Raw genomic sequence first — 72,089 nt, forward strand, 5'->3', positions numbered from 1 at the left:
AGACCCCAGGGTCAGGGCCTCACAGAACACTTATAGAAAAGAGTAGCAGAGATGACAAGCCACATCTCACTCCTGTATCCATGATCCCTATTAGTGTCATTGTGGAGAAGAGACCACAAATACCACCAAGTTTGGGCTTTGCTATCTATGGGGGTCCACACATTTGGGACGACCCCTTGTTTGAGTATACAACAGCTGCAGACTTATGCTGAGGAGGGACTGTACTGAGCAGCCAGCAGATGGCGCTGTGTTAACCGTTATTGCTTATGTGCATGTGGTTCCTCTCTAGTCTGTGTTGTATGACCCCTGTTTTTTCTTTTTCCTGTATCTGCCATGTTTTTGATGATGAATATCCCAAATTAAAGTTTATTCTCCCACAATATCTGTGTGCTGATGAGTCTGCTGAAAATCTGTAACGTCCTGCACCTCCCCTGTACCGTAATACTTTGAAGAAAAAATAAATAATAATTCATATTTTTTTCTGAAGTCCTTATAAGAAACACTCAAATTACCTAGGCCAATGAAAGAGTTATAAAAGTCCAAAAGGCTGCTTGGCTACCGGCTCCGCACAACGCTGAGTCTTGCATCCCCTGTCCCTTTAAGAGGCTGAGAATACATGTGGCTACAGTGTCAGCTTCACTATGGAGATCAGACACTGCAGCAGGAGGAGGAGGAGGAGGAGGAGAGGCTGAGCCTGACACCCCACACTGCAGGGGGAATCCCTGCCAGCCTCACAGTCCCAGCAGCACTGCACACATGGGCAGGGGGGTCTTCTAGCCAGCCCCAACCTATTCTGCAGGACTCAGCTCTAGAACAAAGTCCTCTTTATACTGTCACCATGGGAGCAGCACAGAGGAGCTGACTCTCCAGCTGTCTACTCAGTGCTGTACTCCTGGCTGTCCTCTGCCTCCCGCCACCATGTTGTCCAGACCCAAGAACACCTTCACCCTGAAGCAGGACCCCAGAGAGACCATGGTAAGTGAAGCCTTCCCCCATGCCCAGCAGAGTCCCAGTGTTTGTTTACAGTAAGAGGAAACATTGTATCTCTGCAGTCCTCCTCCATGGAGAGCAGGGAGGGGAAACAGGCTATACCCCTGACTCTTCACTTCTCCACCAATGTGCTGTAATGTCTTCTGTATGGTCCATCATGTGCCCGTCTGTTTCTGCTCCCATTCCCCTTGCTTGGTCACAGTCCATTTTGCCAAGTTGCAGGACGTGAAGTGTTAATCGATTATGACTGTATCGTGACGAGAGCACCGATAACCAATATCTGTCATTTTGGGGTTGGATACTGCCATGTATAAAGCATTGGTAACTGTATATATGGCCGTCTGTGCAGATGGAGCAGACTTGTGCCACCTGGGACTGGAAATTATAGGTCTGGCTTTAATCTCCTCATTAGGAAGCAGTTAGTTGCAAAAAAAAGTCTATCCGGAGCAGGGATCCCATGTGTGATCCCCTAGAGGGGGACGTCTGGGTTGAGACACTGGATAACCCCACTATGCTCCATTTTACCGTTTAACGCCAAATGGGCTCAGTCCGAGGGATTAGGATATGGCAAATTAGTTCGGGGAGATGAGGGCTATGTGTTAGGATCAGTGCCCCTTGTGTCTGACCACGAATAAAGGTCTGGGGTATCCCTAGGTAAAGGCGCAACGTCAAGCTTGTGGGTCCAAACATAAAATTTCCAAAAGGGCTTCAAAAGTATTTGAGTCATGGGCCAAAGGACCTTTTGGGCTCCAGTTTGCTCCACGACTGCGCCCCTGTCTGTATGTATCCAACAGCGACAACAGTGTCCTCCGTCCTGGTGGTGGACATTAAATTCCTTTTTTTTTTTTAGGATGACTGTATAACGCTCACGGTGTTATAAAATGGGACCCTATGACGTTTAGGTCGCTAAATCTTCCTGTTGACAAAGTGGTCTATGGGGCGGCTGCTCTTCCACGGCTTCAAAGGGTAATTTCCATTTTTATAAAAGGACATTGTCAGATAGTGCATGGAACTACAAGCAGATTTGCAATGTACTGCTTATTAAAATTTGCAGCCGTTCTTGAGATATTAACATTTTTCCTTTACAGGTGGTTGCGTTGGAGACCGACCACCGCTGCTAGACAGTAGAACATGTGCAGTGCTTATAAGCTCTTTTCTGTTGAGATTGTAAGCAGCATTTTGAAGGTGGCCAGGTTCTCAGGAGCCCGCTGTTATCTCCTAAACCTGATGCTTACAAGCTATACAGCAGCGGTGGTCGGTCTCTTAGACAACAAGCTGTAAACAAAAGAAAAGTGTAAATATCTGATGAACGGTGGACAATTTTAATATGCTGTAAATTGCAAAAGTGCTTGTATTTTCCAGCCCAATCCAATAATACCCTTTTATGAAGATGAGAATTAACTCTTTAAATAGAGCCAAATAAAAACTATAGCCAACCTAGACACTAGTGCCAAAAACTAGATTCCCAATTCTGTCAATGCCAATACAGCAAGGAGTTCTATTAAGACCCAGAGTGAATCCTCACGTGGAAGTTGTGGAGCGACCATTTGCCCCCTTGTCCAATGCCACTTTAAGGCTTACAAAGGCTGCACGAAATATGGCGCCTGCTGCAACGATTGTCAAAACTCATTATTCAGCTTCGGACTAATAATAGAAGTGGAATTATTGGAGGAAGTAACTTTGCTGACCCAGAAACTTCTAAAGAAAACTGTACCGGGTTTGTGAGCGGACAAGATGCTGCTTGTTTTACTGACAAAGCTCCTAATTGTCTGCGTCTATTCTGTAGCCAAGATGTCTGAGAACATAAAACAGCACCAAAACAATGGCCTATAAAATCCTCAGAGCCAGGAACATAAAGCAATATGGTAGATCTGATCAGAATTTCCCCAAGCCGAAGGCAGTTTATCAAGGTCGAAATCATTTTATATTGGTGTGTGAACAAATGCACGATCAGCTCATCTGAACGGGCATGCGTTCTCACTGGGGAGAGACAAAAAGCCTCTGCCAGACACCTCTGGCATCATCACTTCTCCTAACCAAGGTCAGACATGCTGAAACCCAGCATGTGCAAGCCTGCTTCCCCCCCTGATATCCATTGTCATTGAATATTCTGGACATTATGTTGTCAGCTGGTCCCATGGGACAAACAACCAAGATCCATACTGTACCCCCATGCCTGTTGGCACAAGGTTCACAAGGGGTTAGGAGACCCTTGTTCTAATGGTATACAAAGAGTGGACCCTTAGTAGCTCCCCGTATCTGCTCCCGGAAACTTCTCATCTCTCAGGAGATATAGACAAGCATGTATGACCAGATGGCAGGGGGCATCGCTGGCCACATGGACCCGGAGACAGCATGTTGTGCCCCCGGTGTGGGGGATCAAAGTGTGGTGCTGGATGTATGAAGCAGTCTGTAAATGTAAATATGGAAGAGCTGATTGTAAGTGATGCCGATGAAGGAGGGCCATGGATGGAACAGCGAGTGCTTCATATTCCCTGATATTTGCCACGAGGGCTGAAGCAGGTGGTGAGCAGGAGACCGCTAGCCCCCATTTCCGTCATTTTTATTTTTACATTTGGATTTCTGGGATCCCACAATGGGAGGTTTCACATTCCAGCCGGACCCGGGAACATCATTTACAGAACAGAAAACACTTTTCGTTTCCAGAATATGAAGGCGAGTGAGTCATACCCTGCAGATTTGGAGACAACTTGTACACATGCTGTCCAGCTACGTTCTGCAGCGGAGGCCGAGATTACAATACCAGGAGGACGACCGAAACATTAGTCAAGAGAAAGTAGCCTCCGCCACTATGTTTAAAGGGGACTTCTATTTTACAAGCTACACTGCTTAAAGAGTAGGATAAAAAAAAAACTAGAAAAAAGCGAGACCTAGCGCCAATACCCCCTCCCGAAACAGCGTGCCAAATTCAGGACCGTCCGGCTGGGCCGGAGAGGCAAGACACTATGATCCGGTGGACCTGCTAAGAGTTGACCGGTGGAGATGACAGATAATCACCGATCCAATGATGATTTGTCCATAGATAGGCCATCGATATCTAAGCCTAAACACTAGAGAACTATGTACAAGTATATTGTCACTTCGAACATACGCTGTATATATATATATATATATATATATATATATATACAGTATATATATATATATATATATATAGTGACATCCCTTGATGCATTTTATTTTCATCTCTCCAGGTCAGAAGCTCATCAAGTTCTCCGAAAATAATCCAGCGCGGTGTGGGTCTGAAATGCCTGCCAGGTGAGGAAGCGTGTATGTGCGCGAGGGTGCAGCGCGCCTGCCTGTTACCATGGCAACAGTAGCCGGCATACAAAGCCACAAACGTAAACTTCCCGTCCAGCCCGCCGCCTCCTTCTTGCTGTGTCTGCAGACTTCAGACATATGGATCCACTAAAGCTTATTTTCTAATTTTGTATTTTTATTGTCGCAGCCCCACTCCACCCCCACTTTATAATTAAGGCCATATCTCTCCGGGGAGTGGTTTCTCTGCTTGGCCTTTCTGCCCGATCTGCTTTTCTTCGGCATGGGAAACTCTAGTTCTTTGTAAAGAAGTTTTAAAGGGACCTGTCACTTGTCATAAAGATGTAATTTATTTACCTTGTGTAAAAGTCGCTGTTCTCCTTAAGTCGTGGATGTTTTCCATTTGTTCCTGCGCCTCTCCATTCCTGAGATATGCCCCCTCTTCCCTGGACAGAAAAGTAGTAGTCCTGTTAGCCAAATGTGTGTGTGATCCTCAGGAACACACCCACAGAAAAGAATTAAGGGCCACACCCACTTGGCTATTAAAACTAGATATCTCCGGTTTCAGGAGGACAGTCAGCGACATTTACACAGTGTAAGAAACAATTATGGCAAGTGACTGGTCCTCTATAAGTTCAGCTGTGTATTCAGTTGCTCACAATTTCCAAGGACTCTGCTTTCTTTCAGTAAACGGGAAAAGTCTTATTTCTAATACAGGATCTGAAGACTTGTCCTCATCACATTAGGGCTCATTTTAGTTGTTCAGAGCTGTTTTTTTGTGGGAGACAGACTACTGACAACCGCCCCATCGAGATCAAGTAAGATATCTTGAAATTAGTGACGAGTCGTACATTCGTAGCTGACGTTTCCATAGGTGGAGCCTGTGAGCTTGGATCACTACCGATGAGAGGGAGAAAAAGGGCCTCACAGACTCTCACCCGAATAATATTCCCACGGTGCTCCATTGTTGTAGGTGGACACACACATACATGACTTTCTCCATTCTACATCTACATCATTCACATCTACAGTGGGGGAAATAAGTATTTGATCCCTTGCTGATTTTGTAAGTTTGCCCACTGACAAAGTAGGTTACTTTTAACATTGAGAGATAGAATATCAAAAATAAAATCCAGAAAATCACATTGTATAAATTATATAAACTTATTTGCATTTTGCAGTGAGAAATAAGTATTTGATCCGCTACCAACCATTAAGGGTATGTGTCAACGTGCAGGAAACGCTGCGTGTCTGACGCTGCATAGAGCCGCAGCGTCAGACACGCAGCGTCCAGATGTTACAGCATAGTGGAGGGGATTTAATGAAATCCCGTCTCCACTATGCGTGGTAACACGCACGCGGCGGCCCTGCGACTCCGGACATGCTGCGCGTCTTTTCAGATCGCAGCATGTCCATATATCTTGCGGCGACGCTGGGTCGCCGCAAGATATAGCACAGGGCCCTATGGTGGGGAGCGATGATCCCAGATGTGTGCTATGAACACATCCGGCATCATCGCGTCCCAGAAAGGGGGCGGGGCTTACCACAGGGCGGCTAAGCCGCTCCGACGATACCGCCGGCCATCCTGAAAGTGGACACATACCCTAAGAGTTCTGGCTCCTACAGACCAGTTAGACTCTCCTAATCAACTCATTACCTGCATTATAGACAGCTGTCTTACATAGTCACATTTATAAATGACTCCTGTCCACAGACTCAACTAATCAGTCAGACTCTAACCTCTACAACATGGGCAAGACCAAGCCAAGAGCTTTATAAGGATGTCAGGGACAAGATCATAGACCTTCACAAAGCTGGAATGGTCTACAAAACCATAAATAAGGCGCTGGGTGAGAAGGGGACAACTGTTGGTGCAATAGTAAGAAAATGGAAGAAATGCAAAATGACTGTCAATCGATATCGATCTGGGGCACCATGCAAAATCTCACCTCGTGGGGTGTCCTTGATAATGAGGAAGGTAACACATTACGCCGTAAAGGTTTAAAATCCTGCAGTGCCCGCAAGGTCCCCTGCTCAAGAAGGCACATGTGCAGGCCTGTTGGAAGTTTGCCAATGAACACTTGGATGATTCTGTGAGTGATTGGGAGAAGGTGCTGTGGTCAGAGGAGACAAAAATTGAGCTCTTTGGCATTAACTCAACTTGCGGTGTTTGGAAGAAGAGAAATGCTGCCTATGACCCAAAAGAACACCGTCCCCACTGTGACGAATGTAGGTGGAAACATTGTCTTTTGGGGTGTTTCTCTGCTAAGGGCACAGGACTACTTCACCGCATCAATGGGAGAATCGTTGGAGCCATGTTTCCCTTAAAATCCTGATTGACAACCTCCTTCCCTCCACCAGGACATTAAAAATGGGTCATGGCTGGGTATTCCAGCAAGACAATGACCCAAAACATACAGCCAAGGCAACAAAGGAGTGGCTCAAGAAGAAGCACATTAAGGTGATGGAGTGGCCTAGCCAGTCTCCAGACCTTAATCCCATAGAAAATTTATGGAGGGAGTTGAAGCTCCAAGTTGCCAAACGACAGCCTCAAAATCTTAATGATCTGCAAAGAGGAGTGCACCAAAATTCCTCCTGACATTTGCGCATACCGCATCATCAACTACAAAAAACATCTGACTGCTGTGCTTGCCAACAAGGGTTTTGCCACCAAGTATTAAGTCTTGTTTGCCAGAGGGATCAAATACTTATTTCTCACTGCAAAATACAAATACATTTCTATAATTTATACAATGTGATTTTCTGGATTTTAATTTTGATATTCTATCTTTCAATGTTAAAATTAACCTACCCTTTAAAATTATAGACTGTTCATGTCTTTGTTAGTGAGCAAACTTACAAAACCAGCAAGGGATCAAATACTTATTTCCCCCACTGTATAGAGACAACTTTCATAGAAGTGAATGGAGACTGCCTTGCATGTATGTGGTCAGCTTTCCAGTCATCCCTTGCCTGGATGTGGATGTGGCCTCCCCTATCATTCTAGAAGTTGGTCCCCTGATCTCTAGGGCTGCCGATCATATTAGAGCTCATTAGCTAGTGATCTGATTGGTTATTATGATGACCTCCTTCTTTGTGACCACTGATTAGAAAAAAGTGGCAGCAGCACTGGGAGAACCACAGTAGCACTTGGTGAGGGTGTCTGTCACTTTAACGTCACAGTATGCAAATAAGCTCTCCTCCCACTTGTCGTATAGCATGTTTTTTATAATGTCTTCACAAGCATTACTGTATTAAGTCTTCACGCAAACCACAACAGGAAAGCACGCGACACCGCGAATTTTCTGCCTAAATACATTCAGCCTGTTCTAAGGTGACCATTATCGGCACGCTATGTAATATATACAGAGACTACGGTTTACGTTTTATAGGGGAAGGTGCGGCCTGGTATGTGAGCGTGTGCACTCTTGTGTCTCACAGGTGAACAGGTACATGAGAAATCCTTAAGGGTTAGAAAACGATTGCATTTCAAAGATGGCTACCATGATGTTTTTGGAACCCTGTATTGTACCAGCTACCGGATCGCTTTCCGACCAGATTGTTTCAGCTCCACTCAGGTAATGGCAGAAATAAATCCCTCACCTTGCAGTTTGGCGTATGCTCACACCTTCGCCTACTATCACACGCAATTTTTCAGAAGTTTTTGTTTTGTTTTTATAAGACTGAAAATGCATTCAAATATACCAGTGGCTACAACGGTCATATAACAGAGGAATTAAAATTCTTGGAGCGTTCTCTGGTCTCACTCTCCGATACAAGAAGCAGGAGTTTTTCACGCAGTAGATACATACAAGTGAAGAAGAAAGCACAGTACATACACACAGAAGAGAAGATGAGAGCACAGTAAATATACACACAGAAGAAGAGGACAAAGTACATAAACACACAGAAGAGAAGTGAAGAGGGCACAGCACACACACACAAAAGAGAGGAAAGCACAGTACATACATGCATAGAAGAGGGCACAGTACATACAAAAACAGAGAAGAAGGTGGCATCGGAAATTCATAAAGGAGAGAAGAAAAAGACATATATACACAAAAGAGAAGAGGGCATAGTACATACACATAGAAGTGAACACTTTACATACATGCATAGAAGAGGCTCCATTACATACTTACACAGAAGGGAGGAAGAGGGTACAGTACATACAAAAACAGAAGAGAAGAAGAAGGCACAGCACATTCATATAGGAGAAAAGAAAAAAACACATATACACAAAAGAGAAGAGGGCACAATTCACACGCACAGCAGAAGAAGAGGGTACAGTACATATGCAGAACAGAAGAAGGCACAGTAAATTCATAAAGGAGAGAACAATAGGGCACAGTATAGTTACACAAAACAGAAGAGGGCACATTACACATGCAGAACAGAAGAAGAGGGCACATTACACACACAGCACAAGAGAGCATCTTATACATGCAGAACAAAAGACGAGGGCAAAGTACATTCATATAGGAGAGAAGAAAAGGGCATAGTATTTGTACACAAAAGAGAATAGGGCACAGTATATATGCAGAACAGAAGAAGAGGGCGCAGTACATTTATAAAAGAGACAAAAGGGCACAGTATAAGCACACTAAAGAGAACAGAGCATAGTACACACACAAACCAGAAGAAGATGGCACAGTACATTCATAAAGAGGAGAAAAGAGCACAGTATATACACACAGAAGAGAAGAGGGCACTGTACACACACAGAAGAGAAGAAGAGGGTGCAATACACACACAGAAGAGAAGAGTACACAGTACATTCATAAAGAAGAGACAAAGGCATAGTATATACACACAGAAGAGAAGAGGGCACATTATATACACACAGAAGAGAAGGGGGCACAGCACATACACATATTAGAGAAGAAGAGGGCACACTACACACACAAAGTAGGGCACTGTACATACACATAGAAAAAAAAGAAAGAGGGCATAGAATATATACACAGAAGCAGGGAGGGTCACAGTATGTACACATAGGAGGATAGAGGTGCTCAGTATACATGCATATTGCTTTATACACAGTTGCTGTTATAGTTCCTACCTAAAGTTCTATTTGTTGTGATTTGTATCACTTTCACTTAAAACAATATGCAAGTTCCCAGAGGGGAAAACGAGTATACCAGGGTGCCTCAACAAATATGTAACGGTAGTAACTACACATTGGAGGAACCCTTTACAAAAAAACAATTTCAATGGAAATCTCGGCTTTCTAGGCCATTGTAGGGACAACTGAATGATTCAGGGGAAGCGAGCCCTGGGCGAAATTTCGCTTTAACATCCTTGTTTTTTTTAAACTCCAGATGCCTCACTTTGTTGTGTTCCTATGATGTGAAACAGTTACAAAACGTGTTTGTTCTGTGACAGGATTCCTCCCAGGAGGTGATATTTGACAGCGACAATGATATCTCTCTACCCTGTGCTGACAGGATTTTGGCAGGTGAGAGCTGACATGTTACTCTATGCAGTAAATCATTCCTCACTGCTGAATGCCTGTATTATCCAGATTTACACCGGAGAGATCAAAGGCGTCCTCCGAGATTCTGAATTAGCAGGTAATTCTGCTGGGACCAAAATATTAGATTAATGGACGCCGGCAGAAAAATAAAGGGAGATGAACATATGATATTGTGTTTACGGATTTTGCTGCAGATTTCAGCCACTTTCATAGAGAAAAAAATAAAAGAAGGCTTTAGTAGCAGCTCCTGGAGGTTGGGTAGTACAGGATAGAAAGACAATTAAAGGGCACCTGTCCAATCATGTATCAAATCTAGACTGGCTCACTCATTACGGAAAGCTACATATTACACAAGTAAGCCTGACACATGGAGAGCAGGTTTTCACACCTTCATCCCACCCAGTGGGGCCTGATTGACAGGGATATACCTGTTTGGGTATAGTTGTAACTGTCAATCAAAGCAGGATGGACGGTAAGAAAGGAAGCAGTCATCAACTAGACTCTTCTTCAAAGGAGTCATCAACTAGACTCTGTTTCCAGCCAAGCTTTTAAGCTACATTTTACAGGTGCTTCTCACTATATTACAATATCATCAAAAAAGTCATTATCTCAGTAAATTAGATTAACAAAAACACCTGCAAAGGCTTCCTAAAGGTACCTTCACACTGAGCAACTTTAGAACGATATCGCTAGCGATCTGTAACGTTGCAGCGTCCACGCTAGCGATATCGTTGTGTTTGACACGCAGCAGAGATCAGGATCCTGCTGTGACATCGCTGGTCGGAGCTAGAAGGCCAGAACTTTATTTTGTCGCTGGATCACCCGCTGTCATCGCTGGATCGGCGTGTGTGACGCCGATCCAGCGATGTGTTCACTTGTAACCAGGGTAAACATCGGGTTACTAAGCGCAGGGCCACGCTTAGTAACCCGATATTTACCCTGGTTACCATTGTAAATGAAAAAAAAACAAAACACTACATACTTACATTCCGGTGTCTGTCGCGTCCCCCGGCGTCAGCTTCCCTGCGTCCCCCAGTGTCAGCGCCGGCCGGCCGTAAAGCAGGGCACAACGGTGAAGTCACCGCTCTGCTTTACGGCCGGCGCTTACACAGTGCAGGGAAGCTGACGCCGGGGGACGCGACAGACACCAGAATGTAAGTATGTAGTGGTTTTTTTTTTTACATTTACAATGGTAACCAGGGTAAACATCGGGTTACTAAGCGCGGCCCTGCGCTTAGGAACCCGATGTTTACCCTGGTTACCCGGGAACTTCAGCATCGTTGGTCGCTGGAGAGCTGTCTGTGTGACAGCTCTCCAGAGACCACACAACGACTAAACAGCGACGCTGCAGCGATCGACATCGTTGTCTATATTGCTGCAGCGTCGCTAAATGTGACGGTACCTTAAGTGTTTAAAAAGGTCCGTTAGTCTCTTTCACTAGCTCCACAATCATGGGGAAGACTGCTGACTTGACAGATGTCCAGAAGGCAGTCACTGACACACTCCACAAGGAGGGTAAGCCACAATAGGTCATTGCTAAAGATGCTCGCTTGAAATTGATCACTCTGTTTGCAATGACTGGATATTATATGAGTTTCACTTTTTGTATTGAAGATCGGAAATAAATAAACTTTTTGATGATATTCTAATTTAATGAGAAGCCCCTGTATGTGAAAAACTACAGTACGCATATCAGATCGAAGACTTTGGGCCTGGCAAGTACCAGTATGGCCTCTTTCACACTTCCGTCTTTCTTTTCTCGTCACAATGAGTCGTTTTGTGAAAAAACGGATCCAGCAAATGTTTCTGCAGGATCCGTTTTTTTCCCATAGACTTGTATTAGCGATGGATTGTGACGGATGGCCTTCCGTTTCATCCGTCGTGCACTGGATCCGTCGTAAAATCGCTGTCCGTCGGGCAGAGACAACGCGCAGAGGAACGTTTTTTCAGTATGTCGGAAAATTGCTCAGCGACAGATCCTGCACTGTCGGTCATTGGCTCTAATGGAAGCCTATGGACACAGAATGTCAAAAGCAGGAATCCAGCGACAGATGCCGTCTTTTGAATCTGAGCATGCCTGGAAGAATTTCCAGTCAGGGAAATTCTCTCTCAGTCTCTCTCTATCTATTTTTACTATTGATGCTGCCTATGCAACATCAATAGTAAAATGATGTAATGTGAAAAATAATAAAAAAAATAAAAAATCTTGATATTCTCACCTTCCGGCATCCACAGCAGCCTTCCCGATGCTTGCGATGCTCCCGTTCCCAGTAATGCATCGCGAGAATGACCTGTGATGACGTAGTGATAAACAAGCCAGGTCGATAATGGGAGTAACAATGCAAACAAGTGCAGAACACTAGCAGACAAACACTAGCAGAAACAACATTCAGGGAAGGAGTGGTTAGAGGGGCTGCTTAAAGATACCCTGCTCACAGGAGATAGGCCAGGGAACCTAATCTTTGCAGGACAGAGCAGGGTTAAATTCCAGCAGACACTGGCTGTGCCCACTATAGCCAAGTGGAAACAGCAGGAAGATGCAGCAGTGCTGAGGAGTGCTTTAAGGCCGGGATCACACATACGCGAGATATGGCCGAGTCTCGCACGTGAAATCCCTCCTCTGGCGCTGCCACTTGGGAGCGGAGCGTGCAGCTCCATGTGCTGCTGTGCGGCTGCACGCTCCGCTCCGGAGTGCCGGCGCCAGAGGAGGGATTTCACCTGCGAGACTCGGACGTATCTCACGTGTGTGTGATCCCGGCCTAAGAGACAAACTCACCGAGATCGTCTGAAAAGGAAATCATTCCAGTAATGAAGCTGTGCTAGTACATGTAAAAGGGAAAATCATTCCAGTAGTGAAGCTATGCTAGTACATGAGAGCTAGTAAAGACAGAAGCATTTTGACCCACCAGGGCCCAAGTCAAGCTTGGGCATGGAACCCTGTGCATTGACTTATTTTTTTCGATCTATATTTTTCTAGTGACCAATCAGAGTAAAGTGAAAGTTGTCACCCCATCATTGAGCCTGAAGTTTGTCCCTGAAGAGTTACTGATCTACTGCAGAGGGTTTCAGCTGATGCACTTTCACTTCAGTGACAATGGCTTGAAAACTGAAGCTTTTAGTGTAAGTGGACAGCTCTTAATTGATGACTACCATTGTGGACATCTTTATTGAAGGGACAAGGCCGTTGGTGTCTCTCTTGATATAGGTAGGAAAAAGCAGAACCTTGTCTATTCTGTTTTTGGATTTTCGAGGGACGTTTTGTGGATGCTTTTGTGTTTTTCTTTCTTTGCAAACCTATGAGGCATACAAGCATAGCAGTAACATTGCCATGAGGACACAAGCATAGCAGTCACACTTCTATGAAGCATGCAAAGCATAGCGGTCACGCTGCCATGAGGTACACAAGCATAGCGGTCACACTTCTATGAGGCACACAAGCATAGCGGTAACGCTGCCATGAGGTGCACAAGCACAGTGGTCACGCTGCCATGAGGTACACAAGCATAGCGGTCACACTTCTATGAGGCACACAAGCATAGCGGTAACGCTGCCATGAGGTGCACAAGCATAGCGGTCATGCTGCCATGAGGTACACAAGCCTAGCGGTCACACTTCTATGAGGCACACACGCACAGCGGTCACACTGCCATGAGGTACACAAGCATAGCGGTCACGCTGCCATGAGGTGCACAAGCATAGCGGTCACACTGCCATGAGGTACACAAGCATAGCGGTCACACTTCTATGATGCACACAAGCATAGCGGTCACATTTTTATGAAGCACACAAGCATAGCGGTCACACTTCTATGAAGCACACAAGCATAGCGGTCACACTTCTATGATGCACACAAGCATAGCGGTCACATTTCTATGAAGCACACAAGCATAGCGGTCACATTTCTATGAAGCACACAAGCATAGCGGTCACATTTCTATGATGCACACAAGCATAGCGGTCACACTTCTATGATGCACACAAGCATAGCGGTCACATTTCTATGAAGCACACAAGCATAGCGGTCACATTTCTATGAAGCACACAAGCATAGCGGTCACATTTCTATGATGCACACAAGCATAGCGGTCACATTTCTATGAAGCACACAAGCATAGCGGTCACATTTCTATGAAGCACACAAGCATAGTGGTCACATTTCTATGAAGCACACAAGCATAGCAGTCACATTTCTATGAAGCACACAAGCATAGCGGTCACATTTCTATGAAGCACACAAGCATAGCAGTCACATTTCTATGAAGCACACAAGCATAGCGGTTATATTTCTATGAGGCAGATGAGTTGCCCCACAGGCTAGGGGTACTCGGTACCGGGTCCGGTGTTCACAGGGAGATGTCACGGTGGCTGTGACCCGGTCCGTGGCCCTGGGCGCCCATGTAAAAGGGAAAGGACTTTAAAGGGATAAAGTTTATGTTCGTGACGCCACCGGTGGTATTCGGTCAGGGTGACCGACGCTGCATTAAGGGGTCCGCTGGAGTGCTGTTATGGCAGCTAGATGGTATATCTTCCCACAGGTGAAGTATATTCCTAGGGCTTACCATTGTGTAGATGGTGGTATGGTGAGAGGTGCAGTAAGGATCGAAGACACAGGATTGCAGTCTCTTTACCTTGTTTACTGTTGGTTTCAGCAGCCAGAGTCCAGGGCACTGGATCACAGGGCAAGTAGAGTCCGGCCGGTTTGGAGGCGAGTCCAGAGTCCCCTTGTCCAGGTGGAAATCAATAGCCTTCCCTTGCACTGTAGAGGTGTAGTCCCTTACTGCTAAGCCTCTCGTAAGGTCCACACAGATGTGGTGTCTCTCTCTCTGTCCCTCGGATAGGATAGGACAAAACCCGTATGACTGGTGACTTGCGGCCTCGACCAATCAGCGACGGGCACAGCGACGATGATGTCATAAAGGACGTAGAAATCACACGTTTCTGATTCAACGACGGGCACATTATCGACGTAGATGTCATAATGGTTGCCATGGCGACGATGATGTCATAAAGGTTGCCTCGACCAAGCAGCGACGGGCACAATCGGCCGCGAATTCTGGAATCATCATTGTCCATATACTACGGGGACATGCATATTCCAATCAGAGACGGGCACATCATGGCGACGATGATGTCATAAAGGTTGCCTCGACCAATCAGCGACGCGGGATTTCCAGGACAGACAGACAGACAGAAAGACAGACAGACAGACAGACAGACGGAAAAACCCTTAGACAATTATATATATAGATATATATAATTATCTAAGGGTTTTTCCGTCTGTCTGTCCTGGAAATCCCGCGTCACATAGCGGTCACATTTCTATGAGGCACACACGCATAGCGGTCACATTTCTATGAGGCACACAAGCAAAGCGGTCACATTTCTATGAGGCACATAAGCAAAGCGGTCACATTTCTATGAGGCACACAAGCAAAGCGGTCACACTGCCATGAGGCACACAAGCATAGCGGTCACATTGCCATGAGGCACACAAAGCATAGCGGTCACACTGCCATGAGGCACACAAGCATAGCGGTCACACTGCCATGAGGCACACAAGCATAGCGGTCACACTGCCATGAGGCACACAAGCATAGCGGTCACACTGCCATGAGGCACACAAGCATAGCGGTCACACTGCCATGAGGCACACAAGCATAGCGGTCACACTGCCATGAGGCACACAAGCATAGCGGTCACATTGCCATGAGGCACACAAAGCATAGCGGTCACACTGCCATGAGGCACACAAGCACAGCGGTCACATTGCCATGAGGCACACAAAGCATAGCGGTCACACTGCCATGAGGCACACAAGCATAGCGGTCACACTGCCATGAGGCACACAAGCATAGCGGTCACACTGCCATGAGGCACACAAGCATAGCGGTCACACTGCCATGAGGCACACAAGCATAGCGGTCACATTGCCATGAGGCACACAAAGCATAGCGGTCACACTGCCATGAGGCACACAAGCATAGCGGTCACACTGCCATGAGGCACACAAGCATAGCGGTCACACTGCCATGAGGCACACAAGCATAGCGGTCACACTGCCATGAGGCACACAAGCATAGCGGCATGTTTTAATCGCAAATTAAGTTTTCTGTTGCTTCAGTAGTCGGACGTTCAGCGCTCAATTAGACACCAACCAACCCAATCTGCAGGACCCAAGTGCTTGCTCATAAATAACTATACATAAACATTTACCTGTCCTCCTATCTAACCTATTCTGATTTGTTTGAAAATTAGATGACATGTGATTATGGAGAACATGGCATATCAAGTACTGACCCATTTTCTTTTTAATTCTGTTAGATGACCCATACTATGGCTAAGAACCAGCAGGTTATCAGCTCACAGGTGCAGCAGGAGGCCATGTTAAGAAGCCTAGGTGAGGAGTGATGCTACCTTTAATTGTTGGCCTTTATAAACATCTTGTTGTCTTATGTACATGGACATGTTATAGAGGAGGATGTGCTGATATATAGGTTTGCAGGGAAAGATTCAGTATAACTTTTTTTTATTCATCTAAATTTCGGTTTGCTCTGGGCTTAGGAGTCCTGTAAATAATGGAAAGGACCACCCAGTGGACTCTTGAGCCCAGAGCAAGCAGGAATCCAGATAAATAAGCTCTGGAGTATATTGCAGGATGTAACCCAGGATCAGTACATGAAAAGTGATGTAAAGTATGTACACAGTGACTGCACCAGCAGAATAGTGAGTGCAGCTCCGGAGTATAATACAGGATCTAACTCAGGATCAGTACAGGATCAGTAATGTAATGTATGTACACAGTGACTGCACCAGCAGAATAGTGAGTGCAGCTCTGGGGTATAATACAGAATGTAACTCAGGATCAGTACAGGATCAGTAATGTAATGTGTGTACACAGTGACTGCACCAGCAGAATAGTGAGTGCAGCTCTGAGGTATAATACAGGATGTAACTCAGGATCAGTTCAGGATCAGTAATGTAATGTATGTACACAGTGATTGCACCAGCAGAATAGTGAGTGCAGCTCCGGAGTATAATACAGGATGTAACTCAGGATCAGTACAGGATCAGTAATGTAATGTATGTACACAGTGACTGCAGCAGCAGAATAGTGAGTGCAGCTCTGGGGTATAATACAGGATGTAACTCAGGATCAGTACAGGATCAGTAATGTAATGTATGTACACAGTGACTGCAACAGCAGAATAGTGAGTGCAGCTCTGGGGTATAATACAGGATGTAACTCAGGATCAGTACAGGATCAGTAATGTAATGTATGTACAGAGTGACTGCACCAGCAGAATAGTGAGTGCAGCTCTGAGGTATAGTACAGGATGTAACTCAGGATCAGTACAGGATCAGTAATGTAATGTATGTACACAGTGACTGCACCAGCAGAATGGTGAGTGCAGCTGTGGAGTATAATACAGGATGTAACGCAGGATGGGTACAGGATAAGTAATGTAATGTATGTACACAGTGACTGCACCAGCAGAATAGTGAGTGCAGCTCTGAGGTATAATACAAGATGTAACTCAGGATCAGAACAGGATCAGTAATATAATGTATGTACACAGTGACTGCACCAGCAGAATAGTGAGTGCAGCTCTGAGGTATAGTACAGGATGTAACTCAGGATCAGTACAGGATCAGTAATGTAATGTATGTACACAGTGACTGCACCAGCAGAATAGTGAGTGCAGCTCTGAGGTATAATACAGGATGTAACTCAGGATCAGAACAGGATCAGTAATATAATGTATGTACACAGTGACTGCACCAGCAGAATAGTGAGTGCAGCTCTGAGGTATAATACAGGATGTAACTCAGGATCATTACAGGATCAGTAATGTAATGTATTTATTTACACAGTGACTACACCAGCAGAATAGTGAATGCAGCTCTGAGGTGTAACACAGGATGTAACTCAGGATCAGTAATATAATGTTTGTACACAGTGACTGCACCAGCAGAATAGTGAATGCAGCTCTGAGGTATAATACAGGATATAACTCAGGATCAGTACGGGATCAGTAATGTAGTGTATTTACACAGTGACTCCACCAGCAGAATAGTGAGTGCAGCTCTGGAGTATAATACAGGATGTAACTCAGGATCAGTAATGTAATGTATGTACACAGTGACTGCAGCAGCAGAATAATGATTGCAGCTCTGGAGTATAATACAGGATGTAACTCAGGATCAGTACAGGATAAGTAATGTAACGTATGTACACAGTGACTCCACCAGCAGAATAGTGAGTACAGCTTTCGAGGATGTAATGTATAGTGTATACACTGTGACCCCACAAGCTGATTAGTGAGGGCAGTTCTGGAGTATGATGAAACTCTGAATTGCTACCCAATAGCATAATACTCTTAAAACATTACTGATTAGGTGTATTGGTTTTCTCAGATAAGAGGGAAACTACGACTCTCATGGACTATCCTACATGTCTGTTTGAGTCAGCTGCAGACTGGGAGAATGAACTTGAGCGGTTGGGAGCGACTGCCTGGAGAGTGACCCCTATAAATGAGCGCTGTGACACCTGCACCAGGTACGGTGACTAGGAAACAATAGAAGCTTTCAATACCTACTGTTTAGTAAGGAGAATAAAATATTTTTCCCTTTCTTTTGTGATGGGTTTACCGCGAAAGAAAGGGATCAGAAGACCGCGGTGTCCGATTTCACGTACTCCTGCACTGATTAAAAGCACTTCACCATCATATTAAAAAGTGCAGGTTTTTGCTAGCAGTACAGGGGTTAATCTGTTGAGAGCTCCTGGAGCTTTCCTGCTTTGATGTTCTCAGATGTTCAGTATTGGCCATTCCCTTCTGCTATATACACTGGCCTCTGGCAATCAGGGATTGCCAGTTTTAGTTTCATACTGCCTGGTTCTAGAGTTGGAGGTGTTGTTTATTTGAGAAGGCATTTGGAGTGTTGTTCAGAAGACTGTCGCTTGGTGATTTGTCTGTGTGCATATCCCCATCCTCTCCTATTTGTTTTTTCCTTCCTTTACTTCACAGTACAAAAATAGGGAAAAAGGAAAAAAATGGGAAGAAAATAAGTCAGCTCACCAATCCCTCAACAGTGCAATGATGTCCATGCACGGAGCCGCCTTGGTCAAGGGCGTAGTCCAGAGCCAGCAATGAAAAAGAAAAAATAATCTCCAGCATGGATCTTCTAAAAAGTCAATTTATTGAAAACACTTTAAAATGCAAACATTTGAAAAAAAAAGATGGGGGTCCCAGGTGGTCAACGCCGACGCGTTTCGACCATCAGGTCTTAGTCATGGCATGACTAAGACCTGATGGTCGAAACGCGTCGGCGTTGACCACCTGGGACCCCCATCTTTTTTTTTGCAAATGTTTGCATTTTAAAGTGTTTTCAATAAATTGACTTTTTAGAAGATCCATGCTGGAGATTATTTTTTCTTTTACTTCACAGTGTTCCACTCTGTTGTTTGTGAGGGCATATTTGTATGACTGACATTTTCATTTATCCCTGTACGTCTTACCTTGTTAGTTTGGTTTGTGTATTTCTAAACACTACAACTTACCAGTTCCCTGGGTGGGGGAGGGGACACATAAAGGGTGATTTAGGAGCTCAGCAAGCCACAAGACCCCGGCGTCTTCACCATCTCAAGTAATCAGGCATAGGAGCAGGCATAGCTAGGGAGCCCCTAGCCCCAGGATATGCTGCAACAGTGCTGTGACATATTTTTGTGCCTTCAAGGCCCAAGACATGTAAATATACCCTAATCCCAGTTCAGTAGTTCCTAATGCTATTCCATTAAGTTAATTTTTTTTTACCCACAATCCTTTCCTTTATCAGGATGCGTTACCTCATTGTCATCTGACTTTTTTGGGGATACTTTTGGTTATTGCTGATTCATTTTGGGACATATGGCAGAATTTTAGTATTTCCTAGCACAAGTTATTCTTTTGGTCTGATCCTAAATGTACTTAACAGAAGCAAAACCCATAATTACCAAACCACAACGAGGCCGAGCTTAAAGAACGTACTCTGGATAGTGATTCAAGTCTAATCAGTCAGTTCTGGTTGATATGCATACACTAGGCAGACCAGGCATTTAATTTTTAAGATTCTTAGGTCACTTCTTCCTTTTTTTGGATTTTCAAATGAAGAAGTAACTATGGAGAACGGTTGGCTCCACCCATGAGGATCTCTGCTTCTCCACACATCTCAGAGGAGCCATGGTATCTCAATCTATCACAATAGATTTAGACACCATGTTAGGCCGATTTCATACAGACATACAGTGATCAGCAAAAGGGTAACAATGTTTTCAACTTTTGACTTTCAGGCTCCATATCTCACCATCCACTACTGCTTCGAAAATTAACCTACAATCATTTTATAGAAAATCATGTTGGCTATCTCATACATGAATTTGACTTGCAACTATTTAGCATATGATTAGTTATGCAGATTCTTGTCATGTCGCTGCATTGTTACTGTTTTGCTCCTAAAAATCTAAATGTTATATTTTTCTATGTTGTTAGTATTTTGTAAATCCACCTTGGGCTTTCAACACTGCCTGAATCCTTCTCGGCATGCTCTTGATTAGATTCAAACATGTCTCGACCAAAATCTGATCCCAGGTCTCTTCTACATGTTCCTAAGTTGGTGCATACTCACTATGGTATGTATACAGTTTTTTATTCAACTCTACCCATAAGTGTTCCATAGGGTTGAGGTCTGGGGACTGTTGGGGAAAAATTCATGACCTCTACTCAATGTCACAGAACCATATTTTGCCATTCTCAATGAATCTCAACGAATGCATCAGATCATTGTCCTGCCGGAACACGGACGTCCTTTTCATACCCATAGTACTCGAGTGTATGAAGTATAACTCGTCTTGAAGGATACTCATATATAGCTCAGCATTGAGACCACCATTGATCCTGGTCAAGTATCCAATGCCTTTGGCTGTGAAACAACCCCATATCATCAGGCTTCCTCCATTGACGGTTCCTTCAATTTCTTCATCCGATAGCACTTTTTTCCCTTGTTGCTTCCAGACCCATTTGCACCCATCAGACCCTAGTCAATTGACTTTCCTCTCATTGCTCCAAATCACCCATTTCCAATCTTCTATTGTCCACTTTTTGAAATTTTTTGCAAACTCCAACTGACACTTCTTATGACAATATTGAAGTTGAGGCTTCTTCACCTTTTTTTGGGCCACTATTCCAGACTTGTTTAATGTGCTTTGCACGGTGCTTGCATGGACATCTGTAATTTGACTATCATGAAGCATACAAGCCACCTCCACTGCCGTGTTTGTCACACAAGAACAGATAGACCTTGAGATGAGCCCACTTGGTGACTCTGATATTTTGCCTGGATGTCCTTTTTTTTGTTTCTAAATGGATGGATGGACTTTATTTTGTATTCTTCCAACTGCAATGGCACTCACATGATGCAGTTTGGCAATTTTCGTGGTTGAGAGACGGCTATCAATGAGCTGGATGATGCTGTTTCTCTTTTCTTGGAAAATCTTCTTCATGGCTACTCGCCGTTGAACAATTGGGTTAATTCTTTTTTTATATTGATAGATCTGGCTATTCTGAATGTGGCGATACCAAATATGTGTATGTTTGATATATTTTTTTTTAATTGTTTTATTTTGAATGAGGCGAAAGGGCGGTGATTTGAACCTTTATATTTTTTAAATATTTTTAAAAACAATTTTTCAACTTTTTGCATGCTTTAATAGTCTCCATGGGAGACTTTAAGCTGGCATAATTCGATTGGCTCTGCTACAAACAGGTGATGATACATACCAACCCAACGGTAACCCGCGATCACGTGACAGGGTCACAGATGGGCGGGATTTCTGTTGTGCTTCCCGGAAAGGCGGGATTTCCATTGCGCTTCACGGAAGTGTGAGTTAAATGCCTCTGTCAGAGATTGACGGTGGCATTTAACTAATTGACTGTCTTGGGTGGATCGCGATTCCACCCGTGGCTGTTGCGGGCACATCTCAGTTGTGTACATCAGCTGACATGTGCCCAGAAAGGTGCAGCTTCAGCATCGGAGCCCACAACAAACAGGGGGACTCCAACATCAGCATACTTTTACGCCCGATGTCAGAAAGGGGTTAAGCAGAAAAATATTTTTCCACCACCGGGAGCAGAACAGTAACAATGCAGGGACATGATGAGAACCTGCAGAGCTAATCATACTCTAAATAGTTGCAAGTCAAATTTATGTATGAGATAGCCAAGATGATTGTCCAAAAATGGTGTTAGCCTGAGGTTAGAAGCAGAAGTGGCTGGTGAGATATGGAGCTGGAAAGTCAAAAGTTCAAAACATTGTTACTCTTTTGCTTGTCACTGTATTTCACGGTGCATACTGAGACTGAAATTCCCAAACTCACAGCGGGTCTCCCCAAGTTACAGCCTTATATGTGTGTGTGTGACGCTGTACGTTCGGGTCAGGAAACTAACGGTCAGTCAGAAAATTGCAGTCTATACATACGGACTCTGAAATATGCCCATCTGAACTGGGCCTAATAGATAAAAATTGCTATCTCAGGCTCACCTGACGTCTCGGTATGTGAACTAGTTCAGAGGCAAGAAGTTTCATGGTGTAAAAGCCATACGGTATATAGCCATAGGCCACCATTTACTGGACAGATACTGTACTTAAAGGGCGTCCAAAGGAAAACAATGAGAACTCACTACTTAGCACAACACGGAACGATATACCGGTAAGTCTTAAAGTGGGTTTCCAGAAACTTTTTAATAATGGGCAGAAAGTACAAGAAAGTCCACCTGATCAATTACCTGCCGCTCCAGTGCTCATTGGCGGGTCTTAGATTACCAGCTTTAGTCATCACATGCCATATAGCCAAGTGAACCAGTCACTATGCCTCACTGATCTCGTGCCATGCAAGCTAGCATCACCAGTGATCGGCTGCAGCATTCACATGAACGTACGCCCCTGGAACACCAGGAGGTGTTACTGGAGATTGGTGAATCGAGCAGGTGAGTACACAGTATTTTATTATTTTTATTGCATTGTTTGTTCTTAGATAACTGTTCTTTCAGATCCACAACGTCCACGTTTAAGGTGCCTAGACAGGATAAATGCAAGTCAACAATACTGGCAGGACAATCTATCCATCATCCTCGAGATAAGAGATAAAAGAAAAAAAAAAGATTGGACATGTCAAATTACGATACGCCCAGTCCTTTCTTCCCACAGAGAGAGAAAAAGAAGACATATATTTGATCGTACTTGCCATCCATTCTGATTTTACCGCAACATTCCGTAAAAGGGGCAAGGATGAAAACCACACCCAAAAGTGGCCATTTTGGGGGCGTTCCTGGGTGGAACTCACAAAATTTATGTTGTAAATGTTGGTATTTAGAGATGTATGGCCGCCTTTAGCTTGTACATTCCCAGATAAGGCCCACAGGACTTTGTCTGATGCAGGAATGTGCCATCGTTTTGGAATAGGGTCTTAATGTTCCCTCTTTTTTTTTGTACTTTTTCAGTCTTTCCAAATTTTTTGTGGTCCCTTCCAAGCTGCTAGACAATGACTTGAAGAAATCATTTGCACACTTCCAGCAGAGACGCATTCCTGTGAGTAGGGGCCGAGCCCTAATATACAGTAATAAGCGATTCTCCCACAGCAGGTCTAACACGATTGTGCGATCTTGTGTCGTAGAGGTGGTCATGGCACCACCCCGGAGGAAGTGACCTACTGAGATCAGCTGGGATTCAGACCAACACGGACCCTAATAAAGATGACTTGAGGTAAGTAGAACAGAGGCCTACCTGCTCATTTTCGGAGTCGAATGCGTTGCTGGTTTCATATTCAATATTTTCTAAACGAGAAAAAATGTGAATTTTATTGTGAATTATATAAAGGTAAAATATTATAAAGAGCAAATTATGAAATTATGGTAGTTCGAGGGAATGCTGTTGCGTTGGAGTTTTTGTAAATGATTTGCTGTGATAATTGGTACTGTGGGTGGGAAAAACGTCCAACTCCACCAGCAGAACAGCGAGTGCAGTGCTGTAATAAAGGAACTTCGGAAAATTGCAACGATATCACGTCTCTTACTTTTGTACCCTACGCCCTGAGCACAGATGAGTTAATACATAATGACGTCTCTTTAAATACTCACGCTTTTGGCCTTCCCTCTTTATAGGGCTAATTACTTTGTGGCTGATCACTAGAGAGCGCATCACACTTTACTCAATGACCCTCCTGTAAGGCGATCCTCCCTGTACGCTGTCATTCTCTGGTTACATGACCTCCTGTCCTGAGATTTCTTTGACTCTCCTCATCTCCTGGTCTTTGGTTACTTCTCATTGTCTCCGTTTTCCTCTGTGTCATTTTATATTATGTGAAGCCACAACGTGGCGGGTCGGCGGTCTGAATACACCGGAGCTTTTTTCTTCTTTGTAACAGAATTCGAGGCTTTGTACAAGAGTTAATCCGCTGACTGGTCACTAATTATTGATTTGGTTTTCCAGGACGATAAGATCCCTGTTATTCGGCAGCCATTCGCAGTGTGTGATTATTGACACCAGCGAGGAGCTGCCGTCTGTAGCCGACATCCAGTTTTCCTTCCTCAAGCTCCGTGCCTTGTGTTGTAGTGGTAAGATCCTCGCCCTACGTTAAGCTTTGTGTTTGCAGATCTGCCAGCGAAGCAATTTTTTACTTAAATGAGTGTAATTTGGTCTAAATGTTTAAAAATAAGCGTCTGTGAAGGCGTCCATATGCTTTATCTGTGGCCCAGTTTACATGAACGTCATAATGCAATCCTTGGCTGACGAGAAACCTCTCGGTAACAAAATAGTAAGAGGAGAGCATTGTCTAATAAAGTTTCAGCTTGTATTGATCAGTCAGGGGAAAGTTATTACATTTTAATTCCTCCAGAGGAAGCCGAAACAGAAGAGATCTTTGCTGAGGGATCAGCGTCTATTAAAAGGCCTATTAAAAAAAAGACTTGATCTGCATTTTGTCTGTGGGTTAAACAGATATTAATAATGGAGATTTTGGGAGATAGCTAAAGTACGTATATTGCTCCGCACCATGTGCCGGATACTTAGAGGCAGCAGCCTCTCATTACTAATGTTACCAGTGGTGCTACAAACATTCCCAGGTCACATGGTAAATGGAGATGTGCAAATCAATTTTCAGTAATCTGTGTCCACGGTTACCCTCTCCCTATTGGTATCCCTCTTATGATTAGTAGGTCCGCTATCAGTCCCATGGGTCACAAATGTCACCATCGTTATTTTGGGAGGGACTTTCACCTGTGCTCTTTGTCCATCCAGCCTAACAATTTAGTATAGCGGTGGAAGGAAGCGACAAGGACCTGTGTACATGACCTGCTTAGAAAATTGGTTGTCATGTCCAAGGGGATAGCCAGCATCTCTAACTTCCGCAGCTGGTGAAATCCCAGTGTGTCGGTCACCTCCTGATGTGGAAGGTAGAGCTGCAGGATACCAGGAGAATGGACAACCACATTTTTGACAAGGCAATGCACTCGGCAGTAGTTATCACTTTCCTTCCCCCATATTGATAGCGTGGCTTCCGCTCCTTCCTATTGGCTGCTTTCACACATCATTTTGTTGCCGTCAGGCAGAATCCGGCGAATTTTGGAAAAAAACGGATCCGTTGCAAATTGTGAAAAACTGATGCAACGGATTCGTTTTGTCGCCGGATCCGAGTATGTGGATCTGCCGGCTATTTTGGATTCAGGGGAGAGAGAGAGAGAAAGAGATTGAATAGAAAATGCAAAAATCGGAGCATGCTCAGTGTAAAAAAGCGGAATCCGTCGCCGGATTCCATCATATGACGGATCTGGCGCCATAGGCTTCCATTATAACAAAAGCCGGATGGCGCCGATCCATAGCTGTCCATTTTTTCAAAAACTTTTTTTCGTTACTATGCCCATTTTCTCTGGCCACCCGAAAACAAATTTTCGACGGATCCGGTGAAAAACTGATGAAACGTGAGGTCATCTGTCGCAATCCATCCCTAATACAAGTCTATGAGAAAAAAACGGATCCGGCGGTAACTTTTGCCTGATTGAAAAGCAGTGTGAAAGCAGCCTTAGGTAAAGCCAAAAAAACTAATTCAATCCATGGACAGACGTAGTAGTGCTGTTTTTGGAACAAAGCAACCATGTTTTCACAAATTAATAGCAAAGATTGGGGTCAAACCATGGATATGGTGCAAATGTTTCCATCATATTTTTTCCGCCTTTAGGTTCCATACTGCCCCCTACGGACCAAAATATATGAAAAAGCTTCATATGGGACTAGAACTTGCAGCCAAAATATGGGCCATTGCTTGCACTAATAACAAAGAGTATGATCATTTGGAGGGAGAGGCATTATCTGATCTCTGGTCCAGTCCTCTGTTGCCGCAAGACTTCACTTATGTGGGTGTCCTCAGCCCAACACCTCCTGGGCACCAGTGTTGCTTTCTCTGCGATGCAACATAAAAACAATGGGGAGCTGAGGCCAGAGGTGGCCAGGAGATGCCGACCAACCCGCTGCAAGAGAACAAGAAATGGCTTCCGCAAATCTTTTTTTCTCATTTCTAGCAGGCACCAAAGTCATTGTAAAATCCTTCTTCCAGATACCGCCACACCAGTGCCGAATGAGAAATGGCTGTCAAGTCTGGAGGGAACTCGCTGGCTGGACCACGTCAGGTAAGGAGGTGGCCATTAAATTTCCAGTTAGCATCTGAAAAGTGCTGTAGCATTACAAGTCTATCTGATCTATGTAACCTGTAACATTTCTGGAAAGTCCTGATAATGAGGGCTCCTCCCATGTGCCACTTGTAAGAAGTCACCAGGGATATATTACCTTGACCCAGGTGTGACTGTTACAGCTGCCCTTTTTGAACAGATTGGACTCTAACTGGCCATACACCTAGAGCCAGAGCTATCCTCACATCGACTAGTCACATGCCTCGGTTATTTGGCGGCTATCATGTAGGGTGTTCTGATGTGGTCACTACCAAGACTCTGTATGGGCAAATAGTCATACACGGTGGGCTATAAACCCGTGAGTGAGCAGAACGCTCATCTTGGCAGAACATCCTGTGCATTGGACAGCACACTGCTAAATACTGGCCGCGTAAGAATGGAAAGGTGCCTCCGAGTGCCAAGGGGGATGAGAAGGGAGGATGTACAGATGCTCCAATAGATAGAAATGCCACATGGCTCTGGTCTAATACAGACCTAATAATCTTGTCTGAGATTAACGCAACTCTAAAAGACTACCTGTCCTATCACACAAACCTGTAGAAGAGCGTGATCTGCCTGCCCTCATGCCCCACAGTAAGAGAATACTGCTTTGGGTGCACATACCAGTCTAACATGTACTGGAACTTTCCACATTTTCATGGTCTGTAACTTGCCATGCACACTTTTTCATTGGGCAATTCATCAGGATTCTGCCACCTGGATTAGTTGTGCATGATTAACATGATTAATCCTCCATATCTGTAGCTGTGGCCTCTGGACCACCACCATTAGGCCAAGATTGAAAGAATTAAGATGAAAATGTAAGTAAAAAATGGGCTTCCAAAGCTCTGACAAGGATGTAGGAAGAGTTTTCTTTTATTCAAATCATTAAGCTATGCATTACGGAGCCGGTCCAGATCCTTCATCAGGCTGATGTAGACTGAGCACTACATGCCATCATTTATACTAGCCTTCAAGCTCATTAGCTCACGTGTTAAAAATGTACATACAATGTTAATAACATTTAAAATTCACTCAAAAATGATTGGCAGATGAAAACAAAGTAAAATATTAGTCCCTATAACAATTAGAGTATAAAGGGCAAACAATTGTACACTGAACGGTGTTGTCTGTACATTCATTGAGACCATCGGGTGACAGGGTGAATATAAATATCCAATATGACTCCCTGTTCACCAGATTCTGGAACCTATTGGATGTGTTGTGTTGTGATCTGTTCTAAGAGGGTGAGTTTCAGATAATTGGGATCTTTCCTGTGATCAGTGAGGAAATGCTTGGACAAACTACATGTAATAATACCATTCCGTATATTGTATCTATGATTATTATGTCTATTATGAACTGCTTGTGTCGTGTGACCCACATACTGAAGATTACAGTCACACTGTTAGGTTTTATAATTATATTTCCTGAAAGGACAGAATTATCCAATACTTAGATAATGCCCCCGATATTACTATGAGACTGACTGCACGTTGTTATGAAACCATATTACATTTTATTATCCAACAACTTTTTACTAAAATTGCCTTTTCATCTTTTAGAAGGGACTCCCTTGCTGTATTCAGGCACTTTGCTTCAGTCTTATTGTATGCTCAAACGCATCTTTCAGTATTTTGGATGGATATTTCTGATCCCTGAATCTTCTTTTTTAATCTGAGCTTCCTTAAAGAATTCCCCGTCTGTAGAACAATCTGTATTGACCATTGATATTTTTAATCCATTTATGATAATGTCCGCTTGAGAACTCCAACTTTTTAAAAAATGTCAATGTGTGAACAGCACCCCGCTCGTCTTTATAGACTGCTAAATCCAGAAATGGAATAATTGTTGTAGAAAAAAAAGGAGAATACTAATCCCCAAGAATCATCATTAAGCTGATGAACAAAGGGCTCTGCCTCTTCCAGGCAGGGCTGAAACTAGGAATTTCGGGCCCACATACTGGCAAAGTTTTCGGGGCCCTCCTTGAGACTCTGCCCAGGCTCCACCCCAGCCCCGCCTCCACCCCTCGTACCATCCACAGTCCCACTGCCCTCTCTTGCAAAAACTCCACTTCTGCACCACATCCTCATCAATCACACATTTACAGTTCCCATCACCACATACATGGCCAGCAGCTTTTGTTTTGGCCAAAAGATTTTTTAATCCACCACCAAGACAAGGTAGACTCTTCTGGCTGGACTCTACTGTAACGTACTAAACATTTGTTAAAATATCCAATACAATTTAGGTATATTTTTATTTATTTTTCAATTTTAAAATGACCAATAATATTACAAACAAGGAAAAATACCACCACACCATGATCAGACACCATATTACTACCACATAGTGACCTATAATACCACATACAAGGAACAAATACCACCACACCATGTCCAGATCACATATTACCACCACATGGTGACCAATAATACCACATACAAGGGACAACTACCACCACCCTATGACCAGACCACATATTACCACCACCATGACCAAATAATAGCACATACAAGGGACAAATACCGCCACACCTTGGCCAGACAACATATTACCACCGCATAGTGACTGAATACTGCAATACTGATCACTAATAAAAAAAACCACAATACTATCACCATAAGTGCCATTATACACAGGAGATCTGTACTTAGTATGCAGTGTCTGTGTAGAGGTAACACACTAACTCACCAGTGACGTCTCTTGGTGAAGTCCTTCAGCCTCGCTTTCCATCTTCATCCAGCACAGACCGCCATCACTTCTTCCAGCCAGGGCTCGTCTCTACAGGAAATAACATAGTTATCTAGAGCTTCGCTTGCAGAACACATTGCTTAATTTTTCCCGACTTCTATACTACACCAGATGAAGAAAAAAAGGCGACCTAGTGTCACTCTGCACAGTAACAGGACCGCCCTCCCATTTAAAACAGTATCCTCAAAAAATAAAATAAATACATCACTGCAGTAATAATATCCCTTAATTATCCCCTATGGTAATAATATCCGCATCCTGGCCCCGTATATCTCATTCCTGGCTCCAACCATATGTTCTCCCATCCTGCCCTCATGAGTATCCATTCTGCCCCCATATGATCTCCCCACCCTGCCCCATCTGTCCAATGATCCTGACCCATCTGTCCCATTATCCTGCCGCCCCATCTGTCTCCATCGTATCCATCCTGCCCCGTGATCCTGCACCATGATCCTGCGCCATCTGTCTCCATCCTGCCCCATCTGTCTCCATCCTGTCTCACATCCTGCCCCCGTGTCTCACATTCTGCCCCATGTCTCACATTCTGCCCCCATGTCTCACATTCTGCACCCCTGTCTCACATTCTGCACCCCTGTCTCACATCCTGCCCCCTTGTCTCACATCCTGCCCCCCTGTCTCACATCCTGCCCCCTGTCTCACATCCTGCCCCCTGTGTCTCACATTCTGCCCTGTGTCTCACATTCTGCCCCCTGTCTCACATTCTGCCCCCTCTGTTACAAATTCTGCCCCTTGTGTCTCACATCCTGCCCCCTGTCACAAATTCTGCCCCCCTGTGTAGTTTCCATACCTGCCCCCTGTGTCTCACATTCTGCCCCGTGTCACACATTCTGTCCCCCTGTGTTGTTTTCAATCCTGCCCCCTGTTGTTTTCATTCCTGCCCCCCTGTGGTGTTTCCATTCCTGCCCCCAGTGTTTTCATTCCTGCTTCCAGTGTTTTCATTACTGCCCCCTGTGGTGTTTCCATTCCTGCCCCCAGTGTTTTCATTCCTGCCTCCAGTGTTTTCATTCCTGCCACCAGTGTTTCCATTCCTGCCCCCGTGGTGTTTCCATTCCTGCCCCCAGTGTTTCCATTCCTGCCCCCAGTGTTTACATTCCTGCCCCCAGTGTTTTCATTCCTGTCCCCTGTGTTCTTTTCTTTCCTGTCCCTGTGTCCCCCATCCTGCCCTCTTGTCTTTATCATGCCCCGGGCTTGCCGCATTCAGTAAAAAAAAAACACCTTACCTGGCCGCTGTCCAGCGCCGACATCCATCCAAGGCATTTCAGCGCGGACTTGCCGACGAATGACGATGACGTTATACGCCGGCGACGTGCGCGCTGATGTCAACTGCCAGCCTCCGGTTGGCTGGCGGCTTTAACTGCTGCCCCCAGTGTTTTCATTACTGCCCTCTGTGGTGTTTCCATTCCTGCCCCCTGTGGTGTTTCCATTCCTGCCCCAGTGGTGCTTCCATTCCTGCCTCCTGTGGTGTTTCCATTCCTGCCTCCTGTGGTGTTTCCATTCCTGCCCCCTGTGGTGTTTCCATTCCTGCCCCCTGTGGTGTTTCCATTCCTGCCTCCAGTGTTTTCATTCCTGCCCCCAGTGTTTCCATTCCTGCCCCCCTGATTTCATAAACCCCCTGTGTTCTTTTCTTTCCTGCCCCTGTGTCCCCCATCCTGCCCTCCTGTCTTTATCATGCCCCGGGATTGCCGCATTCAGTAAAAAAAAAAAAAACACCTTACCTGCCCGCTGTCCAGTGCCGACATCCATCCCAGGCATTTCATCGTGGACTCGCCGGCGAATGACGATGATGTCATACGCCGGCGACGTGCGCGCTGACGTCAGCTGCCAGCCTCCGATTGGCTGGCGGCTTTAACTGTTGCCTTGCGGGCCCGCAAGGCAACAGAGGACATTGAACCTGCGTCTCAGACACAGGTTCAGAGTACTTACCAAAGTTGCAGTGAAGGACAGCATCAGATCCGGATGAAGTATCCAAAAAGAAGTTCCTTTATTATGCCATAAAAAATGCGACGTTTCGACCAAATAGGTCTTTTTCAAGCTTGAAAAAGACCTATTTGGTCGAAACGTCGCATTTTTTATGGCATAATAAAGGAACTTCTTTTTGGATACTTCACCCGGATCTGATGCTGTCCTTCATTGCAACTTTGGTATGTACACTTTCCATATGGTCCAGTGGAGCTAGGACTTGCATCACCATATCTTATGTGCTGTCAGCATTTTTCTAAAGTTTTGGACAGGTTCAGTGTACTGTCAGAAGCCTGTCGCTGGGGCCCGGGCCCGATAGGCAGATGAGACAGGGCCCGATGCGGCCCCCTATGCCCACCGGGCCCCATATGCCAGTCAGGGCAGTAATGCCCTGATGGCGGCCGTGCTTCAAGGGTCCCTGTTCATATGAAAACTAATTCATCTTATTCCCTTCACCCAGAGCCTGTTTTCACTTTTGTGACCAGGACAAATCTTACAATTCTGACCACTGTCACTTTTTGAGGTAATAACTCTGGAACGCTTCAATGGATCCCACTGATTCACAGACTGGTTTTTTTTTTGTGACATATTGTACTTCATCATAGTGGTGAAATTTGTTTGATATGACTTGTGTTTATTTGTGAAAAAAATGGAAATTTGGTGAAAATTTTGAACATTTTGTAATTTTCAAATTTTAATTCTTATCCCTTTGTGTTATGTCCCACAAAATAGTTAATAAATAACATTTCCCACATGTCTACTTTACATCGGCACAATTTTTGAACCATAATTTCTTTATGTTAGGAATTTATAAGGGTTGAAAGTTGACCAGCGATTTCTAATTTTTCCAACAAAATTTACAAAACCATATATATTTTTTTAGGGACCACCTCACAATTGAAGTCCCTTTGAAGGGTATATATGAGAGAAAGTACTCAAAACTGACACCATTCTAAAAATTGCACCCCTCAAGGTGCTCAAAACCACTTTCAAGAAGTTTATTAATCCTTCAGGTGCTTTACAGGAACCGAAGCAATGTGCAAAGAAGAAATGAACAAATTTATCTTTTTTTCACAAAAATTTTACTTTAGACCCAAATTTCTTTATTTTGACAAGGGTAACAAGAGAAAATGGACACTGAAATTGGTTGTGAAATTTATCCTGAGTACAGTGATACCCCATATGAGGGAGAAACTACTGTTTGTGCGAACGGCAGAGCTCAGAAGGGAAGGAGCACCGTTTGACTTTTTGAATGCAAAATTAGCTGGAATAATTAGCGGACGCCATGTCACATTTGGAGAGCATCTCACGTGCCCAAACAGTGGAAACCCCCCACAAGTGACACCATTTTGGAAACTAGACCCCTCAAGGAATGTATCTAGATGTGTGGTGAGCACTTTGAACCCCCATGTTCTTTACAGAAGTTTACAACGTTGAGCTGTGAAAATAAAAAAGCAAATTTTTCCCATTAAAGTAGTACGATGCACCATATGTGGGGGGAAAACTACTGTTTGGGGCAACCACAGGGCTCAGAAGGGAAAGGATGATGTTTTGGAACACAGACTTTGAAGGAATGGTCTGCGGGTGTGATGCCATGTTTGGAGAGCCTCTGATGTGCCTAAACAGTGGAACCCCCCACCACAAGTAATCCCATTTTGAAACTAGGTCCTTCAAGGTGCTTCACAGAATTTTACAACGTTGATCTGTGAAAATGAAAAAATTTTTCCACAAAAATGTTTTAGCCCCCAAAGTTTTCAGTTTCACAAAGAGAAGGAGAAAATGGACCCCAAAATTTGTACACCGATATCCCATATGTGGTCAAAAATTATTTTTGAGTTACAGAGCAAAGCTCAGAAGGGAAGAAGTGCCATATTGGAGTTCAAATTTTGAGGGACTGGTTTGAGGGTGCCATGTCTCAACAATCGCAGCATTTAGGGGGTTAAACTGCTGGGAGCAGAGCGGGCACTGCTCCTGGCATTGAGTGCCATGTGTCAGCTGTGAGAATCGCTGAACACTTGGCAGTGATTATGCGCTCACTACTCCTCTGCACGCAAAATCACCTGGGCGTATGCACCCAACTACATCAGATGAGAAGTCCTCCTAACTCACTGCACACAAGGACCCCTAACACAGACCTACATCAGAGGTTTCCTGCAGTGTGGTGTGGCGGCTGTGGGGGAACAAAATGTCTCAGTTATAATATGATAAATTACGTATGTACAATATTCTCATCCACAGTCACAGGGGGAATTTTCCCTATTAATCAATCATTAAACTGTTACACCAATTATGTGACTTATTGTTACAGTGTGACTGTACTCTTTTGTATGTGGGTCGCATGACGCAAGCAGTTCACAACAGAATGAATAGTCATAGATACAATATACTGAATGGTATTATTACACGTAGTTTGTCCAAGCATTTCCTCACTGATCACAGGAAAGATCCCAATTATCTGAAACTCACCCTCCTAGAACAGATCACAACACAACACATCCAATAGGTTCCAGAATCTGATGAACAGGGAGTCATATTGGATAGTCAGACTATCCACCCTGTCACCTGATGGTCTCAATGAATGTAGATAACACCGATCAGTGAGGATTTGCGATGTCATTATGGATAGTATAAGTGACGGCATGTGGTACTCAGTCTGTATCAGCCTGATGAAGGAGCTGGACCGGCTCTGCAAAGCGTAGCCTAATAAAAATAATTTTAATAAGAAAAGAAAACGGTCACTACATCTTTGGCAGCGCTTTTGGAAGCCCATTTTTTTAACTTATATTGTAATCATGATACATCTAGGGTAACAAAGACCCGCCCGCCAATCATGTAGGGTAATAAAGACCATCCCTTGCATCATGTAGGTTAACAAAGACCCTCCCCCACTACATGTAGGGTAACAAAGAGCCACTCCCGCTATATGTAGGGTAACAAAGAGCCCCCCACGCTACATGTAGGCTAACAAGGCGCCACCACCGCTACATGTAGGGTAACAAGGAGTCACCACCGCTACATGTAGGGTAACAAGGAGCCACCACCGCTACATGTAGGGTAACAAGGAGCCACCACAGCTCCATGTAGGGTAACAAAGACCCGCCCCCACTATATGTAGGGTACCAAAGACCCACTTCACGTAGGGTAACAAAGAGCAACCCCTGCTTCATGTAGGATAACAGACCCGCCCCCACTACATGTAGGATAACAAAGACCCACCAATGCTACATGTCAAACTCTGGCCCGCAGGCCAAATCTAGCCCACAGGGTGAGTATATTTGGCCTGCAACGCCAAGTGGCTCACCGCCTAGCATCACACTTTCAACTTTATTGCATCTTTGATGCCCATACACTCGACAGCAATGATGGAAGAGGGAGCCGTCAGCTGACGCTTCTTCCGCCATCATTCTCCCTCTGCGTCTGATGTCTCAGCACAGTGGGAGCGATTAAGTCATTACAAGGTGCCCGCTTTGCACCATGGAGAGACTGGAGCAGCAGGGGAACAAGGAGAGGTTTTTTTTTATGTGGAGCCCATTATACTGTATGGAGCACTATGTGGGTCCATTATACTGTATGGAGCATTATATGGGTCCATTATATTATATGGGGCACTGTATGGAGCTATTATACTGCATGGAAGGCAATGCAGGGCCCATTATACTGTATGGAGGACTATGTGGGCCCATTATATTGAAAAGAGCACTATGTGGGTCCATTATACTGTATGGGACACTATATGGAGCTATTATATTGTATGGAAGGCAATGCATTGTCCATTATACTGTATGAAGGACCATCTGGACCCATTATATTGTATGGAGTACTATATGGGGTCATTATACTGTATGATCACTATTTGGGACCATTATACTGATTGGAAGGCAATGCAGGGTTCATACTGTATGGAGGACTATATGGGGCCATTATACTGTATGGAGCACTATCTGGGGCTCATTATTCTGAAAGGAAGCCAATGCAGTGCCCATTATACTTTCTGGAGGACTATGTTGGCACATTATTCTGTACAAAGCACTATGTGGGGCCATTATATTGTATGGAGCACTATGTGGGGCCAATTATACTTTATGGAAGGCAATGCAGGCCCAATACACTGTATGGAGGACTATGTGGGGCCATTATACTGTATGGAGGACTATGTAGGGCCATTATACTGTATGGAGGACTATGTAGAGTCCATTATACTGTGAGGGGATAACAGTTGGGGAATCATACTGTGATGGGGTTTGCTGGGGGTGGTAGAGTAAGGTCATCATACACTGTATGTGGAGGGTACTGTGGAGGAATTCACTGTGGGATGTCTTACAGTGTTTAGGGGGCACTATTGTTGACATTATACTTTATTATCTGCATTATTCAAGGTTTTTTATCCCTTGTTATTACTTATTTAAATTAGGCGATTCCTTTTTACTGCAATTACATAACATTACATTATTAAAAAATATACTAAGATATATTAATTAAAATGTACTTTGTTAGTAAGACACCCCTTTAACTTTGTTTCCATATGAAAAGATTTGTCGTTATATTTGATTATAAGGAAAAACTTCCCCAATTGTAGACATTTTTGTTAATAAATATCAAAGTTGGCCCACGACTTTGTCCAAGCTTTTAATGTTGGCCTTCTGCGTATTTGAGTTTGACAGCCCTGAATAAGGGGACAGGGGTCTACCCCCGCTTCTTGTAGAAGGGAAAAGATCCACCCCACTTCCTGTAGAGGGACTAAGGCCCAACCAGTTACTTGTAAGTGGACAAAGACCTGTTACCACTTCTTCTAAAGGGACAAAGACCTGCCATTGCTTCCTGTAGGGTGGCAAAGACCTGATGCCACTTCCTGTAGGGGACAAAGACTCAGCACTGCTTCCTGTAGGGGGACACAGACCCGCTACTGCTTCCTGTAGTGAGACAAAGTCTCAGCCCTGCTTCCTGTAGGGAATAAAGACTCACCCCCATGTCTTTAAATCCATCTCGGGCTCTGTTCTGCTAGAGACGGATTACAATTGATAGCAGACAGTAAACAGCACGTTACACAGTAGAGCGTCACCTACTGGCTGTCAGTTTAGAAGGCTTTTTGGGAGGAAGACGGCAAAATTTATAAATAAAGCAGTTAGCAGATTGTCTATCACTGTATGCATCACATGAGATAAAGTTGTCAGAGAATACAGCAACCATTTACTATGCAGCATTACTACCAGTTTCACATTATCCATCTCTGGGGTTGCTTTCCATCTTATAGCTTTGTTCTTCAGCGCTACTCTAGTCCACAATTAGGTACGCTCTGCTAAGACAAGCAAGGATTCCAGCACATGAAAGCAGTAGACTGTCACCTTGCCAGAACTGTCTGTCCTATTCCTACAATATAAGAAGAGTTATATTGTGATGGGTCTGAATATGGCATTACTATATGTATTACATATATCCATGCACTGAATCTTCATTGCAGGTCATGTCTGAAGAAAGCCAGCGAATTGTCCATGTTGCTGAGTGAACGGAATAGATCCATTGTCCTTCAAGGTAAGCTACTCCCTAGAATAACCGGATTGACGAGTCTACTGAAGACCCATTTAGTAAGGCTTATAATATGGAAATAGCTTGGAATGTTCGTTCTCAAATATCGGTCTGTTTATATGGGTCTTAGGGATGTGTTCACATATTGTAGACACAGATCAATGCAAAAACATGATTGGAGTTTGAGGAAAACAGCTTTACAGTATCCTCACTCTGCCAAAAAAACTGGGTTTGAGCTTAATGATGTCCTCTGGGGTGTGCCCATCATTACCACGTCTAGTGGTGGTACCTCTCCCTGGTGCATGCTGGGGTGCTGCACCTTTCTGGTGAGCCATGTGGTGGTGCACTGCACTGGTACGCTGGTTCTGTCCAGTTTCCATCCCCATAGACTTTTTGAGAGAGGAGGCCCCATCTATTGATAAGCGCAGAGTATGCTGATGACTGATCGTCTTGCCTCTCGCTGTCACACCACAGAGCCCGAAGACCGGGATATAAACTGTGTGTTGACGTCGCTGGTACAGTTGTTATCGGATCCTCATGCCAGAACTTTACCCGGCTTCCAGAGCTTGGTTCAGAAGGAGTGGGTATCGGCCGGACATCCCTTCATGCAAAGGATCAATCACTTCAAGCAATCAGACAAAGAAGAAGTGAGTGACCATTACGTTTTACGAGAATGATATAAAAATGGACGTGCTCAAATCCTGACACTCTGATAGTGTCCACAAAATGACACCAAGCACGAATTATCCTCTCTATCTCACAGTCCGCGGTGTTTCTGCTGTTCCTGGACTGTGTCTGGCAGTGTCTCCAGCAGTTCCCGACTGCCTTCGAGTTCACAGAGTCCTATCTCCTGGCTCTATATGACAGCACATATAACCTGTTCTGCAGTACCTTCACCCATAACAGCCCCTGGGACCGTATCAGAGGGAGCCAGGTAATACCACATGTCCTAGTACTACACTTTTCTAGATGCAATGCCCCAATATCTGTCATTTCATTTCAGCGGCACTCGTCTAGCCAGACTTACACCCCAGTAAATGGCTGGAGGGACATTGTGCGAGAGAAGATACTACTGAATGGAGACTACAAGTCAGTGGAAGAGGTGAAGGAGTCTCCACCGACGGTCTGGGAGTGGAGTATGTTCTACCGCCAGTCACGTAGGCAGCAGTTCCATAATCCCATGTATCGCGTCAGGGAACAAGAAGCACTGAACGGCAATGGACTCATGCACAACGCTGACAAGGTGAGGGCCGGGGTAATAGAGAACCAACAACAGTTCCTCATATCTCTGCTTACTGAAGTGCGGCTTGGAAAGAGGTTGTCCAGCTGAGTAAAATTGTTCCTATAAGGCCTCTGACTGTTTAGCACCTTGACATCATAGAAATGGGCAGAAATGCTCGCTCAGCCAATCACTGGCCACAGAGGTGACCCTTCTCAGCAACTGATTGGTCTCTGCAGTGACTCTCTTCAGCTACTGCTTGACCCCATTGGTAATCCTCCTCAGTTACTGATTGGCAGCAGTGGTGACCCTCTCCAGCAATTGATTGGCCGCAGCAGTGACCCTGCTCAGCTACTGATTGGAAATGCTCACTCAGCCAATCACTCGCCAAAGGGGTTACCCTCCTCAGTCATTTATTGGAAATACCTGCTCAGCCTCTGATTGGCCACAGTGGTGATCCTCTTCAGGCACAGATTAGAAATGCCTGCTCAGCCACTGGTTGGCCGCAGAGGTGACCCTCCCAAGCCACTGGTTGGCCACAGCAGTGACCCTTCTCAGCCACTGGTTGGCCTCAGGGTGAATCCTCCAAGCTACTCATTGGCCCACAGTGGTGTCCCAGGCCCCACTGGTTGGCCACAGAGGTGAAACTCCCCAGCCACTGGTTGGTTGCAGAGGTGACCCTCATCAGCCACTGATTGACTGACAGGCGTTTCCAGTTTGGGGTCACAAAATAGTAATCAGAAAGAACTGGAAAACTGTCAGACTAGGAGCTATGGTGGAATCGGTGAGAGCGACTATTTATACTTCTTAAGCAGTCTCAGCCCTTTCAGAAATAATTTTTAGGGTTTAAATATGAAAGCGGTAGCCCACAAAAATATTTATAACTAGTGATGAGCGAATATACTCGTTACTCGAGATTTCTCGAGCACGCTCAGGGGTCCTCCGAGTATTTTTTACTGCTCGGAGATTTAGTTTTCATTGCCTCAGCTGAATGATTTACATCTGTTAGCCAGCAAAAGTACATGTGGGGGTTGCCAGGTTGCTAGGGAATCCCCACATGTACTTAAGCTGGCTATCAGATGTAAATCATTTAGCTGCGGCAAGAAAAACTAAAACTCCGAGCACTAAAAAATACTCGGAGGACCCCCGAGCATGCTCGAGAAATCTAGAGTAACGAGTATATTCGCTCATCACTATTTATAACCAATTGTGTGATCATTAGGACTCCAAGAATCATTAAAACAGTGGTCCAAAGCCTATCATTCCTGGAGAGATTGAATGGAGTGGTGGTCTATCTTGCGCAGTTTCTCTCCATACAGTACTCTGTTTTTTGATACATGTACGGTTTGATGTAAAAGTTTGGGCACCCCTGGTCAAAATCACTGTTATTGTGAACAATTAAGCTAGTTGAAGATGAAATGATCTCTAAAAGGCATAAAGTTAAAGATAACACATTTCCTTTGTATTTTAGGCCAAAAAAAAGTTTTTTCATCTTTTACATTGAAAAAATTACAAAACGGAAAATGGGCCTGTGCAAAAGTTTGGGCACACTTGGAGATGTGTTTGGTCAGATAACGCTGACCAAGGTTTCAGACCATAATTACCCTGTTAGGGTTATGGCTTGTTCACTATCATCGTTAGGAAAAGTCAGGTGATGCAAATTTCCCAGCTTTATAAAAACCAGCCTCCTCTTACCTTGTGCCAAAAACAGCAGTCATGGGTTCATCTATGCAACTGCCAAGCACTTTGGAAATGAAAATGGTGGAGGCCCACAAAGCAGGAGAAGGCTATAAGAAAATAGCAAAGTGTTTTCAAGTTACCCTTTCCTCAGTTTGGAATGTAATTAAGGAATAGCAGTAAACAGTCGAGGTCAAGATAAGGTCTGGAAGACCAAGAAAAATTTCAGCAAGAGCTGCTCATAGGATTGCTACAGAGGCAAATCAGATCTTCCGCTTGACAGCAAAAGACCTTCAGAAAGATTTAGCAGACTTTGGAGTGGTGGTACATTGTTCTACTGTTCAGAAACACCTGCACAAATATGGCCTTCATGGAAGAATCATCAGAAGAAAACTTTGCCTGCATCCTAACCATAAAATTCAATGTCAGAAGTATGCAAAAGAACATCTGAACAAGCCTGATGCATTTTGGAAACAAGTTCTTTGGACCGATGAGGTTAAAATAGAACTCTTTGGCCACAGGGATCTAAGGTATGTGTGGAGAACAAAGGGCACAGAATTTCAGGAAAATAACATCTCGCCAACCATTAAGCATGGGGGGGGGGGGCGTTCAATCATGCTTTGGGGTTGTGTTGCAGCCAATGGCACGAGGAACACTTCACAGTTGGAATGGATTCAATGAAATTTCAACAAATTATTGATACAAACATAACACCATCTGTAAAAAAGCTGACGGTGAAAAGAGGATGTTGGCTTCTACAAATGGATAATGATCCTAAACACAGGTTAAAAACCACAATAGGCAACCTCAAAAGTTGCAAGCTGAAGGTTTTACAATGGCCCTCATAGTCCCCTTATCTGAACATCATTGAAACTCTGAGGCTAGACCTCAAAATAGCAGTACATGCAAGACCACCCAGGAATCCAGGAATCTCACACTACTGGAAGAATTCTCCAAGGAAGAATGGATGAAAATCCCTCAAACAAGAATTGAAAGACTCTTGTCTCGCTGCAAAAATCGTTTGCAGTGATACTTGCAAAAAGGGGTGTTACTAGGTACTAACCATGCAGGGTGACCAAACTTTTGCATCAACCCATTTCCCTTTTTGAAATTTTGTAAAAGTAAAAGATTAAAATAAAATATATACAGTGTATATATATATATATATATATATATATATATATATATATATATACAGTGGGGCAAAAAAGTATTTAGTCAGTCAGCAATAGTGCAAGTTCCACCACTTAAAAAGATGAGAGGCGTCTGTAATTTACATCATAGGTAGACCTCAACTATGGGAGACAAACTGAGAAAAAAAAATCCAGAAAATCACATTGTCTGTTTTTTTAACATTTTATTTGCATATTATGGTGGAAAATAAGTATTTGGTCAGAAACAAACAATCAAGATTTCTGGCTCTCACAGACCTGTAACTTCTTCTTTAAGAGTCTCCTCTTTCTTCCACTCATTACCTGTAGTAATGGCACCTGTTTAAACTTGTTATCAGTATAAAAAGACACCTGTGCACACCCTCAAACAGTCTGACTCCAAACTCCACTATGGTGAAGACCAAAGAGCTGTCAAAGGACACCAGAAACAAAATTGTAGCCCTGCACCAGGCTGGGAAGACTGAATCTGCAATAGCCAACCAGCTTGGAGTGAAGAAATCAACAGTGGGAGCAATAATTAGAAAATGGAAGACATACAAGACCACTGATAATCTCCCTCGATCTGGGGCTCCACGCAAAATCCCACCCCGTGGGGTCAGAATGATCACAAGAACGGTGAGCAAAAATCCCAGAACCACGCGGGGGGACCTAGTGAATGAACTGCAGAGAGCTGGGACCAATGTAACAAGGCCTACCATAAGTAACACACTACGCCACCATGGACTCAGATCCTGCAGTGCCAGACGTGTCCCACTGCTTAAGCCAGTACATGTCCGGGCCCGTCTGAAGTTTGCTAGAGAGCATTTGGATGATCCAGAGGAGTTTTGGGAGAATGTCCTATGGTCTGATGAAACCAAACTGGAACTGTTTGGTAGAAACACAACTTGTCGTGTTTGGAGGAAAAAGAATACTGAGTTGCATACATCAAACACCATACCTACTGTAAAGCATGGTGGTGGAAACATCATGCTTTGGGGCTGTTTCTCTGCAAAGGGGCCAGGACGACTGATCCGGGTACATGAAAGAATGAATGGGGCCATGTATCATGAGATTTTGAGTGCAAACCTCCTTCCATCAGCAAGGGCATTGAAGATGAAACGTGGCTGGGTCTTTCAACATGACAATGATCCAAAGCACACCGCCAGGGCAACGAAGGAGTGGCTTCGTAAGAAGCATTTCAAGGTCCTGGAGTGGCCTAGCCAGTCTCCAGATCTCAACCCTATAGAAAACCTTTGGAGGGAGTTGAAAGTCCGTGTTGCCAAGCGAAAAGCCAAAAACATCACTGCTCTAGAGGAGATCTGCATGGAGGAATGGGCCAACATACCAACAACAGTGTGTGGCAACCTTGTGAAGACTTACAGAAAACGTTTGACTTCTGTCATTACCAACAAAGGATATATTACAAAGTATTGAGATGAAATTTTGTTTCTGACCAAATACTTATTTTCCACCATAATATGCAAATAAAATGATAAAAAAACAGACAATGTGATTTTCTGGATTTTTTTTTCTCAGTTTGTCTCCCATAGTTGAGGTCTACCTATGATGTAAATTACAGACGCCTCTCATCTTTTTAAGTGGTGGAACTTGCACTATTGCTGACTGACTAAATACTTTTTTGCCCCACTGTATATATATAATTTTTTTTTTTGCCTAAAATACAAAGGAAATGTGTCATCTTTAACCCTTTAGAGATCATTTAATCTTCAAATTGCTTAACTTTTCACAATAATAGTAATTTTGACCAGGGGTGCCCAAACTTTTACATCCCACTGTAGGACCACCACTACTTTCAAACTCCTCAGGTAGAGAGGCTCTGGCCCTCCTATATATTATTATGTAGGGTTTGGGCTGTGGAGTCGGAGTCTGTGTCCATTTTGGTGGAGTCTGAGTTGGTGTAAAATGGACCGACTCTGACTTCTAAAATGTCTAATAAATTGAATACAGTAGTAAAAGGTATATCTTGATTTCTCCAAAGCGTTTGATACCGTGCCACTCAAGAGGTTGGTACACAAAATGAGAATGCTGGGTTTGGGGGAAAATGTGTGTAAATGGGTAAATAACTGGTTTAGTGATAGAAAGCAGAGGGTGGTTATAAATGGTAGTAGATGGTGGCCCGATTCTAACGCATCGGGTATTCTAGAATATGTATGTATGTATATAGCAGCCACATAGTATATAGCACAGGCCACAACATATTTTTGAATACCCGATGTCTTAATACAGGCCACGCAGCCACGCAGCCAATAACATTGCCCACATAGTATATAACACTGCCCACGTAGTATATAGCAGCCATGCAGTATATAACGCAGCCCATGTAGTATACAGCAGTGTGGCACCATATCCCTGTTAACAAAAATAATTAAAATAAAAAATAGTTATATACTCACCAACCGGGGTCCAGCAAAGCTGTGTCCATGCGCCCATGGCTGCCACCAGCTTCCGTTCCCAGGATGCATTGCGAAATTACCCAGATGACGTAGCGTTCTCGCGAGACCGCTAAGTCTTCTGGGTAATTTCGCAATGCATCTCTGGGAACAGAAGCCGGCGACAGGCGTGTGTGGCTCGGTGGACGACGGAAGGTGAGAATAGCAGGTTTTTTGTTTTTTTATTATTTTTAACATTAGATCTTTTTACTTTTGATGCTGCATAGGCAGCATCAATAGTAAAAGGTTGGTCACACAGGGTTAATAGCGGCGTTAATGGAGTGCATTACCCGCGGCATAACGCGGTCCGTTAAAGCTGTCATTAACCCTGTGTGGGCACTGACTGGACGGGAGTAGGGAAGGACTAATTCTCGGCAGGACTATGCCCATCGCTGATTGGTCGCGGCAGCCAGGACAGGCAGCTGGCGAGACCAATCAGCGACGCAGGATTTGCGTGACAGAAGTCGCAGACAGAAAGACGGAACTACCCCTTAGACAATTATATATATAGATATACTCTAACTGGGTTGCTGTGACCAGACCTATTCTCTTCCACATATGTATTAACGATCTGGTAGAAGGTTTATACAGTAAAATATCGATATTTGCAGCTGATACAAAACTATGTAAAGCAGTCAATACAAGAGAAGATAGTATTCTGCTACAGATGGATCTGGATAAGTTGGAAACTTGGGCCGAAAGGTGGCAGATGCGGTTTAACAATGATAAATGTAAGGTTATACACATGGGAAGAAGGAATCAATATCACCATTACACACTGAATGGGAAACCACTGGATAAATCTAACATGGAGAAGGAATTGGGGATCCTAGTTAATGATAAACTTACCTGGAGCAGCCTGTGCCAGGCAGCGGCTTTTAAGGCAAACAGGACCATGGGGTGCATTAAAAGAGGTCTGGATACACATGATGAGAGCATTATACTGCCTCTGTACAAATCTCTGGTTAGACCGCACATGGAGTACTGTGTACAGTTTTGGGCACCGGTGCTCAGGAAGGATATAATGGAACTAGAGTGAGTACAAAGGAGGACCACAAAATTAATAAAAGGGATGGGGGAACTAAAATATCCAGAGAGATTAGCAAAATTAGGATTATTTAGTCTAGAAAAAAGACGACTGAGGGGTGATCTAATAACCATGTATCTATTTATATAATTGCCTTGTAATGTTTTAATTTCCTGTTCTGTCCAGTTGTTACCGTATCCCAGAATTCCAAGAGGAGGAAGTTCACCGACCGCCATATTGGGACACTCAAGTGATGGGTGTCTTGATATGGAAACTGCTGCTGGTACCAACCTATTGCGCGGTACCTCCAGCGGAACACCGTCGCACCACACACACACACACACACTCTATACACCGTATGTACCACACACATTCACACTCTCAGACTCTCTCACATTCACACTCTCATGCAGCCTCTTGCACGGTACCACCAGCGGAACATCGTCGCGAACACGCCGCCGCCGTTATCAGCCGAATGATTCACTAACTGCCGCCATCTTTGTACAGGAGGAGCGCATACTCAGTTTTAATGTGAGCGCCGCTATCTGCACAAAGATGGCAGCGTTCTGATTTACTGCACTTGCGCGAATTACGTGCAGGTGCAGTTAATCATTGGGCTGATCCCGGTGGCAGATGTGCAACATGTCTACAGACAGAGGAAGCCGGTCACATTAAAGGAGTTTTCCCATGAACGAAAGTACATTTTAAAAAATTGTCTGTGTCTGACCGTGTACGGAGCATACCACATCTCCAGGGCAGGGGAGGAAGCAAAAGACAATACTGACATTACAGCAGGGGATCACAGTGGATTCATTTTGTGAGGTAAAATATTTCACTGACTGTTTTTAAAAATTTTTTTACCTCACAAAATGTATCCTCTGCAATCTCCTGCTGTAATTTCAGTATTGTCTTTTGCTTCATCCCCTGGCCAGGAACAGTGGTATATGCGGTACACGGTCAGACACAGACAATTTTTAAAATGAAATTTTGTTAGTGGGAAAACCCCTTTAAAAAGCAAATATCAACGCCAACATGGCTCCTCCTAAAAAGTACGCCAATGACAATGAAAGGAAAGCAGCAAAGGCACAACGTTGAAGGCAACAAAGGGAAAATGAGACTCTTAGGGTATGTTCACACGTTCAGGATTTCCATCCTTTTTTTTTCCTGACTGTTTTTTAAAAAACTGCAGCTCTTGGCAGAAAACGCAGGTCCTTTTTTTGGTCCTTTTTTGGTCCGTTTTTGATGCGTTTTTTGATGCGTTTTTTGATGCGTTTTTTTGATGCAGTTTTCTAGCCAGAGTCTGTGTGTTTTCTAGGAATTTTTTTAGGGTTAAAATGGCTGAAAATACCCTAACCCTACCCCTACCCCTAACCCTACCCCTAACCCTAACCCTAACCCTACCCCTAACCCTACCCCTAACCCTACCCCTAACCCTACCCCTAACCCTACCCCTAACCCTAACCCTACCCCTAACCCTACCCCTAACCCTAACCCTAACCCTAACCCTAACCCTACCCCTAACCCTACCCCTACCCCTATTCTAACCTTAGTGAAAAAAAAAAAAAAAAAAATTCTTTATTTTTTTTTATTGTCCCTACCTATGGGGGTGACAAAGGGGGGGGGGGTGTCATTTACTATTTTTTTATTTTGATCACTGAGATAGGTTATATCTCAGTGATCAAAATGCACTTTGGAACGAATCTGCCGGCCGGCAGATTCGGCGGGCGCACTGCGCATGCGCCCGCCATTTTGCAAGATGGCGGCGCCCAGGGAGAAGACGGCCGGACGGACACCGGGACGCCGGGTGAGTATAAGGGGGGGAGATTAGGGCACGGGGGGGGCATCAGAGCACTGGGGGGGGGGCATCGGAGCACTGGGGGGGGGCATCGGAGCACGGGGGGCGGGATCGGAACACGGGGGGGGCAGCCACACTCCGCCCACACACTTCCGCCCGCTCCCCGCACTTCCTGCTGCAGCGGTTCTGCACATCAAACCGCAGTAAAACCCGCAGATATATTTTTGATCTGCGGGTTTTACTGCGGTTTGGACCTCACAATGGAGGTCTATGGGTGCAGAACCGCTGCGGCTCCGGAAAAAGAATTGACATGCTCCTTCTTTTTTCCGGGAGCTATTCAGCGCGTCTTTTTTTTTACAATTTCCGGACCATGTGCACAGTGTGTCCTGTTTTCCATAGGGTACAGTGTACTGTACCCTGCATGGAAAACAGCTGCGGAACCGCAGCGGCAAAACCGCCGCGGTTCCGCGGTAAAAAACGCACTGTGTGAACATGGCCTTAAACAGCAACAGCATCGCTGGGACAAAAACGATGCATGTAAGCGTAGGTGTCAAGCACATGAGTCCCCTGATGCAAAAGTCATTAGATTATCACAGGATGCCATTAGGCAACAACAGCGACGCATGCCTGCCCCCATCGTGAGATTACCGCCCTCCCGATGCGATAGCATCGGGCCTCCATCTAGTAAGTATATAAGGGGACTATACAAATATCTCTCCGAGGATCTGTTTAAACCAAAGAAGATAATGGTCACAAGGGGGCATTCTCTGCATCTGGAGGAGGGAAGGTTTGTCCACCAACATAGAAGAGGACTCTTTACTGTTAGGGCAGTGAGAATCTGGAATTCCTTGCCTGAGGAGGTGGTGATGATGAACTCAGTTGAGGGGTTCAAGAGATGCCTGGATGTTTTCCTGGAGCGGAACAATATTGTATCTTACAGTTATTAGGTTCATTAGAAGGATGTAGATCTGGGGATTCATTCTGACGGAATATAGGCTGAACTGGATGGACAAATGTCTTTTTTAGGCCTTGCTATGTTACTATGTTACAATGCAGGATGTGCTGTACATTTTTTTTCCTTAAGAATTTGGAAAGGTTATGAAATGTCCTATAAATGTCTGTTCTGTTCCTGATTTAAAGATCTGAGCTTTTAGCTGAGATGAATCTTTGCTGCACTTTATGTACTTATGCTCAGTCATGACCAGTGCTTTGGAGTCAGAGTCAGTGAAATTGAGGAATTGTAGTCTGATATTTTGCTTACCCGACTACGGAGCCCTGGGTTGGGGTCCCAGTGATCACTCCACCATCTTGGGGATAGGTTATAATTGTTTTTGTGGGATATCCACTTCACTTTTCAGGTACCTGACTTTTCCACCAACTCACGTATTGCGTTCTCTCCTTCTTTAAGTTGGAAGGGACCGACCCCTGCAGCATGTATCTCCTCTCCAAAGGTGCGCTCGTGTTACAGTCTCCGTTCTTCCCAAGGAAAAGCATCACAGTGTCAAAGAGAGGGGGGCGCCGCTCCCAGTCATTAGAAAGCTTACTGGAGGAAGAGAAACTATTCAGGAGCAATGTGTCCTCAGAGCATCCCACAGCAGACCTTCTACTTCCCTTGTGTGCTGGGCCCTGGGTTCGGCTCTGGAATCGGTGTTACTTGCGATGTGCCACAGAAGTTCAGGTAAAAAAAAAATTGTTGTAAAAAACTCAATGTTCTTTCTATCTTTTTGTGTCTTTTTAAAGCAAAAATATATGCAATTGCAATAATGAATCGGGCACTTTATGCTTTGTGGGAACATCTGCGCTGTGGACTGTCAGCATTAGGGTATGCTTACATGTTGTCCATCTTCTGCACCTGCCCCGGCCTCATTCACAGGCAAGAACCAGATGTTCAGGCACAGTAATTTCCACATTATGAGAGTCAAAATCTGCACTAAAAAAAAAATTGTCTTTTAGTAGCAATTTTTTTTTTTATGTGGACTTTTTTAGCCTTGTCGGAAAACTCTGTGTGAACATGTCCTGACGTTTCTTAGGCTTCTTTCACACTTCAGTTGTTTGGCGTCAGTCTGCTCTGACATCTTGACGGATCCGTCAAAATTGTTGAGAGAACGGTTGTAACGGATCCGTTTTTTTGACGCATCCGTGTACCTGGGAAAAGTATCTACTTTTTGGAGCATGTTCAATTGAAAAAGCGGATTGGGGCGACGGATCCGCCAAATGACACGACGGATCCGTCTCCCATAGGCGGCCATTCTAGGAAATGGCGGACGCGAACCACCATTTCAACGCAGACAAAAAACGTTGCAATGTCCGTCAATGTCTAGACGACGTCCACCAAATTTCGACGGATCCGTAACATGGCGGATGGAACGGACGACCATCCGCCACAATCCGTTACTAATGCAAGTCTGGGAAAAAAGCGGATCTGCCAAATAAAAATGGCGGATCCGCTATTTGACGAAAATGGCTTTTTCAAACTGACGCCAAAAGACTGAAGTGTGAAAGAGGCCTTACAGACACACTTTTTTGACTCAGTTTCTGTAACATGCTGCTTTGACACACTTTTGATACTATGGGGTGGGATTTTTTTGTGTGTAGTTTTGATGCATAAATCTCATCAAAAACATATGTTTTGCTGCGATTTGCTCGTCAAAAGAATTGACATGATCACTTAAAAGAATCTAATATATAATTGCCTAGCATACTACTTCCTGCAATTTGTGCCAACTTCCGTGGCTTTGTCCGGAGCTAATGTCCGGAGCTAATGTCCAGAGCTAATGTCCGGAGCTAATGTCCGGAGATTAATTGCCTAGAATACTACTTCCTGCAATTTGTGCCAACTTCCGTGGCTTTGTCCGGAGCTAATGTCCGGAGCTAATGTCCGGAGCTAATGTGCGGAGATAATGTCCGGAGCTAATGTCCGGAGCTAATGTCCGGAGCTAATGTCCGGAGATAAGTGACGTCAACAGTGTCCAGTGTCTGATTGGTTGCCGCCTGCTGCGAGCGACCAATCAGAAACGTGCCGTACTGTGACACACTCCGCCCGCCATCTTGGTGTGATTTTTGAATTTTTACCTCACAGCAAGTTTCTACTGCGTGGAGGCGGGCCCAGTGACGTTGCTCTTCAAGCTCCTGCCGAATTTCGTCAAAAAAATGATAATACCATTTACCAAAACTATATATATTTAGTTGTGAAGTGGTTCAGTGACATTTTCACACCAATTTTGAACTTTTGTTTGGTGTTTTCTCCATATACTGCCTATTATTCACTGACTGTTATACTGAGAGACTGCCGTTTATTAACCTCTTCTTTGCCACATTGGGTATATTGCTCTATTATTTGCCACGTAAGGACATTGTCCATTATTGCCCAGCAATTTCTCTGCAATATAAACTGCCTATTTATTAATATCTGCATTCAAACACGCAAAGTTGTCGTCTGATGTCTTTCATCCCTCCCCTCATAAGCATGTTCATGGATCCTGTGTAACTGTACCTTAAATAACAATAATTGTCAAGAGCTGGTGAGTGCAGCCATTTTTTGTTCTTTCTTACTATTATTTATTAATTGTATTATTCTTACATTTGAATAAATAAAGTATATATGGATTCTAGACTCCCGATTCTTTAGAATCGGGCTGCCATCTAGTTGTTAATAAACGTGCGTAGAAACACACCCAACAAGCCTTCGCTCTGTACTATTTTTCTCCTCTTCTTTTCTCCTTTACTCCAAACCCATGACATAAATTTATTGGACGTTCCAACCCCCCTCCCCCCCTCGTAGGGTTTTGTCTCTTGTGAGGAAGAGGACTAGAACTCTAGCGCTACCTATAGGAAGTAGCAATCCTAAGGCCGGGGACACACACAATGTATTAAAAATCGGTCCGTTTTTCACGGACGAGAATCGCACAAATGTTAACAAAACAGTGATCCGTGTGCACTGCGAGGATGCGTTTTTCCATTTGACATCCGTGTGACATCCGTATGGCATCCGTATGGCGAGACTTTCACGCAGGCTTGCAAAACCGACATACGGACATACAATGGATCCATGTTCTCAAAAAATCGTAAAAACATAAATACTGTCTATCTATCTATCTATATATGTCAGTGAGACACATATATACAGTGGGGCAAAAAAGTATTTAGTCAGTCAGCAATAGTGCATGTTCCACCACTTAAAAAGATGAGAGGCGTCTGTAATTTACATCATAGGTAGACCTGAACTATGGGAGACAAACTGAGAAAAAAAATCCAGAAAATCACATTGTCTGTTTTTTTAACAATTTATTTGCATATTATGGTGGAAAATAAGTATTTGGTCAGAAACAAAATTTCATCTCAATACTTTGTAATATATCCTTTGTTGGCAATGACAGAGGTCAATCGTTTTCTGTAAGTCTTCACAAGGTTGCCACACACTGTTGTTGGTATGTTGGCCCATTCCTCCATGCAGATCTCCTCTAGAGCAGTGATGTTTTTGGCTTTTCGCTTGGCAACACGGACTTTCAACTCCCTCCAAAAGTTTTCTATAGGGTTGAGATCTGGAGACTGGCTAGGCCACTCCAGGACCTTGAAATGCTTCTTACGAAGCCACTCCTTCGTTGCCCTGGTGGTGTGCTTTGGATCATTGTCATGTTGAAAGACCCAGCCACGTTTCATCTTCAATGCCCTTGCTGATGGAAGAAGGTTTGCACTCAAAATCTCACGATACATGGCCCCATTCATTCTTTCATGTACCCGGATCAGTCGTCCTGGCCCCTTTGCAGAGAAACAGCCCCAAAGCATGATGTTTCCACCACCATGCTTTACAGTAGGTATGGTGTTTGATGGATGCAACTCAGTATTCTTTTTCCTCCAAACACGACAAGTTGTGTTTCTACCAAACAGTTCCAGTTTGGTTTCATCAGACCATAGGACATTCTCCCAAAACTCCTCTGGATCATCCAAATGCTCTCTAGCAAACTTCAGACGGGCCCGGACATGTACTGGCTTAAGCAGTGGGACACGTCTGGCACTGCAGGATCTGAGTCCATGGTGGCATAGTGTGTTACTTATGGTAGGCCTTGTTACATTGGTCCCAGCTCTCTGCAGTTCATTCACTAGGTCCCCCTGCGTGGTTCTGGGATTTTTGCTCACCGTTCTTGTGATCATTCTGACCCCACGGGGTGGGATTTTGCGTGGAGCCCCAGATCGAGGGAGATTATCAGTGGTCTTGTATGTCTTCCATTTTCTAATTATTGCTCCCACTGTTGATTTCTTCACTCCAAGCTGGTTGGCTATTGCAGATTCAGTCTTCCCAGCCTGGTGCAGGGCTACAATTTTGTTTCTGGTGTCCTTTGACAGCTCTTTGGTCTTCACCATAGTGGAGTTTGGAGTCAGACTGTTTGAGGGTGTGCACAGGTGTCTTTTTATAGTGATAACAAGTTTAAACAGGTGCCATTACTACAGGTAATGAGTGGAGGAAAGATGAGACTCTTAAAGAAGAAGTTACAGGTCTGTGAGAGCCAGAAATCTTGATTGTTTGTTTCTGACCAAATACTTATTTTCCACCATAATATGCAAATAAATTGCTAAAAAAACAGACAATGTGATTTTCTGGATTTTTTTTTCTCAGTTTGTCTCCCATAGTTGAGGTCTACCTATGATGTAAATTACAGACGCCTCTCATCTTTTTAAGTGGTGGAACTTGCACTATTGCTGACTGACTAAATACTTTTTTGCCCCACTGTATATATTAATATATCATACAGCGCCAGATAGCTTAAAAGCCGGTAATTCATTTGCCGGCTTTTGCTATTTCCTTCCCAAACCCGACATGATATGAGTCATGGTTTACATACAGTAAACCATCTCATATCCTTTTTTTTTTTGCATATTCCACACTACTGTTAGTAGTGTGTATGTGCAAAATTTGGGCGCTGTAGCTATTAATTTTAAGGGTTAAATATGCGCCTATTCTGGCACTTGGCCACTCTCTTCCCATTCCCGTGTAGAGGTGGGATATGGGGTAATGAAGGGTTAATGTCACCTTGCTATTGTAAGGTGACATTAAGCCAGATTAATAATGGAGAGACGTCAATTATGACACCTATCCATTATTAATCCAATTGTCTGAAATGGTTAAGAAACACGCACACACAAACACACATTATTACAAAGTCTTTTAATGAAATAAAAACACAGGTTGTTGGAATAGTTTATTAGACTCTTAATCCACCTGAAGACCCTCGCTCTGTAAAAAAGGAAAAATAAAAAAGCAACAATATCCCATACCTTCCGATGATCAGTCTCGTCCCACGCTGTAAATCTGTCCTCATATGAACTCGAGCCTGGGAACTTTTCAGAATATTTTCCTAGGCTCAAGTTCATATGAGGACATCCAGCAGAGAGCGCCTCACCGCAACTGAAGGTAACTACAGGTCATTGACCTACTTTCCATTAATTTGCTGGGGTTTTACTGGCATGAGCACAGCTGCATTATAGCAGAGCTCCTGCCTGTAAAATTAGTAAACCCCTTCAGATGGATTTACAGCGTGGGACGAGACTGAACATCAGAAGGTATGGGATATTGTTGTTTTTTTATTTTACCTTTTTTTACAGAGCGAGGGTCTTCAGGTGGATTACCAGTCTAATAAACTATTCCAACAACCTGTGTTTTTATTTCATTAAAAGACTTTGTAATAATGTGTGTGTGTGTGTTTTTTAACCATTTCTGACAATTGGATTAATAATGGATAGATGTCATAATTGACGTCTCTCCATTATTAATCTGGCTTAATGTCACCTTACAATAGCAAGGTGACATTAACCCTTCATTACCCCATATCCCACCGCTACACGGGAATGGGAAGAGAATGGCCAAGTGCCAGAATAGGCGCATCTTCCAGATGTGCCTTTTCTGGGGTGGCTGGGGGCAGATGTTTTTTGCCAGGGGGGGGAGCAATAACCATGGACCCTCTCTAGGCTATTAATATCTGCCCTCAGTCACTGGCTTTACCATTCTGGCGGAGAAAATTGCGCGGGAGCCCACGCCAATTTTTTCCGCAATTTAACCCTTTAAATTAATAGCTAGAGAGCCCAAATTTTGCACATACACACTACTAACATTAAGAACAGGGATCCCAAATGCATAGTGTGAGATAACGGGTCCCGGCGAGAGTCCCGCCAGTAAACCCCGGACTCACTAAATCCGCTCAAAACATATCATAGTTCAAGGAGAAAAGACTGAGCATTGATGAACAATTTAAATAAGCTTTATTCCAAAACCAATAAAATAACATTAAGTTTCATACCCCCCCAAAAAAAAACCGAGGGAGGGGGAAGCTTCCCTCAAGGGGAAGCGGCGTTTTTTGGCCAAGAAACGCGCGTTGGGGACCACCTCCTGACTGTCTCTCCACCCTGCCCTGTTATTAGGTAAGCCTGTGTTCCCATGCTGGTCACTATGACTTTTGTTATTTTTATATAGCTGCAGCTTGGGTGGCACTTTTGTGTGCATGGGCGCCTACTTCTTAGGTTGAGGCACACTGGTGTTCCTATCTACCTGTGGACCTGATTAGCCCTGTTACTGTTCCTATGTTAATTTACATGGCTTTTGGTACCATTATGATGTCCTAATTAATATTATTACGTAGTTTATGGGGCCAGGTTTTTCCCAGGGTAGACACATTTGTGTCTATATCTACATTTCTACCAGGATTTGGTGCTTCAACCTTTTTTCCTCCCTCGGTTTTTTGGGGGGGTGGGTATGGGTTCAGGGGAGTAGGGGTATGGGGGCTACTTTTCAGCATATTTCAAGTATTCATCTTTGTTCATATTACCCTATGATATTTGATATGAAACTTAATGTTATTTTATTGGTTTTGGAATAAAGCTTATTTAAATTGTTCATCAATGCTCAGTCTTTTCTCCTTGAACTACACTACTAACATTAGTAGCGTGGAATATGCAAAAAAAAAGGTATATGAGATGGTTTACTGTATGTAAACCATGTCTCATATCATGTCGGGTTTGGGAAGGAGATAGCAAAAGCCGGCAATTGAATTACTGGCTATATATATATATATATATATATATATATATATACCCCTATACTATGTGTAGACATTTATTTTAGCTATTCTATTCTAATCTGTCAGTGTGATATTATTGTACACCGCACTGAATTGCCGGCTTTTCCATAGAACACCGCTGCGTATTTCTCGCAAGTCACACTGCTGGTCCGTGTGTAATCCGTATTTTTGTGGCCCCCATAGACTTTCATTGGCGATTCTCGGCCGAGATATGCTGACAATCGCAGCATGCTGCGATTTCACTCGGATCCGGAATACGTGCGAGAAAATATCGGATGATGGGAGCTGCCCCATAGATTATCATTGGGACAAGCGCAATGCGATTTTTTTTATCGCATTGCACTCGTCCGTATTACGGTCTAGTGTGACCCTGGCTTAAAAGTCAATGTCAACCCTTTAACGAGCCTTGCCACACATGACTTAGAATAAAAGCCAAAACCAGAATCTCCATTTCTAGACATTGTGTTTTGGGTTACTGCCCCTCGTCAGTGCAAAATGTGAGATCTGGTTTGGCTGTGTGAGAGACGTCTCTTGCTATTGTCACATATCTACCGATAACTTTAATCCTTCACCACACAGCGGCTCCAGCACAGAAATCCAAGGCCCCCTGCTGGGACATGAGGTGAACAGCAATGTGCGAGTACAGGAGGCACCATGGTAGAGGTTACACACATCAAACCTGATTATTAGCGGTCACCTCATATGATCCATATAAATATACTAGAAAGGGTAAAGAGACTGGCGCAATAGCGCAGTTACCAAAATAACAATCAGTTTACTGTAAGGTAAAATAATAATATAATAATAATAATCTTTATTTTTATATAGCGCTAACATATTCCGCAGCGCTTTACAGTTTGCACACATTATCATCACTGTCCCCGATTGGGCTCACAATCTAAAATTCCTATCAGTATGTCTTTGGAATGTGGGAGGAAACCGGAGTGCCCGGAGGAAACCCACGCAAACACGGAGAGAACATACAAACTCTTTGCAGATGTTGTCCTGGGTGGGATTAGAACCCAGGACCCCAGCGCTGCAAGGCTGCTGTGCTAACCACTGCGCCACCGTGCTGCCTAAAATTCTCGTCTTTATACATTGTGAGTATGCACAACACATATAGTAAGTAGATAGGAGGGCTGCAGATGATACCAAAGCCGCGAATGCTCTTCAAGAAATTCTGGATAGGATATTCAAGATGCCGACAATTCCGCGCTCCTCCAAAACCAGGCAAGGGAATCACAGAGTTCAGAAGAGTTACATACTTTATTCAGGGCTATAAACTACGCGTTTCGTGGACATCCTGTACACTTCCTCAGGTACATAGCCTATGTAAAAAATATTTCCATATGAAAAAAAACAAATGCTGTGCTCATGGTAAAAATGGACCCGGATGTGAATTTGCTCCGATACGCTGCCAAAAAATGCTCCATTTCTTTATGGTATACAAAACAAGAAAACCGGACACCTGGATGAGAAAAAAAGACCATTTTTCATCTGCCTGCATGATCCGATTTTCATCCATGTTTCTGCTTTTACTGAGAATGGCATCCATTTATCTCACATACAAAACGAGATCTGGAAATCAGGTTAAATCTCAACATGCCTCTTTTTTATGAACTTCAGAATGAAGACAAAGCGTACGTTTATGTCAAATTTTCTGCACCGACCTTGGCATGATAAGCGCGAGTTTTCCGTGTAGGATAACAGTCTTACAAGAGGGGCGACTTTGGCCATGAAACAGGTTGTGCAGCCAGAGATCGTTCTATGCCGCCCGCCACATCAGATGAATGGGGCTGAACTGAGACTCACAAGATCCATCCGTTTCTGACTTTACACCACTTGTTTGTCGCAGTTGCAGTAAAGCCCGTTCTTCCTGCATTATGCTGTGCTGTTGCCAAAATGGCCGTGTGGCCCCAGCTGACTGTGACAAACCAGCTCCTGCAGAATACAATGATGGAGACTCTCCGGCCTACGTGTGCGGTACACAATGAAGAGGCCTGGGTCCTGCAGTGAGACGTCCCCACCTCGTGGTGCTCCTCATTGATAGATGAGGTCACACGAGCTGCGCCAAACTCACAGCCCGGTAATCAAAATAATGGAAAAATCTGCAGAAAAAAACAAAGAAAAAAAAATGCAAAGATTTTCAAGACTCATAGGGACTGACTTTGCCTCTTAACACGACTTTTAGTCTTCACAGCAACGTGAAGATCGCGTCTAAGGTTATCTGCAGACTTCAGGAATTGTCAGCGCTTTGGATGCAGCACATGTTCGCTGCGTCCAGAGCGCTGTCGTCTATGGAACACAGGTGAATCCTCTGTGTTAGTCTAAGTTCACATTTGCGTTGTGCGTCGCAGCGTCGTCGCCGCAACGCACAACGCAAACAAAAACGCAGCAAAACGCATGCACATGCGGCCCCATGCGGCGCCAATGTTAAAGATAGGGCCGCACGACGCATGCGTTTTTTAAAAGGTCGGCGCCGCACAAAAAATCCAACATGTTGCGTTGCCGCGCCCAGACAGGTGCGCCCTAACGCCGCATGCGGCGTAAAACACAACACAACGCATGCACATGCGGCCCCATGCGGCGCCAATGTTAAAGATAGGGCCGCACGACGCATGCGTTTTGTTGCGGCGGCGACGCTGCGGCGCAGACCGCAAATGTGAACGTACCCTTAATTGAACCGTGCGGATTCATTCTATGGATGAAATTTATCTTGCGGAGACTCGCGTCAGGCAGGCGTCTGTGCATGCATAGTGGGTATTGGATTTCTTGAAGTCCGATCCACTCTGCTGTAACATCTGGACGCTGTGGGTTGGATGCTGCAGTAGTATGTAGCGTCCAATCCGCAGCGTTTACTGATAGTGTGCACATCCCCCAAGTATTCTCCCCCAAAACAAAAAAATCTAGCCCAGACTGCAAGTGACTTTGCCGCCATTGACTTTCTTCCAGTTACATGCAAAACTGTTTTTTGCAGCATATTACAGTATATTTTGTAGCATATTTGCAGCATATTAAAGTAGTTTGAACTTTTGTTGTAGTGCACGTAAAATATGCTGCAGCTATGCTGCAAAAAATACCATAATATGCTGCTCATACGCTGGAAAAACTATCGTAATATACTGTACATATGCTACAAAACTACTTTAATATGCTGTACATACTCTGCAAAACTACAGTAATATGCTGTACATACGCTGCAATACTACCGTAATATGTTGTAGATTGGCAAGAAAAATACGCTTCAAAAATACTAATGCTGTAGATAGACTGCAAAAATATTGTAATATGCTGTAGATAAACTGCAAAAAATACAAGGATAAGCTGCAGATATGCTGTAAAAATACCGTAAGATGCTGTACATACACTGCAAAAACTACCGTAATATGTTGTACATGCACTGCAAAAAATATGCTGCAGATTGACAATAAACATATGCTGCTGATATGCTGCAAAAGTACTGTAATGTGCTGTAGAAACGCTGCAAAACTACTTTAGTATATGGTAGTACGCTGTACAAAATACCGTCGTAAGCAGCAAAATACTTCGATGAGCGGCGAAAAATACTGTCATATGCTGTAGATACGCTGCAAAAAATACTGTCATATACTGCAGATACTCTGTAAAATACTGTGATATGCTGCAAAAAAAGACTGTAATATGCTGTTTATTGGCTGCAAAACATTCCATAATATGCTGCAAATACGCTGCAAAAAGTCCCATAATATGCTGCAGATATGCTGCAAAAAATACTGTAATATGCAGTAGTTACGCTGCAAAAATTACCATCATAAGCTGCAGATATGCTGCAAAAAAATACTGTAATATGCTGTACATGCGCTGCAAAAAATACCGTAATACAGTATGTTGGGAATATGCTGAAAATACCCATAATATACTGCAGATACACTCTCAAACATACCATAATATTATGTACATAGCTGTAGAAATATACTGTAATAAGCTGCAGATAGTCAACAAAACTACTGTAATATGCTGCAAAAAAATACTGTAATACACTATGCAAATTGCCTCTTCAGAGAAAAAGAGGACTTGAACTCTATAGCGCCACCTGTTGGAATCAACCCTTTAAGGAGTCTTGCAATATGACTTGTAGGATCGCTACTTCCAATAGGTGGCGCTATAGAGTTCAAGTCCTCTTTTTCTCTGAAGAAGCAATTTGCATATTATATTTCCCAGAGGAGCATTGCATGGTGAATAAGCCTCCTTACCTTGACAAGCCAGAGCTTGTGTGTTGCTCTCCACTGGGAGAAACCTTACCCCTGTAATACACCACACATATGCTGCTAAAATACGCAAAAAATAATGTAATGTGCTGCAGATACGCTCCAAAAATACAATAATATGCTGTACATAGCTGAAAAAAATACCGTAATATGCTGCAAAACATACTGTAATATGCTGTACATACACTGCAAAAAATAAATACTGTAATATGTTGGGGATATGCTGAAAATACCCATAATAAACTGCAGATGCGCTTTCAAAAATACCACAATATGCTGTACATAGCTGCAGAAATATACTGTAATAACCTGCAGATAGTCAGCAAAACAACTGTAATATGCTGAAAAAAAATACTGTAATACGCTACACATACGCTGTTAAAATACGCAAAAAATACCGTAATATGCTGCAGATGCGCTCCAAAAATACAATAATATGCTGTACATAGCTGAAAAAATACCATAATAAGCTGCAAAAAAATACTGTTATACGCTACACATGCGCCGCTAAAATGATACACAAAATCTACTGTCTCCTGTTGTGTAGCCATTAATAAATTTCCCCGTTTCCTCTGCAGCAGGGTGACAGCTGGCGGCCATCGGTGGCCAGCCTTTCCGAGGAACTGAGAATTCTTGAGGACAGACTGAAGAACCTGCAGGAAAGCAACCAGGGTGAAGGACACAGCGTCCCCGTCCTCTCCAACATTAATGGTGTTGCCTCCTCACACAGATAGCGGATGCCGCCCGGGACGGCGTTATTTCTTCAGAGGACATGCAGACACCTGGAAGGCTGAAAAATGGAGAAATCTCATTGTGTTAGACCGTTTCTTCCAGTAACAGACATATCTGGGTGCAAAATCTTACCGCTCCATTGTATTTGTACATCCATTACGGGGTCTTCTCCGCAGTATAGGTGATAAACGTCTGATCGGAGGGACGTAATGACTACAATGAGGGTCCAGAGCCCTCCCTTGCCAGACACAGAGGGCAAGTTATCAGCTGGCTCGCTTTAGGTTGTCATTGTGAGGCGGCCATTTTATGACAGAACGATGCTCTGAGGTAATAACGTGGCAAATTCAGTGTAATCTCACAAAAAACAAGGAGATATAGCACAGCTGGCAAAATAGAGTGTCACCATTGCTGTCTTCATTGCCCCTAACAACCAATCACAGGGCAGCTTTCAGTTTTCCACAGTAGTTTCACAGATGAAAGCTGTGCTGTGATTAGTTGCTATGGGCAACAGAGGCCTTTTCATTGCATGGACAGATCTGCGCCTCTTTTATTGAAATGACTCCCATTGCATTATATTGACTCTCTGAATTCCTTTCTCTGTGAGAAATATATTATTTTCTTTATTTTAGACTACATAGAAAACTTTGTGTCATCCACCACATTTTTAAACCAATATGGCCACTGTCATGGGGGGTTCTCGTTGTAGTTAACTGCAATGGCAGCCTGTTGATTTTCCAGGATGGAGATGACCCCTCTACATGTACCCTATTAAGCATATGGACATCATAATAGTGGGGTCTCCAGCTTTGGATACCCTCCAACCCCCTCATTGTGACACTGGGCATGACAAACGCTGACCGCCATGTTGTGAGATGACGCGTACCGCAGCCCGAGGACGTGTATATTTTTGTACTGATGTAAAAGCGAACAATGTACTATTTATAATAAAGTCTCTTGGCAATGACTATATCGAAAAGAGTCTTGACTAAATGATTGCTGGCTGACCACTGAGCTGCAGGACATTTCCCCAGGACCAGTAGGGAACGTGGTGCAGGTCTCTAGCTTCCAGCAAAACACACATTACAATGTCCCCAAGTTACAATCCCCCCACACACATTATGATGCACCAATAGTACATTCCCCCACGGTATGATGCCCCCACAGTACATTCTCCCCATACACAATATGATGCCACGATAATACATTCCACTCCCCACAGTATGAAGCCCCCACGGTACATTCTACACACACACGCACACACACTATGATGCCCCCACAGTATGATGCCCCCAGAGTACATTCTCCCCACACACACAGTATGATGCCCCCACAGTACATTCTCCCCATACACAGTATGATGCCACGATAGTACATTCCACCACCCACAGTATGTAGCCCCCACAGTACATTCTCTCCGCACACAGTAGGATGCCCTCACGGTACATTCTCTCCACACACACAGTATGATGCCCCCATGGTATATCCCCTCCCACACACACACAGCATGATGCCCCCACAGTACATTCTATCCGTACACAGTATGATGCCCTCACAGTATATTCTTTCCACACACACACGGTATGATGCCCCCATGGTACATTCCCCCCACACACAGTATGATGCCCCCACAGTACATTCTCCCCACACACCGTATGATGCCCCCATGGTACATTACCCCCATTATCACAGTATGATGCCCCCACAGTACATCCCTCCACACAGTATGATGCCCCCACAGTATTCTCCCCACACAGTATGATGCCCCCATGGTACATTACCCCCATTAACACAGCATGATGCCCCCACAGTACATCCCTCCACACAGTATGATCCCCCAGTACATTCTCCCCACACACACAGTATGATGCCACGATAGTACATCCCCCCACAGTATGATGCCCCCACAGTACATTCTCTCCACACACACAGTATGATACCCCCATGGTACATTCCCCCCCCCACACAGTATGATGCCCCCACAGTACATTATCCCCACACACAGTATGACGCCCCCATGGTACATTCCCCACACAGTATGATGCCCCCACAGTACTTTCCCTGCACATACACAGTATAATGCCTCCACAGTACATCCCCTTGAAAAACAGTATGAAACCCCCACAGTACATTCTCCCCTCACACAAAGGATGATGCCCCCATGGTACATTCCCCCACACACAATATGAAGCCCCACAGTGCATTCCCTCCATACACAATATGATGGCCCACAGTACATTCCATCCACATCCACACACACACAATATGATGCCCCCACAGTACAATCCCCCATACAGTATGAAGCCCCACAGTACAATTCCCCCATACAGTATGAAGCCCCCACAGTACAAGCCCTCAGACACAGTATGATGTTCCCACAGTACATTCCCTCCACACACACTATGATCATCCCACTGTACAATCTCCCACAAAAAATATGATGCCCTTACAGTACAGTTCCTCCACCCACACAGTATGAAGCCCCCACAGAACACTCCTCCCACACAGTATGATGTCCCCACAGTACATTCATTCCACACACATTATGATGTCAGCACGGTACATTCCCTTCACACACAGTATGATGCCCCCACAGTACATTTCCCTACATACAATGTACATTCTCCCCACACACAGTATGATGCCCCATGGTACATTCCCCCCACACACACAGTATGATGCCGCCATAGTACATCCCCACACACAGTATGATGCCCCGAGAGTACATTCCCCCACATACACAGTATAATGCCCCCATGGTACATTCCCCCCACACACAGTATGATGCCCCCATAGTACATCCCCCCACACAGTATGATGCCCCAACAGTACATTCCCCCACATACACAGTATAATGCCTCCACAGTACATCCCCCCCAAAACAGTATGAAACCTCCACAGTACATTCTCCCCACACACACAAAGTATAATGCCCCCATGGTACATCTCCCCCACACTGAATGATGCTTTCGCAGTACATTCTCCCCTACACACAGTATGATCTCCCACCAACACACAATATGATTCCCCTACTGTACATTCCCTCCACACACAATATGATGGCCCACAGTACATTACCTCAACACACACAATATGATGCCCCCACAGTACAATTCCCCATACAGTATGAAGCCCCCACAGTACAATACCCCCACACAGTATGAAGCCTCCACAGTACAATCCCACCACACATTATGAAGCCCCCACACACAGTATGATGCCCCCACAGTACATTCCCTCCACACACACTATGATGACCCAACTGTACAATCCCCCACAGAGTATGAAGCCCCCACAGTACATTCTCTCCACACACAGTATGATTCACCCGCAGTACATTACCCTAAACTCTCAGTATAATGCCCTCAGACTATATCCTCCCACACACAATATGATGCCCCCACAGTAATTTCCCTACACACACACAATGATGCCCCCACAGTGGATTCCCTTCACACCCAGTATGCTTCCCCCCCCACACACACACACACACACACACACACACACACAATATGATGCCCCCACAGTACATTCACTCCACTCGCAGTATCATGCCCCCACAGTACAGTCACTTCATGCGCAGTATGATGCCCCACAGTATATTCTGCAGCGCCCCAGAGATCTGGTCGTTGCAGTATGACATTCTGCCACTAAGGGGAGTGATGGTACGTCTGATGGCACTGAAGGAATTCTCCTGACCAGGTATCACCAGAACACATTACACTTCACACTCCGGCCACTAGGGGGAGCGAAAGGCTTTATTTATTGGGCCACTCCTCACACTGGTAAAACTAGGGGTTGGGGAGAAAGTTAGTTAGAAGCTCACTGGGTTGGATTCAGGCAACATCCCGTGGCAGGCGTGGGAACCTGGCAGGTGCCTAGCGAACAGAGCAGAACGTAACGGAGCCGCGCCTGCACCTCCTTGCGGCGGTATCCTAAGAAAGAGACAAGGGAAGGATATTGTGGAACAGTGTAAACGAGATCAAGCAAAAAGGAGTACCAGTAGGAGTCGTGCCGTGAGACCGAGGCAACATCCTACTGAGGTGCGTAGCCGGTGGACGGAACACCGCGGGAGTAACTGACTTTAGGCCTTCAAACTCCGCAGGACAGTTAATTATAGGTTGGCTGTCTACCTTAAAGGGAACCTGTCACCCCGTTTTTTCAGTAGATGATAAAAATACCGTTAAATAGGGCCTGAGCTGTGCTTTACAATAGGGTATTTTTTGTCCCCTGATTCCCTACCTATGCTGCTGAAATACCTTACAAAAATGGCCTTTTTCGCCTGTCAATCAGGCTGGTCAGGTCAGATGGGCGTGGTCACAGCGCTGTTTCTCCCCCACATCTTGCTTATGTTCCAGTTGGTGGCGTAGTGCTTCTCGCATGCGCAAGTGCCGAATGCACTGCGCAGCTGTAGAAAAAACCGCGATGTCCATCTGCGCACGCGCGGCATCCCGCAGCCATTTTCCTGAAGCCCCGGGAAGCAGGAGACTCCATCTGCGCACGCACGGCCCCAGGAAGATGGCCGCGCCCACCGAGAAACCGCTGAATAGCGGCGAGCGCGCTCTTTTTCTACAGCTGCGCAGTGCATTTGGCACTTGCGCATGCGAGAAGCACTACGCCACCAACGGGAACATAAGCAAGATGTGGGGGAGAAACAGCGCTGTGACCACGCCCATCTGACCTGACCAGCCTGATTGACAGGCGAAAAAGGCCACTTTTGTAAGGTATTTCGGCAGCATAGGTGGGGAATCAAGGGACAAAAAATACCCTATTGTAAAGCACAGCTCAGGCCCTATTTAACGGTATTTTTATCTCCTACTGAAAAAACGGGGTGACAGGTTCCCTTTAAATTTCCTAAGAAAACATAGGGGGCAACAGTGGGAGAGGGGCGTCTCTAGGGTCCCGGAAGACCTCCAGGCCTTCCCGTCATATGGGTGTGTCCTAGCCAAAACATACTGGGGACGAGAAACTAGTAACATCTGGAACTAAAGAAAAAGAGAGAGAGCGGTAGAGAACGAACGAACGAGAACAGTAGTTGTGAGGACTATTCCGAATGCTCAGCAGGGTAGGACTACAACACACAGGCGCTAGTGGTGGGCAACGATTTCCATCTGCGAAGGAGACTCTGGAAGTGCCCATCTGACCGGCCGGTATCTGATAGCCCTGTTAAACGTGCTCTGGATTGAGGATCCTGAAGTCTTCAGTAAAGAGACTGCAACCCTGTGTCCTCGTTATTGCCTGCACCTCACACCATCACCATCTACCTTACTGGGAAGCCCTGGTGACATACTTCACCTGTGGGAAGGTATACCATCCAGCTGCTATTCCATCACCCCAGCGGACCCCACAGCAGCGTCGGTCACCCTGACCGAACACCACAGGTGGCGTCACGAACCCCTGACAGACTGCACCACCTTTATTGGACGCCCCTTAGCAGGGTCGCGGACCGGGTCTAGCCACCGTGACAGCCTCAGAACCGAACCAGAGAGGCCCGGTACCGAGAACTCGTGGCCCTGTGTCTGGGGGCGCTCCAACTCCATCCACACACAATATGATGCCCCAACAGTACAATTCCCCACACAGTATGAAGTCTCCACAAAGTGTGAAGCACCCACAGTACAATCCTACCACACAGTATGATTCCCCCACAGTACATTTCCCTACACTCACAGTATACTGAACCCACAGTACATTCCCCACACACACACAATATGATGCCCCCACAGTACAATCCCACCACACAGTATGAAGCCCCCACAGTACAATCCCCACACACAGTATGATGTTCCCACAGTACATTCCCTCCACACATAGTATGAAGACGCCACAGTACACAATATACACATATATAAATATGCCCCCACCGTACATTCCCCCACACATAGTATGAACTTAGCTCCCACAGTAGAATCCCACCACACACTATGAAGCCACCCACACAGTATGAAGCCCCCACAGTATATTCCTCATGCACAGTTTGATGCCACCCACCATACATTCCCCCATATACAGTATGATGTCCCCACAGTACAATCCCCCACAGTATGAAGCCCCAACAGTACAATCCCCCCACACACAGTATGATGCCCCACAGTACATTCCCTCCACACACACACAATATGATGCCCCCACAGTACCATCCCTCCACACAGTATGATGCCCCCACAGTACCATCCGTCCACACAGTATGATGCCCCCACAGTAATTACCCTCACACACAGTATGATGCCCCACCGTACAACACCCCATACACAATATGATGCCCCACGATACATCCCTCCACACACACTATGATGCCCGAGGGTACATTTCCCAACACACAGTACAGTCATCCATACACAGTATGATGCCCAAATGGTACAATCCCCCCACACACAGTATGATGCTCCACCATACAACACCCCACACACAATATGATGCCCCACGATACATCCCTCCACACACAGTATGATGCCCCCACAAAACATTTCCTCCACACACAGTATGATGCCCCAGGTTACATTCCCCAACACACAGTACATTCATCCATACACAGTATGATGCCCCATGGTACAATTCCCCCCACACATAGTATGATGCCCCCACACACACTATGATGCCTCCATGGTACATTCCCCCGACACAGAATGATGACCCACATACAGTATGATGCCCCATGGTACAATCCCCCCACATAGAGTATGATGCCCCCATGGTACATTCCCCCCACACAGTATGATGCACCTATGATGCAATTCCCTCCACACACAGTATAATGCCCCCACACACGGTATGATGCTCCCATGGTACAATCCCCTCACACACAGTACGATGCCCCGACACACACAGTATGATGCCCCCATGGTACGATCCCCCCACACAGTATGATTCCCCCATGGTACATTCCCCCACACACGGTATGATGCCCCCATGGTACAATCCCCCCACACACAGTATCACAGTATGATTCCCCACACACAGTTTGATCCCCCATGGTACATTCCGCCACACACAGTATGATGCCCCCATGGTACAATCCCCCCACACAGTATGATGCCCCCATGGTACATTCCCCCCACACACATTATGGTGCCCCCACAGTACATTCTCCCCACTTAGTATGATGCCCTATAATACAATCCCCCACAAACAAAAACAAAAAACACATGGGCCACCTGCATAGTGAACAAGTCTGTAGGAACCTGTTCACACCACCAAAGAACTTGAAAACACAAAAGCGCACAGAGAGGTAAAAAAATACTCTGTTGTAAAAAAGTCACAGTAAATAAGCAAGTGCTAGTCAAAAAATGAAAAAATACAGGGTATTTAGTTAATACGTTTTTTTTGCAAAAAAATAAGCACTTGCTTATTTACTGTGACTTTTTTACAACAGAGTATTTTTTGACCTTTCTGTGCGCTTTTGTGTTTTCAAGTTCTTTGGTGGTGTGAACAGGTTCCTACAGACTTGTTCGCTATGCAGGTGGCCCATGTGTTTTTGGTTTTATAATTGTTCTCTTGTTTCTACAAGACTGGGGAGTTCACCACTCCTCTGTGGGTCATTTGCATTGTAGCTGTTCCATCTCGCATGTTCAACGTGGATATTTTCTCTCTGAGCCCCGTTCATACAGGTACTATACAGATGATCAGGTTTTTAAATACATCAGATAGGGATTATATACATTAGACAGGACTGCTCTATTATGGGTATACCTTGGCGATTGGTGGAGCAGCTTAACATACTTTTTTTTTGCAAAAAAACGTATTAACTAAATAACCTGTATTTTTTTCATTTTTTAACTAGCACTTGCTTATTTACTGTGACTTTTTTACAACAGAGTATTTTTTGACCTCTCTGTGCGCTTTTGTGTTTTCAAATCCCCCACAAACAGTATGATGCCCCCACAGTACATTCCCCTCACAAATATGATGCCCCATAGTACATTTCATCCACACATAATACGATGTCCCCACAGTACAATCCCCCACACAGTATGAAGCCCCCACACACAGTATGATGCCCCCATCGTACAATCCCCCCACACAGTATAATGCGCCCATGGTACAATCCCCCCACACAGTATAATGCCCCCATGGTACATTGCCCCACACACAGTATGATGCCCCCCATGGTACAATCCCCCCCACAGAGTATGATGCCCCATGGTACATTCCGCCACACACAGTATGATGCCTCCATGGTACATTCCCCCCACACACAGTATGATGCCCCTACAGTACATTCTTCCCACTCAGTATGATGCCCCATAAATTAATCCCCCACATACAGTATGATGCCCCCACAGTACATTCCCCTCACGCATAATATGATGCCCCATAATACGTTTCACCAACACATAATACGATGTCCCCACAGTACAATCCCCCACACAGTATGAAGCCCCACAATACAATCCCCCACACAGTATGAAGCCCCCTCAGTACATTCCCCACGCACAGTATATTCCCTCCGCATAGTATGAAGCCCCCATAGTACAATCCCCAAGTACATTATGATGCCTCCATGGTACTATCCCCACACAGTATGCTGTCCCCACACACAGTATGATGCCCCCATGGTACAATCTCCGCACACAGTATGATGTCCCGCCACACACAGTATGATGCCCCCATGGTACAATTCCCCCACACAGTATGATGCCCCCATGGTACATTCCCCACACACACAGTATGATGCCCCACAGTACATTCTCCCCACTCAGTATGATGGCCCATAATACAATCCCCCACATACAGTATGATGCCCCATGGTACATTCCCCCACACACAGTATGATGCCCCCATGGTACAATCCCCACACACACAGTATGATGCCCCCACAGTACATTCTCCCTACTCAGTATGATTCCCCATAATACAATCCCCCACATACAGTATGATGCCCCATTGTACATTCTCCCACACACAGTGTGATGCCCCCATGGTACTATCCCCCCCACACACAGTATGATGATGATGCTCCCATGGTGCAATGCCCCACACACAGTATCACAGTATGATGCCCTCATGGTAAAATCCCCTACACACACACACAGTATGATGCCCTATGGTACATTCCCCACACACAGTATGATGCCCCATAGTACAATCCCCCCACACACAGTATGATGCCCCATAATACAATCCCCCCACACACAGTATGATGGCCCCCATGGTACAATCCCCCCACAAACAGTATGATGCCCCCATGGTACAATTCCCCCCAACATACAGTATGATGCCCCTGAAGTACAATCCCCCCACACACAGTATGATGGTGCCCCCATGGTACAATCCCCCCACATAGTATGATGCCTCCATGGTACATTCCCCACACAGTATGATGCCCCCATGCTACAATTCTCCCCAACATACAGTATGATGCCCCCATAGTACAATCCCCAAACACAGTATGATGCCCCCATGGTACAATTCCCCCCACACAGAGTATGATGCCCCCACAGTACATTCTCACTACACAGTATGATGATGCAAGAAAGTCCTTACTGAGAGCTGGAAGACAAGGGAAAAATATGTAGACAACTCCTTTTATCAAGCTGAGACTGAGGTTTTTTTCGGAGATATCGCAGCAGGATAGCACATGGATAGTCAGAGAAATAAAGCATGTGAGCACGAACAGGAGTCCAGACAGACAAGGTATCGCTGGGATATCTGGCCGATGGTCTGGCGATAGCCTGGCCATGGTGTAGCACGGCAGCAGAATGGCGATGGAATGGCTATGTTGTGGCACGGCAGCAGGTTGGCGATGTAATGGCCCCAAACAACAGTAACGGGCATTTTATACATGATACAGACAAAGAAAGCTCATTGTGGCAAGAAGGGCGCATACATGATAACATCATACTGCAGAGAAAACATATTATCATTCATGGACAAAACAATGGTTAAATGTAATGACTTTGAGGCTCCTTTACCCGAACTCGATTAGAACTTGTAAATCTCCATGTTCCTCTTAGTAACTGTCATTGTTCACTTAATACACTTATTTATTATCATATGTTTACCCTTTTTCTATTATCTTGTTGCCTAGCAGCTGATCCAATTGACCTGTGTGTATGTCCACTATACCTGCTAATGGCCATGATCTCATCTTGTGTCTCCAATCTGTCTATGACTTTCAAAAGTACATCTTAAAATTAGTTGGTTTCTAACTTTGCACAAGATGGCTGCTAGAACCAACATGGCTGTTCAATATGTTATGAGTGAGCATTCTCTTACAAGTCCCCCTCTTGTACTCTATCCAGAGTACAAAATGCAGTGCTTTAATTTTCATGGGTGAATTATTGAAAATAAGATTATCAATGTAATTAATTATTTTTTGCACTTGTATGTGTGTGTGTGTGTGTGTGTGTGTGTAAGGGCAAAAATCCCTAAAAATAGCACAAAAGCTGAATAAAACGTCATTAAAATATTAGTCCAAAAAAAATAAGTTGCATAATAGTTAAGTCTTTTGGTCCATGATTTGTCTTTTTATTCACATTCTTTGGCTTCTGGATTTTCCCGATCTTCTCCCCCTCTCACACTATCAGAGTCCCACTGTATAGTGTGAGACCTCTTCTCTGGATCATCCAGTAGGTCCATGGTCCCAGGAGTCGAATATGAAAATCTCTGGGTGACCTGGGGAGAAGAGAAAAAAGTGGAGTATCAGTCCTTACCAGAAATCTCAGTAAGATAATTAAGAAGCTTACACTGATCAATGGGGAACAATTCTAACACCTTTGTGCCTTGGTTTGTTAACCCTGCGCACTCCTAAAACTTTGGGGCCAATTTTTACCAGTAATATCAAAGGTACCTTCCCAATTAGCTTCCCAGGGTCCCATCAGTACCCCCCTCCTTACATCTCCCCCTCCTAAGACCGGAAAGAAATCTAGACAGAATTTGAGGAGCTTGAATATTTTCCTGAGGCTCCCAAGACCTCTCCTCGGGACCAAAACCCCTCCAATCCACCAGAAAAAAGGTCCTCCCCCTCACTTTCTTCATTGCTAGAATGTCCTTAACTTCAAAAACATCATCAGCGGAGACAGGCTGAGAAGAATGGACAGCTGAGGCATGGAACTGAATAAAGACAACAGGCTTCAGAAGGGAAAGGTGGAAAGAATTGGGAATACGGAGCAAAGGAGGTAACCTCAACTTATAAGAAACATCATTAATGCGACCCAGAACCTCAAAGGGACCAATATAACAGGGACCCAACTTACGAGAGGGAATTTTCAAGCGAACGAACCTGGAAGATAACCACACCTTATCACCAGGAAGATAAAGTGGAGAAACCAAACGCCTGTTATCAGCATATCTCTTCATTTTGTCACGTGCTAATTCAAGAGCGTCTTGGTCTCCTGCCAGATCCTGGAGAACTCCCCGGACAGAAGATCAGCCGCTAGGACACCCGAGACAGGAGGAACCGGTAAAGGAACATCAGGATGTTGCCCATAGACGATAAAGAAGGGAGACTTGGAAGAAGATTCACCGGTATGATTATTATAGGCGAATTCAGCCCACGGGAGTAAGTTGGACCAATCACTGTGATGGGAGTTAGAAAAATGACAAAGATAAGACACCAGAGTTTGATTAGTGCGTTCCACTTGGCCATTGGACTGTGGATGGTAGGCAGAGGAGAAGTCAAGTGAAATGTTCATAAATTTACAAAGTGCTCTCCAGAACCGAGAAGTGAACTGGACCCCTCTGTCCGAAACAATATGTTGAGGGAAGCCATGAATACGAAAAATATGATGAATGAACATTTTTGCCAATTCGGGTGCTGAAGGCAAACCAGGAAGGGATATGAAATGAGCCATCTTGGAGAACCTGTCCACAACTACGAGGATGACAGTGTAGCCGGAAGAGCGAGGCAGATCAGTGATAAAATCCATAGCAATGTGTTGCCACGGAGCCGATGGAACAGGAAGCGGATGAAGAAGACCAGAAGGAAGTTGCCTAGGAACTTTGTTCTTGGCACAAGACGGACAGGAAGCAATAAAACTTTGGACATCTTGGGATAAGGTTGGCCACCAATAGTAATGAGACACGAGCATGAGAGTCTTCTTAAAACCAGCATGACCCACAATTTTAGAGGCATGACCCCAGCGTAAGACCAGTTTCCTATTGCTTTCAGAGACGAAGGTCTTGCCCAGAGGCAAAGAGGATAGACTAACGGGAGCCACCACGATGATTTTAGAAGGGTCCAAGATGTGTGCAGGCTCCTCCTCCGTATCAGCAGACAAGAAGGATCTGGACAGTGCGTCAGCCTTGAAATTCTTATTGCTGGGACAGAAGTGTAATTCAAAATTAAAACGAGCAAAGAAGAGGGACCATCTAGCTTGCCGGGGATTAAGCCTCTGTGCAGAACGAATGTAAGCCAGATTCTTGTGGTCTGTATAGATCTTGAACGGATGCACGGCTCCTTCCAGAAGATACCTCCATTCCTGCAACACTAGTTTGATGGCCAAAAGCTCTCGTCACCAATAGAATAGTTTCGTTCAGACGAAGAGAAAGTCTTAAGGCCCCTTCACATTAAGCGACGCTGCAGCGATACCGACAACGATCCGGATCGCTGCAGCGTCGCTGTTTGGTCGCTGGAGAGCTGTCACACAGACCGCTCTCCAGCGACCAACAATGCCGGTAACCAGGGTAAACATCGGGTAACTAAGCGCAGGGCCGCGCTTAGTAACCCGATGTTTACCCTGGTTACCATGCTAAAAGTAAAAAAAAACAAACACTAGATACTTACCTACCGCTGTCTGTCCTCCAGCGCTGCGCTCTGCTTCTCTGCACTCCTCCTGTACTGGCTGTGAGCCGGAAAGCAGAGCGGTGACGTCACCGCTCTGCTTTCCGGCTCACAGCCAGTACAGGAGGAGTGCAGAGCACAGCGCTGGAGGACAGACGGCTGTAGGTAAGTATCTAGTGTTTTTTTTTTTTTACTTTTAGCATGGTAACCAGGGTAAACATCGGGTTACTAAGCGCGGCCCTGCGCTTAGT

The 72,089-nt window shown here is 44.7% G+C and overlaps 1 protein-coding gene across 2 annotated transcripts; it reads left to right on the forward strand.

The window, feature by feature from the left end:
- The first annotated feature begins 612 nt into the window (after positions 1-612).
- On the forward strand, positions 613-60,096 carry MTMR11 (myotubularin related protein 11). Of its 2 annotated transcripts, XM_069728667.1 has the most exons (17): positions 613-975; positions 4,206-4,269; positions 7,711-7,847; positions 9,655-9,727; positions 12,723-12,865; positions 16,067-16,142; positions 18,161-18,302; positions 23,278-23,365; positions 23,451-23,539; positions 24,266-24,390; positions 26,385-26,457; positions 36,689-36,759; positions 37,228-37,400; positions 37,517-37,687; positions 37,757-37,996; positions 47,481-47,750; positions 58,967-60,096. In XM_069728667.1, exons 1-17 carry the CDS (start codon positions 919-921, stop codon positions 59,120-59,122), a joined length of 2,148 nt encoding a protein of 715 aa, XP_069584768.1. In that variant the 5' UTR covers positions 613-918; the 3' UTR covers positions 59,123-60,096. The 2 variants fall into 2 exon arrangements, with proteins under 2 accessions (XP_069584768.1, XP_069584777.1); XM_069728676.1 differs by lacking the exons at positions 47,481-47,750; positions 58,967-60,096 and adding an exon at positions 39,444-39,594.
- The last annotated feature ends 11,993 nt before the right edge of the window (positions 60,097-72,089 follow it).

The sequence above is a fragment of the Ranitomeya imitator genome, chromosome 1 (assembly GCF_032444005.1).
Source record: "Ranitomeya imitator isolate aRanImi1 chromosome 1, aRanImi1.pri, whole genome shotgun sequence".
Lineage (NCBI taxonomy): Eukaryota > Metazoa > Chordata > Amphibia > Anura > Dendrobatidae > Ranitomeya > Ranitomeya imitator.

Coding starts and splice junctions, on each gene's coding strand:
- MTMR11 (XM_069728667.1), top strand. CDS start 919: ATGTTGTCCAGACCCAAGAACACCTTCACCCTGAAGCAGGACCCCAGA. Junction 9,728..12,722: donor TGCTGACAGGATTTTGGCAG/GTGAGAGCTGAC, acceptor ATATTTTTCTAG/TGACCAATCAGAGTAAAGTG. Junction 36,760..37,227: donor TAGATCCATTGTCCTTCAAG/GTAAGCTACTCC, acceptor GTCACACCACAG/AGCCCGAAGACCGGGATATA.